Genomic DNA, 65,633 nt, shown 5'->3' with positions numbered 1-65,633 from the left:
CAAAGGCTGTAACACAACACCCGGGAGAGGGAGCGGAGGAGGAGGAGGAGGAGGAGGAGGAGGGCAGCAGATGATGATATAAAAGGGTTTGCTTCGCTTTTCCCGGCAGCCAGCTCCAGGCAGAGCTCGCAGCCCGGCGGGTCCCCGGGGCACGGGAGCATCCTCCGGCCCAGGGGGGCCGCGACGCCTCGGTGAGGGGCTGCGGTGATGAGGGAGGGGGAGCTGAGGAAGGGGGTTTCCCTGCGAGGGACTGAAGCCAGCCGCCTCCTCTGGGCTGCCAGGTCAGCCACCTCCCGCTCCCCACGGGGGAATCCCACGGCGGGTCCCGCGGCTCCAGGGCTGCCACAGCTCCGCTGGTCCCCAGGCGAAGTGGGGTCCCCAGGTCTGGCAGCGGGGCTGAGCTGGGGTCCAGCCCCGCGCACCCCCCATGGCGTCCCCCTTTTTCCCAGAGCTGGGCAACGGGAGATGTATCGCTCCCCGCGGTCCGTTCCCAAAGCCCTCCCAGCGCTGCCATTCCCCACGCACGGCCGGGGTTCAGCCCGGCTGCTCGGCGCGGCAGCGGCAGTTACCGGGAGCGAGGGAAAGAGAGGGCCGGTGAGGCAGCCGGGCAAGGCTCGCCTCTCCCGCTGCCCGGCCCCTGCCCAAAAAGCCCCGGCGCTGCTTTCGCATCGAGCTCCGCGCCCGCGTTTGCAGTTCTCCGTGCACTGTTGCAACACGATTTTACTCACTGTGGAAGGAAACGATTGAGCAAAAGACAAGCTGGAAGTGCCTTCTCTTTTTTAAGTAAACAGAGAGGGAAAAATAAACCGATATCATGAGTAACAACACGAGTAGATTACACCACCTCTGCTGCAGCAGCCACCAGCCCGCAGCGGGATGCTGCGGTGCCGAGCGCCCGGCGTGAGCAGGTCCAGGCATCACCCCCCATGGGAGTCCCTTGGGGTCCCCAGCAGCCGCCCTACGGGGTCGGCACATCTGCTGGCACCTACCCGGGGTGACCCAGCCCCAGCCCGGGGCGTCCCGCAGCGGAGGGGCACCGGCACAGGGGCAGGGGAGCCCCCAGCTCTTGGCTTTAGCATATCCTAGTGAAGCAGCTATGATTTTTCCAAATCCACTGTCTAGTCCTCTCTCCAAAGTTCTTGCGGAAAAGAAGTCCTTCATTTCTTCTAAACAGCCAATATTTACTTCTTTGAGCAACACACCAACCAATTCAATTTACTGTTTGCAAGAAGGAAGCTTAGGAGATATTCGGCCGCTGAGAGGCGTGTTTAAACCCCAGCGGTGCTCAAAAAGCAGAATGACATTTATCAAACTTGTTCAGCAGCGCGTGAGCAAAGCAGCAAATACTGGCAGCAGATAGAGCAACTCCACTGAGCAAAGAAAACAATCCCTCTGAACTCGGCTCCGAGATACGTCTGCTGATTTAATCTCTTAGACCATTTTTCTGAGAATTTTTCAAGAATTAGCAGATTCTCATTACTTGGGGTGTTTCTTTTTTCTGGTCTGCGTCTTTTAAACCGAGTCGTAGCTGGGTCATGGGGGAGCCAGTCCTCACCAGTCAGTCCCAGTCCTGCAGCCTGGTACAGCCATAACACCCTTCCTGGCTGCTCTTCCTCGCTGGCCACATTCTCCCAGCTGTATTTACAGAGTTTCTATTTACTTCAAAAGAACCTGTGTATGCGAACTGACAGCATATGGTCCCTCATTTGGACCTGGCACTTCTACCCTGCTGAGAGTGATTCAGTGCAATTTGGGCAACTCGCTCCCAAAAAAGGCTCAGGTGCTGCCACCAACGCGGGCAATTCAGAGACCACACAGAACCGGGCTGAGAGGAGGTTCTGCACTGCTTTACTTTCAAATCACTGTAGCCTCCTTTTTTTTCCCTTGCTCCTCCGATTCACTCCGGATCAATGAGTTTGCTGTATTTGCAGAAGGCTTATTTCATCAACTAAAAGATGCTGCAGCCCCCGATTTCCTAATTTCCCTGAATAACGAGGGCCAAGAGTGGTGAACCATCGTGCCCCTGCACAGGCTGCCACCCTGCAACCACGCAGCTCCCCAGCCCTGACTCACGGCCCTCAGAAGGTGCTGTTCACTCCAATTACCAGAAAGTTGTATTAACTCATTTTAAATCTCATGTACCGACGTACAAATGATTTCCAGATCTCAGAGAAATCCGGTATTTTGTAATCTCCACAAATGTTCCTATGGGAAATTAATCCCTGTAGGATGGTTTGGGCTGTCTGACTTCTCCATCAACCCTGCTGCTTTCTGAAGATTTGATGGTTTTAATTTATTTTTTAATATACACCAGTATGGTTTCACTATCCAAGTCACCCATGGTGCAGGGTTGTGCTTAGGGATGAGCGCAGCCCGGAACGAGACTTTTTATGCACCTCATTTTGTCTCGAGTCAGCAGTTTCAGGTCATACATTTGACCAAAGCCAAAACAATCAGAAGTTACTTTTAATCACTCAGCGTTATTACCGCCTTGATTATAACGTCTCCATTTCGTATGTGGTAAAAGCCACATAAAGCAGGCTGCATATATAAGTATATATTAGGAGAGAAGGCTTTTAAAGTAATAGCCAATGAATAGGAAGAAACGCAGATTTCCCTCTGCCCTCCTAATTGAACATGCAGACAGCGTGTCTTGATTTTCAACTTCAACTAAATTCCCCTTGATTTCCTATTCAAATCGTAGCTCGGTAATAAGAGCACTGACCACGAGCAGGGGCAGAGCGAAGAACGGGGTGAGAGGCTCAAAGCCGTAGTGCCAACTCCTGTTACTATCCGGTTTTGCCTCCTGCTCCAAAACACAGCGCAAGGGCAATAACGGGGATGAGGCAAAGGCGGTGGCAGCAGGAACCTGCAGAAACTTGGCTGTAATCACGTACGCCGAGAGCGTAACGGAGACGACCAGCAGCACGTGAGCTACGCCGGACGGGCACCGGGCCGGCAGCGGCACGGCCACGCTCGTGTTTGGGGGAACCGCATCCTCGGCTTCGCTGTCTGCTTACCTTTCCCCTCCTGTCTGGGCTTTGCCTCTGCTGGAGGATGATGCAGTGGGGTAGAGGTGGCCAAAAAACCCTCCTGCGTCCGTCCCGCCGCCCTGCAGCGATGGGATGAAGATGCCCCAGTCTCTTGACGGTACGGCGTGCTGCTGCCTCGGCGCTGCCCGGGGCTGCTCCAGCAGATGAATTAACAGCCCGGGGATCCTGGCTCACTGGAGCAAAAGCCAGGCATTTATGGGTCTGCTCCCAAACACAACTACTATGTGGGATTGGGAACCCCTACTTACTCTCTCTCGCTGCTCTCCTGTTTTGGGGCAGCCCGGACTGCGACCACCCGGGTTCATCTGCGGCTTCTTTTCCTCCTTCTCATAATAAAGAACATTTCCCCAAACGTTTAATCTGCTGATGGTACGCAAGAAAAAACTCCCCACAAAACTTCCCAAAGCCTCTGCTGTTTTGTCAGCGCCCAGGTAAAAAATGACGTCAGTAAGAGAAGGAAATTTGCACACAAGCAGCAATTTCAGAAATTAATTGCTGAATTTGGGGGGCACAGCTGACGACTCTAAGTGAAACGTGAACCAAAAACTACAACCCCCCCTCACCTTGTAATTGCAGCTCACCACATTTCCTGGTTACATCTGCAGTGAGAGATGTCGAAACACACTTTTTTAATAATCAAGTCCGCGGTACGATCTGCAGACTGAAACAGTTCAGAAACATTAACCCAACACACTCATCGTTGGAGCTTTCACCCCGAAACGGAGAAGGTGAATTGCAATCGCAAGATCCGTAGCCATTATGTCTGGTTATTTGCTAATACAAATTCTTTCCAAAATCCTTTGGGTCATTAGCGATAGCCCGCAATAAACCCCCCAGTTATGAATCCCCGAACATCTCGGGAACATCCACGGCATGTCCAAGGCACGCTCTTCATTCCTATTCAGAACAAGGGAGATGTAGAGCACTTTATGAAGATAAACCCTTTGCCGACAGCCCGGCAGCTCCCTGAAGTCGGGGCAGCAATTTTGGCAGCAGCTTTAGAGCTGCAACACCACGAAACTCGCGTGTGCCACCACTGCCCTCTGCCGCAGCGCGGCCCCGGGCCCGTCCCACCTCGGCAGCGGCACCGGCTCGGGGGGATCTTCTGGAAAACCGTAGTTTCTTAATTAAAACACACACGACCTCCCCTCACCCCCAAATACCTTGTGATTTTGACCACCTTTCTCCCCTGCCCCATCAGATCGTTCCCCAAGCAGACCCGGCTTATGCCGTCAAGATTTTTCTAACAGCCTTTTGGACTCGCACGTCCAAAGCTTCTGGTTTTGAAAACTGTAGGTCTTAATGTGCCTTTTTTAAAAACCATTTCTTAAAGCCTGCTTTAAACATCAGTAAACAACCACCAGATTTATGGGGTACTGGGGGGGTGTCTCGGGTGTTGGTTTACTTTCTTCTACATAATCACTCACAGACAAAGCAAATGATCAAAAGGCTGCAAAATCCTTGTTTTGCAACAATGGGAGGAGTTTAATATAGAAAATAAAAATCGTGGTTATGTGTTCACATCAGACCATTGCCACATACTTTTTTTCCTTTGAGTAATACACTGCAAAAGACAGATCTGAGCAACAAGTGCATTTGTAATATCCTCAGTGAAAAAAATCAAAAAATTAATACCATCTGAACAACTTCCATTTCATCCTAAGAGAGGATTTCAACACTTGCTTTTTAAACCAGCAATTACTCATTGCTGTTTCTTTAAAATAATCAGGAACACTTGTAACCTGCTCACGTCAAGTGAGATGTAGAACTGGCTATGCAGACTCAGACTGAACTGCACTGTTGCAGCAGGAGCTCCTCTTACCGTCTTCTCCGATCCTGGTCATTTTTATCATGTCTATACAGCTCTTATGAACAGGAAAGGTCTAGGTTGTATACTAGAACTTGTGTTCTGCTATGAATTCATCTTCTACTCTTTTACCCCAAGGGATAAGGTACAGGCCCTAGGAAAAGCCCTTAGAGCTTTCACAGCTGCAAAGGACTGCAGAACCGTACATCTCAACACCAAAAACCTCCTGAGAGCAAAAAGTATCAAACAGGATGTTCTTAGGACCAAGCCTATTCTTAAGTAAAAATGTATTAGACGATTAAACTGTACTTTAAATACTGTAGTATTAATCCATCGCATATGCAGCAACTCTAAGCGAACCTCAGCAGAAGCGCAAGCACAGCTAAATGAAATACTACTAACATCTCGTTAATTGTACACCAGTTCGTTCTTTTTCATCCTACTCTTCATTTCTTCCTTTCCCCTTCACTTTACCTTTTTTAAGCTATTGCTGCTGCGCCGGACTCCACTCGAAACCGCTCATCACAAAGAGGCGTCAGCTCCAGGTCGAACCGGTCGTTTCCGAAGTTGGTAACGACTGGTCTGGTTATTCACAGCAAGACTGAGACCAGCACAGCGCTGCCTTTCCAAACGATGGTGGAAGACAAGACTTCGGAGAGTAGAAAGTTGGAACTTCACTTGAACGCACGTTCCCAGGTCCTGGGAAAGCCTGGCGGGGCTACTTGCAAACAGCAACCATCCCCAAAAATAAAAAGTATTTTATTACACCTGTATTTTTAATATACCTGTATTACAAACCCATCCACAACTGGTTAAGATGTCTTTAAATAGTAAAAGCTTTTTGGAAGAAAATCCTTCGCTGTTAAGTGTCCTGTTAGTGCAAGAGCAGACCAACAACATGGGGTCCCATTTGTTTCTACTAAACATACCTGACATCCTACCCACAAACGTGAACCTGTAGTTTTCAAGTAATGTGGGTCAAAACTCACCAGCCAACCATCTTGTCCCATCAAAATCAAAGCTAATTGCAAGGAACCTGATATCAAGTAATACATTAATCACTCAGCACCTGCAATTTTATCTGGAATATTCTGGTAAACCTATACTACCAGAATTGTCCCTTTTCACAATCCACTGGAGATACAGGTAAATACTCAACACAGCCACAAGGAAAAAAAAAAAAAAAAAAGAAAAAAGGTATTTTTGCAGTACAGAAAACTACTTCAACCAGGGTGCAGGAACAGGACGTGAATAATAACCAGTACAGAACAGTAATTTCAAAATCTGGTTTCTTTCCTATTTGGAACAACTCCCACTCCCCCCAGATTTCAAATTCAAAGCAGAACCAATGTCTCACCAGCACTGGCTCTGGGGCAATTCCCATCACGGGCGGCCCTGCATTGGGAAACCCTGGGAGCGCCAGCCCTTCCGCAGCCCCCAGGCACGCTGCCTCGGCAGCCCCGGCTTCGGGGCACCATGCCCAGTGAGCAGCCGGGAGCTGAGGTTTTCCCTGCAAGTGGCCAAAATCAAAACAAGCTTTGGACAGAAAATTGTTTCGGAGTTGGCGTCATGTCACAAAAATCAAGAACAGTGTCTCAGGCACAGTTTTGGGACATGGTTTAGTGGGCATGGTGGTGTTGGGTTGATGGTTGGACCTGATGATCTTACAGGTTCTTTCCAACCTCAGCGATTCTGTAATTTTCAGATCAGAAAATACGAAAAAAATTTGCTGGTCAACAACAACAAAAAAAACCCCTATACATTTGGATATCCAGAACAACTGACAAAATACCGTAAAATTCTCTCAGCATCAGGATTGCGGTAGTGATACGAAGTTAACGCTGCCCAATAATTCAAGAAAGAAACTGAAGATCATCCCTGTGAAGATCACCCAGCTTTGGGCAGGGAGAACAGACCACCCCAAGCAGCCTCGCCCCAGCCACGGAGCCCCAGGGAAGCTCACTCACTCCCGACATGGGAACAGCATTGCCAGGAGTGATTCACAGGCAGGACAGCCCCAAGTTCTCCACCGTCCCATGAGAGGGTAGAAAAGTCAGGGGGCAAATCAGCAGGGCCATTCAAAGTCAAATGGAATCAGCAGTTTAAAAAAATATGAAAGGAATTTATTGGAACACAGTACCTGTAAAATTAATGCAGCTAATTTTTTTCCCACAGCTTTGCAGAAAATAACTTTTTTTTTTCTAAATGTCATCTTAAAAAAAGCGAACAGTATTTGGTGGGAGTGTATGCTTTTTATTGACAACCTTTTATTGACAATCCGTGCTAAAATTAGCCCCGTTTCACTGGCAACAATTGTAACACTTCTGCAGCGATGCACTAAGCACGTAACACCACTATCATCAGATTAAGGATTAAACAAGGTACAGATTTATCATCTTTAGCAGCAGGGAAGGAAACAGGAAGCTGATCAAGGAAATATTTTTACCAAACTTTTCAATTAAAATGTCAATGGGCAAAAGAAGGGAATATTTTAGTCAAAGGCAAACAAAACAACATCCACCTCAAAAACAACCGTGCAGGGCCGTCAGTCGGGCACAGAAGGGATTCAATTCCCTCTTCTGCCCGACGGGTGTTCAGCCCTGGGACCAGCACGTCCCAGCTGCCGGCCCTGCGTCACACCTGGAGCTGTTCTGGGCTGACTGATCTCCTCTCCCTTCCTCTCTCCCCTCCAAGTTCAGTTCCACCTCAATGCCGAATGGGAATATTTCTGAAGTTTCAAGAAGTTGTAAAAGACAAAATCATCTGCCCTTCATCTGGGGAACGCGGTCTATACCTTGCAAAAGTGCTACATAGCAATTTTTGGAGTTTCCAAGGGTAGAATTTACACTTGAGGAAAAACAAAAGGCACACACACACCTTAAACCAACTTTGTGACTTTTATTGATGGGCGACAACTTTATACTTCTAGATATCACTAAACTGTGTACAATTAGGAACTCAACATTATAGGAGAGCAGACAGCAAAATTAAACAAAGCAGACTTAAAGAAATATCAATCTTAATTATTTTGCCCATTTTTTCTTAATTTCATGTACACAGAAGCATAAATGCAGTTTGAAATTTCTTAATAGCAATAAAGTTACAATCACCCATCTATATAGACTAACATCTTAACTCCAAATATTTGATCTGCAATGTGTACTTAAGCAGTTTCTCATCGCACAATTATTAAAATGTGTCTTCCTATTAGGAACCAGCAACTCTGCATTCTGTACGTTCGTACATTTTTTGAAGCACATAGGACCATTTCCATCTCATACACGTCGGCTCATTTTACCACTTATCAAAAACTACTGGGGAAGCAGAGAGCGCTTTTTATTTTTTTTATTTTTTTTATTTTTTTACTTAAGTAAAGATAAAACATTTTCACAGAAATCTACAAGTTCTGTTGCTGGTGCAGGGTTTTCTTCTACTACGCAATTAGAAAGTGGGAATCGAATGCAAATCCCCTTTTATTATCTTAGGATTCAGCATTAACTCAGATTAATTTTTTTTTTCTATTTTTGTGATTCATGAGACTGAGTCTTTCAACCAAGTGACTTCATTCTGCAAAGTCAAAAGTCAACACAAACTATGTTGTGCACAAACCCAAGGTAGTTAGTTTCCTTTATCACTCTATCCCATAGTTGCAAGGGAAAAAAAAAAAAAAGAAAAAAAGAAAAAGATTCACTCAAAAGAGCATTTACAGGAGAAGAAAGTTAGTGATAGTTGGCGTTCTACAAAGCAGGTATCTTGCACACACAGCGTAAAAGGGGAAGTTTCACAGCAGGTCAACTCGGCGGTAGTACAGGAGGTAGGCTGTGCGTTCTGCAGACCCCTTCACCACCTGGTACTGATTTATCACTTTGACTGCCTGGTCATCGATGCGTAACCAGCCATTTAGACCAATTTGGAAGACGTCCGTAGTGTAATGGCCACCAGTTGCGCTGTTTCCATGATGATAGACAACTGCAAAGAGAAATTCATGATGCACATATACACTATACATCGATAAACAGCCTCTGAAAAAGTAAACCAAGAAAAAAATGTCACGTATTGCTTTTTTCATAGCATACTCATGGTTTAGCCAGATGATACGACCTGGCTTAAGCAAGAATCTTTAAGTGTTCAATGCTTGTTTGCTTACATTTGATGTTATGCAACAGTACTAACGTTTCTCCAGCATACCAAATCTCATGATTCTAAACAATCTACAAGTTTCACATTTATTAGCTCTCGGTAACTTCCTTAACAAAATTGTGAACTGAACACCTCGGCTTAACTGCTGATACTGCTACTTCCAAGAGAGAATCAAACTGGCTTCTTTCCTCAATTATCTCCATTGTCAGAACTGTTCTGCAGAAAAGACGTCTCAGCTCTCCTTGCAGAAACCAAACCCAAAGCTCAATGCTGAGCTCTCAGTGGTAGGTGTGGCAACTGCCTCCAAATGCAAGAGATGTTTTATGTATGTAATTCTAAGGATGCATAGAAGAAATTGCATTTAAGTCCTTCTAGGAACATGTGAGCCCTAAACATATACATAACAAGAACAAATACAAAACAGAAGGAATTGCCATATTTGACACAAGAGCAGAAGTATGTAATTACGAAATTTAAGTTTACACTCTTTCAGACTACAGCCACACTTCAAGCTTACTCAGATTTTCTTCACACTTCTGTGACAATAAACATTTTAGAGTAACTTGACTTAAGCAAAGCAGAAAGGCAGAATATACTACATCTATACATTTTGGGGAATTTACCATTTTTTTGTACAGTAGCTTAAACTTGAATTATTGATTTTCTAAACTTTATTGTTAGATAATTAGGCAACTCCTTGATGACAACTGAAACTTAATTCTGCAAAAGCTTATTTTAGTAATTTAAAATTCATCTAACAAGCTCAGTTTCTGTGGATGAGAAGTCCTAGACTGACAGAAGACTGAAGTATTGTACTTTTCCACAGAAGGAGTTAGAAAAAATTACAGCAGTAACACATTTTCTTCAAGCCACCTTAAATACGCTGTCTTAACCTGTCCCATGAAAACCACTATCAAAAAAAAAAAATTACACTGCCAGAAACAGTCTGAATTTCCACAAGAGACAGGTATGTTATTTCCTTCTGTAACCTCAGTGGTCACAAAACTGGATCCAAACCACCGAGTCACGTAAGGCCACCAGTACTGGCACAGATTTGGTGACATAGAAGTTAATAAACTAGAGAATCGGAGGTCTTATGTTCTCCTGATGCCAACACAAATAAGCAGGTGCAAATCGTAAACTGTGCAGGAGTTTCAAACTTCAGGAAATTCATTACTGCCCAGAAACTCTTTTGTTCAATATTAAAATGCTGCTTCTGAATTCTTACATGAGCTTCCAATCTTAACTACCAATTTAGGTATTTTGTATACATCGCAGACACTCTTAATCGTTTCCTCACACAAAAATCATCACCTCCGCCAAGTTAAACTTCTCCACCTACAATATGCTATTCATACCCTGCCAGCACTACTCATCTTGAGGCTTCAAAGGGATGCAAAGCCAGCATTCAAACAGCCATTTCAAAAGACATTTGAAACATTATTCTGAGAATATGTGGTGTATTTTAGGCATATTTATACTACAGCTGCATTTCAGCTTCTGCTGATATTTTTCAGGGTGGATCTGTTACAGAACTCTGTTTTTGCACAAAGCTGGATCAGTGAGATATGTAAGTACAGATATAACAATTCACGTGTATATTCACATATGAAAACACCCCCCACTAAATACAAGAATCTGACACCCACAAGCTACTTCAGTGCAATTTAAAAGAAAGTATTTCATATAATTCAGGGAACTCCAGTGTTTCTAGAATTCTATATGCAGAATTTGTATTTGCGATACAGGGACTAGAGGCATATAGATAAAATACCTGCAAAGAGCCGGTAGGTTCTTTGGCCTTTAAAAATTTTACTTTTCACACCAGGAGATAGTAGCTCTGGAGGAGGAAAAAGAAGTCACAAAGGCAATAGTTAGCAAGCTTAGAAATTCAAATTTTAAGAGATGAGTTATTTTCAAGAGAAACCAACACTAAAGGAGAAAGTTTAAAACATCTTCTGCAGCCTTTAAAGAATGGTCATGGTTCTGATACCTGGTAATCAAGGGAATGAATTTTGAGGTTTGCTGAACACTAACATTTATGGAAGGTTTAAAAATACCACAAAAAAACTGAAGAAAAAAAAAAAGAAGAGGGCAAAAGTTCAGACTATTCATTCTTCTCTTTTCATCCCTGCTGTCAGACAATGACAAAATCAATTTCAGATTCTAAGTCATACTACCATCATTTTTGTCAGCCAAGGCAAACTGAACTAGTTCTACAAATTCACATTCTTTTAAGGAAATTTTAAAAATGGAAGTAAAACATAAGGGTATTCTCTGACAAAGTACGTATCTCACTTGAGGTATGAGTCATCATTAATTTTATTTATTTTTTCCCATTTGAGCTACTGTCTGGCTAACAGTCAATTTATCAGATCAAAACAAAATGCATTTAATTTGGCAAGCTTCAGATGCTGGATTATATGCAACCTCTCACACTTTTTAACATCAGTATCTCTTAAGATATTTGTTACATGAAAGAATTTTGTTGTTTAACCTCTGAACTACGGCTTGTCTACCTTCAGGCTGCATTTTCTACAAAATGCCAGTTTCCTTTCATCAGCCAGTGTTTATTACAATAATTTGCCACTTCTCCAAATGAAATGTGAGATAAAAAACCATCTACTATTACTTGGCAACAGCCTCGTGTAGGGACATACCCCTCATCCAACAGGACCACTTCCAATTATTTGTCCTCAGCAATCTAAAACCTTAGTCCTTAAATCTGCAGGAAGCTCTTATTTGGCCAACCCAATGCCTAGGATGTGCAAAGGTTGTACAATCTTTCACCATAATGTTCTTTGCAAAATGGATGCCCAAACTCATGTACAGGCAATGTCAGGTTCAGCAAGACTGAACCCAGAAACCCAAATATATATATATTTTTTTTTTTTTTTGGGGGGGGGGGGGGGAGGGGGGGAGAAAAGTATACAAGATATTAATCCAAATTACTAAGTTTCCAGACTACTATGGAGAAGAAATCTTGAGCACAAAGCTGGGAGCAAAGAAGAAAACTAAAACGCAAACAGATATCCCAAGGAAACACGACATTAACTTCTCCCTAAAAAGGGGAAAGTTCTGTTAAAAAAATCTTTACCTTTACTAATTTCCAGATCAACAGGATACTCAATATTCTTGATAAGCTTCTGGCATCCGCCAGTTTTCTCATATACAAACCGCTTGAGGTGTAAAACAAGAACAGGGGGGAGTTCTTCTAGTGTCACTCTTCGACTGATCTCCACCTAACACATACATGGAACAAAGACGAAGAAAAACTGTAATTTTTTGTTAACTGCTCAGAATTACTCCATTAAAAGAGAAGTGGTTAATTTTAAATGCACTAGCAGAAAAAACACAAAACACTGCAGTTTATGACTTAAAGCACATTGGATCTTCAACCAAAGCGTTGTCTTGAAGTAGAGCTCCAATACCTTTTAGTAGAATGTAACATGTTAGAATAAGCACACATATTTAGGTACTGCAGTACCAAACGCACCTTGCTGGAGATCCCCCAGGAGAAACTCCTCATGAAAGTTTAGTGATTAATAATTGTTAGCGAGCTATTATACTCTAATCAAAGGTCAGATTAACTTGTAACACGTAACTGCTGAATTCAGAGAACTCTGAACTGTAGAAGACAACAGCACCACACCTCAGTACCCGAGGGAAAAGTTTTAATTGCTAAAAGCTATTTTTGTTTCTAAAAGCTGACATCTTTTTACAAAAAGCTGAATAGAAGGAAAAATAAGAACTAATCCAAATCATCTCTTAATTTTTAACAGGGAAATTAACTACAATCAAAAAAGAATCTCTGTTAAAAAAACAAAGGCAAACTACTAAAATAAAATATTTTTCAGTGAACACCTAAATCTAGATTTATCCTGAGAAATCTCATTGAAGTCTCCAGAAATACTGATTGAAATGCAAAAGCAGTATTGCAACTACTTTGCTAAAAAGTTTGAATGCTGTGTCGGTTTAAAGAGTGTCCTGAGCTTACCTGACAATTCCCCACTGAAATACTAGTTTCTACAACAGACTTCTCCAGCTTTAACTGGTACTATCTTTAATCCCCCCCTTCTCATCAAATGAATCCTAAAACACTGTTGAAAAACACCTTCTCACAATGGTATCATTAAAATAAAGACCTATTCACAAGGGGGATAACAATAATTTAATACATTAAGAGTAAGAGATCAGTACTGCAACAGTTCGAAAATTATTTTGCACTAAGCAGAAGGTATTTATCATTCAAGAAGTTCCTTGAAAAACAAAGTGAGCTGTTATGTGTGCTATCTAAAAATGATTTAGCCATCATGATCAGCTGTTACAGAAGAGATCAAGTAATTAGAAACTTTTCCTCTTAAAAAAAAAAAAGTACGCTGGTTTCTTGGAAAAGGTTCTGAAGAAAATTCAGAGAGAAAAATATGAGTTAGAACCTCACTGTTTTCTACTAAATCTTTATTTTTTGACAGTTATAACCAAATAATCCACAAAGCTACTGTCTGACAACCTGAAGTTGGACTCAGAATCACAGAACAAAAATGTTTTGCCTTCCTAGAAATCATGACTTAAAAACCAAGTCTCCAAATAACTGCTTTAGGTTTTTCCAAATTTTTTTGGTTGAGAAAAATCTCTTTATTGTAAATCATCAGCCTATTATTTTTCAATACAAGGCCCAATTCTGCTAGAACCTACTAAGAGTGGAATAGAAACTCATGGGGAAAAACTATTACCCTTTTCCAAGCTTGAAAAGTAAAACCTCTTATGGCGCTGAAGCAAGCAGATTTTGTAGGGTACTTGATTTCTGCATGGACCTGAGCTGATCCAATTTACAAGCAATCCTACATTTGAAGCAGAAATTGTCTCTACAAACTGCAAAATTTTACCCGCATCTTAAGGGTTTGAAATATGCCCTTCTGTGTCCAAAACCCATCAAACCCCTGGCAACAGCAGCAGCTTCACTGAGAACCAATAGCTGTTTTTTGTTTGTTTGTTTTTTAAAACTGGGAAGCCAAACAGGACCCTATTCTTTTCCGTTCAAGAAGTGCCTGCTGGTGCCCATCTCCTCAATGTCCAGGAAATAACATGCAGAATAAGAAGTTAGAAGGCAAAGTCTGAAAGTGACGGTGGTAAGAAGTTTACACATTTCTCTGATGAGCTCAGGAGAACGTGCATCTTCCATGCATCTTAGCATGGAACAGCTTCTGCTTTTAGGGAGCAAATCCAGAGAGGCTTTATATAGAGAAAAAAATAGCACTTGATTCATCCCGTTACTTACTATCTCAAGATTTTCCCGTATTGAGTCTTCTAAATCTCAAATCTGAAGTCTTTGAATTCAGAGTTTTGTGCAAAAAGAACTTAACAGCTCCCAGCCCAGACCAGGAATAAAGGACGACGAAGAACCTCAGGGCAGTGGTTTAAGCAGTTGCCGTTCTCCATCCTCGGCAACCGAGCTGGCGTACGGGAACAGACGCCTGCACCTCAGCTGCGCGGCTCCGTATTTGCTCAAACCATGGATCAAAGCAGTTTTGTGTTACGGTGCCAGGCTGAAGAGCAGCAGCTGAGGAACAGGCCCATGTTCTGCTGTCCTGACTGTGTGAAGGGGCCCTGAGTTCTGATAGCCACAACTGTTTGTTTAGTGAACGTCAGTCAGAGTCCTAAGAAAACACTTGTAAGATCCTCAAGGAGCTGTCTGAGAACTCCAGGGGATGTGAAGATTTCTTCTAAGGAGTATGTGGAAGGTAACCTGGGAAAGTAAATGAGGTACGGCTAGTTTGTTACTCAAGAGTCTTCACTTTTGTCAGAAAACATGAGTAGGTCTGCAAACCAGAGTAAGAGACTGAAAAGTAAATCACTTCAGTGAGGATAAAAATTAAGCCCTTCAAAAACAAAAAAACTGCTGAAATATTCAAGGTTTAACAAACTGATCTGCAAGACCAGAAGGAACAAAACAACTTTCTTCAAATGCCAGTGAGGAAGTGAAATTGAGTCAGAAACAGCAAGAGAATGCCACTCCATTTTAAACACCTATTGCCATTGAAATTGCCTAATTATTTCAAACACTGCATGAAAATCTGCATGATTTCCTGTTTATATTAACACACACATAAAATTCAAAATCAGCTCAAAGTGATTAAAAAACAAACTTTAAGAGAAATCATCCACATATACTTGGAAGATTATTGTTTTCATATCTATTGTTTATGCCCACAACTTGTAAAGAATACAATCCAGATTAAAACAATCAGAAGACAGTAATAATTTTTAACAATAATATGATTTCTAACTTTATCAGTAGTCCTAAGATCCCATTCTGTAAAATGGACATGAAATACTTCTTCGCAATACATTTTGAAAATTACTATCTGCAAAGTCCTGTGCTTGTTCTACAGTCAATGCGTTCAGTGTTTTCACTACAATTTTAATACAAGAACAGCTATTTCAACTTGAATTTCTTTTGAAAAAAGATCTAAAAGACTTTTGTGAATGCTTGTATTTCCATTCAGAGTCTCAAATATAAGCCAGACCAAACCTCCAGCACCTAATTTGAACACCCATTTCTTCCAAACCCCATAATTGAACCCTGGATTGTCAGTAAAGAAGTTAAAACCATCTGCAGTAAAAACCAAAAAATGAATGACTAGCAAAACAAAATCTATGTGGTAAATCATGATGAGCTTGCATTGCAAATGTTTCTTTCACATGGAAGACAACTGGAGAAATAAATGTTCTCTAACATTCCTCCCGAGTATACAAGGCAGACAAATTTCAGCTATCCATCTTTAGCTTTTCAAGGAAAATGGTCCATCCTTTCTTTATCTAACCATATTCTCATTTGGAGTATTTAGAAAATGTACAGATACAGAAATGAATGTCAGAGAGAACATCTACAACTCAAGAGCCTCTTTCCATCCTGGCCTACTGGAAGAAGTTATGAACAGTGTACACAGAATTTCCGTATGAGCAATCCATGCACACCAGAGATGATGTTCTTTACTAATGCACACCATAAGAAGCAAGGCAATACCTCAGTGGGGAAAAAGTTTAATTTTTTACCCTGTATCACAAGTTATCTAACTATAATGCCAAAAGCATGCTTTTCTTCCTAATCAGGATTTTTCTATTACAAATATTATGTATTGTATTATTTGAAAAAATAAGATAAAAAAATTTGCAGAGCTGCATCAGAATACAGAATAAAATGTCCTGGTACTTAAAAGTGACAGAGAATCACAGGGCTTGGAGATCTCAAAAGGTCCTCCACTCCATCCCCTCTGAATCAATTAGAAGGATTTGTTTTAAATCCTGACTGGTGTTTCTCCAACCTTCTCTCAAAGCAGCAAGGACAACTCTATAAGCACCACAGGTAACACCTAGTCTAGGTCCTATTCATATTTACTGTTTGAGTATCACTGAGAAAAATCAGTCTTTTCCTTTTCAGACCAGCCGTAGACATACTAAGTTTTACATCTGGTTCCACCTCTCTACTTCCGTGTTTTTTCTTCTTGATGCTGAACAGCTCCTCCCCCTTATTCGTTCCTTCTACATCACACCTTTTATACTGCCATTCATTTTGATTGCTCTTTTCCAGATATTCTCCAACTGTGAAGAACATTCTTCTTGAACTGATGACCTAAAACTGAATATAGTATTACTGACAAGTTGGCTTTTTTCGGGGCTGTGTACAGCAAGCCAGTCAACTATGCAGTGCCAAGGACACTGAGTGGAGGTGTTAACCGGCTATTGAAAGATTTCAGGTTATTAATCTAGAGAGAAAGATAGTGATCATCAGACATTTTAGTGAGGTTCTAGATGGACTTCCACCTGGCCTACCACCAATGAGTATTTTCATTTTTGATTTGTAAGTGAAACGTGTAAACCAAAACCCATCGAGGAAAGCCGCACAGACAACCATGCAAGTGTTCTGCTACAAGAGTTTTCTTCTTAAAGCTAGAGCGTTCTTTCAAATGATACTCTGAAGTGCTGCTCCTTTACTAAGAACATCTGGCAATCCCCAGGAATCAGTATGTTAAGATCAGCTAAAAACTATTTTACTCATAATAGCATGTATTATTACCACAGTTCACCCTGTTAATTTAACATACACTCCAGTAAAATCTCCAACCAATTACTACACCAACTCAGAAAACATACCTATTTACAGGCATGGTTTTGTTTAAGAGTTAGTTCTCTTTCAGTGTATGTGTTCAAGTGTAACATGTTTTACCACTGCAAGACACTTTGAAAAGGTTAGCAACTCTTTTGTTAACATAAGTAATAGTGTTCAAGCAACTATTTGTAAAGCAAGAGCTGTGTAAAAACCCTTTTAAAAAGTTTACTATTTGACTGTAAAAAGGGGTCAATAGAACACACCTCTTGCTTGGTTTTTGTGGTATAACCCTGGACAGACTCTCTTGCCACCAAACTTTCCAACGCATCCTGAACTGTGCGTATCTTGTCTGACTGGATATCCAGTTGCAGGGTGAAGAAAGGCTGCAGTGTAGCAGACTCCTTAGAACTCTGCTGGTAAACAACAGATCTATGGAAACAAGAAAGTTAAAATGTAATAAAGCAGAGTAATTTTCAACAATATAGAACCTTCAAGTAAGAAGGGACTGATGTCTACTTTAGTAATTCAATTTATAGTTAATCCAAAACAACACACACAAACAGAAAGGTTAAGCATAAGTTTCAACAACCTGAATCCACTTTACTGCAGTATAAGTGACTTTCACGTCCACTTATAATCCCATTCAGTATGCTCTATTTGAACTGTTTTATTTATGCAAGGATTAAAACAGTTATTGGATAATCATTAAAAGTTTAAAGAAAAATACTGAAAATTTTGATAATGCATTTAAAAAGATTCACCTCTGGACTCTTTTTGTGTTGGGAGTTTTGAAATTATGTTTTCCAACAGATCTTTGGAAGTGCAAAATACTAGTGTTTATCTAACTGTATGTTCCACTGTGAAAATGACAACTGATTCCAGATTCTCCGATAAAAAATACACAAATTTTTTAGTCACTTCACTAAGACCAATTTCACAGTGATTTTAAATTGTTTGCTTAAATCTTGCCATAAGAAATATAAACCATGCTCCATCGAGGACTGGCATTTCCTTTTCCTCCCATCATTTTCTGTGCCCAGACTTTGTCCATGTACTCCTTTGTACATAAACTGGAGTCTTTCGGAAAACTGGCAGGAATAACAACCTAGGGCATGAGAACATGTTTCCTGTTTTTTTTTGTTTTTATTTTTGTTTAAAGTGTATTCATTTGCAGCCTTTAAGTAGCCTGGTTTGGTAATCATTGTTTTTTGCAATGAGACTGTACACTCTTCAGCCACAACGTCACTGCACTAAGTGGACTCTTACTGATTTTCATTTTTCCTAAACTTTGCTGAAAACTTAAAACCATCGAACATGGATCAAGAATTTTTTTTTTTATTTTGAAAACAGTACTTACACTAAAAAGCCCCAGCTGCTACAAAAATGTGGTTTTATACAGCCAAAGAAATCATTCCTTTATTATACTGTTACACTTGTTACAGTGCCTCACAAAGCTTGAAAGTAGTAAGATAATTAACATAGCTCTAATCCATGTAGCCATGCTGGAATTTCTCCAGGTCATGTACAAAATGTTAACATACAGGTTTAATGCCTGTACTGCAAACTCCTACCAAAAGAGCCCCTTTGACTCAGGCAAAGCCCTGAAGCACCAACAGAAAGCCAATGCATCTTTATATTGGCAAATACATATCCTTTAGAGGAAAGAAAGTATATGAAAAACAGTAGCATCTTTATTTCAGTTTAACACTTCCTCCTTGGCTATATTTAAGGATAAAACCTTCAACACATGGCAAGCGCAGTATTTCAATAAACAAACCCTTCACTGTGTAAGTCTTGCTGCTTTTGGATACACTTCCCAAACCCTTTTTAAGCTAACCATTATTTAGTGCAATAATCAACAGAAAAATGCTAACTCCTCCAACTGTTTTCAAATCCATGGATTAAAGATTTAATTAACAATATGGATGATATTCTGAAACGATAACCTTAAGGAATTATTTTTTTTAATTAGAAATTGAATTGTAATATTTCTTCAAAACATTTTCTTCAAAAAGCTATGTAGAAACTGATTTGATAGCAAAACCTTTGCTGAGCTATGATTTTTCTGTAACAATATCACTTATTAGAATAATTACAAATGTCAATTGGTCAAGGGAAAAATGCATCATTTTCAATGACTAATTACTCTCGGGTACTGTAAGAACTCTAAAGTAAGAATTTTTCAGGAAAACAGGCACTGCCCATTGCTACCCTGCTTAAGCTACAACAATGTAATTGATGTATTTTCTTTTAAAATAACTGTATTTGAAGGGAAAAGCTGGTACTACTTACAGAAATATTTAGCAGACTTCTAACTGGCTTGTGAGCTAGGTTGCATAACAAATATTTGAAATTCACACAAGCTGAAAGTCAAAAGGGATTCCTGCACATGAACAAACCAGATCCTGACAGAACTGTGTATATTCATACTTACACACTTAAGTCTCACATTCCTTAAGTATGATTTTTTGGTTTGGGGGGTTTTTTAAGCAACTATGCCTAAATAGGCATTTAATAGACAACTAAAGCCTTGAGGACAGCCTGAAGTTTCCCAAGGCAGAAGATGTCAATTCAAACCATGTTTTCCTAGTTGCTTTTTCCGATTTCTGATGCTTTCATTCAGGGGACAATTCTGGCAATTCTGTATTCGATTCCTTCCTATCTCCACCCTCAGCCTCAGAGGATGAAGTTTTCCAACATCACAACATGGGATACTCTTTCTGCAGTAAACTGCCTGACCTAGTTTAGAGACTAAATAAAATGGGTGTGGTGACAGCAGACAACAGAGGTCAGATCGGCCCCTGTCATTCTGTTGCTCAGTACAAGTTTTTGCCTTTTTTTCAGTGTTTATCTTTGCTTTATGTCATTTTCTGTGGACTTCTACAGAAGACAGCATTCTCTTAGTATTCTTAATTTAAAAACAAACGGAATCATGTAGACATCTAAACAATTCTGACCATGATAAATATACTAAAGGTATTAACAATACCTTGGGCACGCGAACATACCATCAACACGGAATTTCATCAATACGTACAAACATCTGTCTGCCAAATTCTATGGAAAATACCATTTTATTTGCCAGCTGTCTGACTCAAATCCCAGAAGAATAATTTCAGTGCATTTCACAGGCAGAAGGCACTAGCCCACATTATTCACACCTCTAGACTGAATACCTGGCATCACAGGGAGTCAAACACTAGCAATTAAGTGTCTGTCTCCAATTTAAAAATAATTCTTCAAGTCTAGCATTTTTGTTTTGGAATATGTTTTTAGCAAGTGTTTACCTTGCTTTCATTTTAAATTACACATTTCTCCAAACAAGTCATGAATAAGGCTTCCTTTCCAAAAAAATATTCTTTCAGTATCTACTTTCTACCTTCATCTGGTATCAGACCTGAATGCAAGTAATGTCCAACGTTCTCTTCATTCCTGTAACACCTTGTAGTAATTCACATTTTTCCAAATGTCTTTTGCCTTTAACATTTATTAACTACTACACAAAACCTTCCTGCCTCTGGGAAACATAAGTGTCTAAACAAACAAAAGTTTACAATTTTTTATCTCATTCTTTCACTGACCAGATTTAACTCTTAGCAAATCTCACTATCCCTTAGTATCCTTATTTACAAAATGAGTCAAGATTCCTCAGAGGTCACAAAAACTAGGTAGTTTTAAAGTTCTTTGGAATTCTTAGACACTGATATACAAAAAGCATACATATTTCAAACTCCTCCTCTATATGCAATTCAGGGCTTTTGTTCTCTAAAGTCTGTTCTTTTAAGACACTTAAAAAGATTCAGACTCTACAGTAAGTCATAGACTCATTTGATTATTGATCAACCCTTTGATTATTCTCGTCCATCTTCTGAACCCTCTATTGCAATTACAAGTGATTCATGGTAGAATGTTCACCACTCCTGGCCTGAACAAACCGTGAAAGAGTCTCTTCCATTCAACTACCCAATAATGGTGAAAAATACAGAAAGCAAAGCAGAGGAAAGTTATCTGTAAAGGTAAAGCAGCCTACGGTCTCAACAACTTTTACAAAAAAGTACTATACCTTATATGACCACCAAAAATATCAGTAATTGGAGTCTGAACAAAGTCAGCCTGTCGAGTGACTGATGATTTGTTGCGAGGTCCCACTTGCTCCCATTCATCCTCACTGCCTTCCCCTTGTTCATCTTGCTCCTCGTCTTCATGAACAGTCTGAGCCTCAGGGCCATTGGAAACTGAGAGTTCTTAAAGTGAGGAAGAAAAAAAAAAGGCATTCATTTTTATATACATGTAAAACATGTATATAGATAAAGAATTCGAAAGGAAAAAACCCAATACCAGTAATTTTCAGAGGATAAAATGTTTTCATAGATCATAGATTTGAGAAAGTAAATGAGAACAAGTATTTTCCAGACTCACTCATAGCTGGACACATCCATATATTAACAGAATGCAACTCACTGATGACTGTATGTAAACAGATACAGTTTTCTAGCAAAGTTTGACATATTTTTAGTAGTAAATTTATGGGGTAGAAAATTAGAAAGTCAAGTGTTATTCTGGAAACATAATTATGCCATTATTAAATACAACTCTTTTTCTGCACAGATATTTTACAGGGAACCCAAGGCTTAGCAAATATTTTCTTTGCAAGTGCCAAAGTCAGGAGGCTATAAACTGCACACAGCTGAAGAACAAAATAACGAATGATCATTTTATATCATAAAAAATTTACCCGACTAAAGAGAAATTGAAAAACTAGTGATCTTAGTTCTATACTTGGCTAAGACTAAAAACCAGTGTTTTGTTTTATTTTTAATAGGGGACCCAAACATAAAGCCACTGTAAAATAAAATGGCATTTTACTCTGCATACAAATTCTAATACTTCTTCCAAAGAAAATTTTCCTCCAACTTTGTTTGTAAGAATTTTAAAGTAATTTAGTAAGTTCCATTTTATATCAGATATAAATTAGCCATTAGTCTAGAAGCTTCCACTTCAAAAAAAGATGTTAACAGTGGTTTAAACATCAGTGAAAAAACACACTGATATATTTTTGAACTACCAGGGAGAGCCAAAACCCCAGTAAACAACTGACTTTGCAGGTGTTATGAATTGCAGACAAACATACCTATGCTTAAGACAAGACTAGTCCACTTGAGTTAGCCTCAAATAATGCACAGTTGAGCTCAGTAAAAATTTGTAATACAGAAATTTGTTGTTTACGAGGACCAGGTATATAACTTATTGACATTCAGGGTATTTACAGAACAATAATGCTTTTTCAAATACCCAGTAACACTTCAGATCATCTGTAAATTGGATAGAATGGGTTCATTTTATCCTTTGGACAGGTTTTAACAAAGGATTATTTGTTAATGTCTGAGTCCCCTAAAACACGGCATTCTATCCCTATCTCAAGATCTACTTGAAACATTACTCTGTATTACAGAATAACCACAAAAAAAGGAGAATATTTGAAAGAAATTAAATTTGCTACAAAAAAAAAAATCCACTAACTTTCATTATGTGGAGATAGAAGTTTCTTTAGGGTCAGCATTTCTTCATGTAGTCCATTGAGGATAAATCCCAAGTATTCTTCAGCATCCTCTTGCCTGCCCTGAATAAAACATTTTTTTTTTTTAAATTATTATATGACATTTCCATGTTTTCATTGTAACAGCAGGTTCGTGACATTGAACATCTATCTTTCTCCTATTAATTTAGGAACTACTCAGCCTAAGTTGTGAAGTCAAATAAAGTTTAAATTTTACTATAACAACCCCTCACTCTTAACCAGTTCAAAAAGAACCAACACATTAATTGGTAACCTGCCATAAGCAGTACGTACACATAAGCTTGACCTGGATACAAGCATTTCTGCATTCTTCTCAATACAAATTCGATTTAACATGCAAGTTGTTTTTTTTTTTTTTGCTATTTCTTTTAAAAGTAATATTAAAAGTTGCTGTCAAACCAAGGACAATTCAAAAGATGCTTTGAACTATTATTTTTTCTTTAGATTGAAACTAAACCTGAAATAGTATTTTGAAGTCTCTGTGGACCTTCAACCATTCGAAGCTGAATCCCAAGCAGAAACGAACAACTGCTCATTTCTTAAATATATATCAATAGGTACCTTCTTTATAAAAAGAGATGTTCCATTCCAATAGTAATTTTTTCGTTATTCTGAGATATCAAACTGCCAAACTGGTAATTAATATCTTCCTATAATTCAAGTCCCAAGGCAGTCTAGCTTCATTGTAATGAACTATCAACTAGTTGGTTTTAGTGGTATTTAGGCACAGAACCTGATGTATGGCTTTATGCTGTTTTAATGACAGGGACTGCCTTGCAATGCAATTACAAAAATCAAAGATTTTTAAGTCACACCTTTTCTGACAGACTTGACTTTATAACCGTCAAAAGTCTATAAATATACGTAGGTTCAAAGGCAGCGCCTGGTCGGATGTCTCTCACAATTTTCTCGCCTAAAGCTGCAAGGCAAAAGAGAAGTACATATAAATTTTTCTTTTCTGTAGAAAGTTTTGTAGAAACAAAAAGTTTTGTACAACTCTTGTAGAAGTTTTTCTACATTATACCTTAACATTCTCATCACACATCATTAGATTTTGGAATCCAAAATTATTTTTTATTAATAGTTTTATTACAATTTTAGCGACTCAAGCTCAGAATTTGTTAAGATACAACACTTTTATCCGTAAACGTTTTCTTAAAAACATCTTACTTCACCCTACATAGACTTACAGATGGTCTGGAAAAGATAGTACTCTCTTTTTATAGTCAACACTCTGAAGATTAACAAGAATATCCATAGTCATCATAAAAGAACAATTCTGGTTCTATTTAAATTTTTGTACTTCTTTTGTATTGAAAGAACACTTCCTTAAATCTTTTATATATTTGTAATTCTAATAGATCACTTTTTCTCACTGCAGAAAAAAAAAAACAAAAAACAAACAAGAAACAGTTTGACAGAATGTTCAACCTAACAGCAATACAAGGCCTCAGAATCTATGTTTAAAAACTACACAATACAATAAAATGACCTAGAAGTATAATAGGTTGCATAAGACACTAAGATTTGTTTTACAGAAACAAAACTTAAGCAGCAAACCACAGAAATGTCTGAACTGTTCGGAAATCGCTGGAACAACCAGCTCCTCATGATATTTTCTTATAATGTTACATAAACGCATTCCTGAAACGGGTTTTTATTTCTATAAGTTTGTAATACAACAGATTTGGTTTAGAGATTAAAAAACATGAAACCTACAGGATAATTCATTTGCATCAAAAAATGTTCTATTCCTCACTACAGAATCATCATTGATCCTAATATTTATCAGCAAGAATCATACACTTCTGAAGTTTTCACACTGAAATAGTGCATAGGATGGGGAGGAATTAAAAGCCATGATACCATGCCTGCAGGCTATCTCTAACTGCTGAAGATACCTATTATGGCCCCATTTTGTTCCGAACGAATGTGTTTAGTATTTAAGGAAGTATGATAGAATTGAGCAAGCTGATACACCAAACAGCTGGAAATATGTAAGGAAGGAAGTGGAGTAAAATACAGTGACTATCAAATGATTTTGTTAGAAAGGGCATGTTCTTAGAAGACATCTTAACGATTAAGCTAACCTTCAACAAAAACTATTCTTATTGCACTCGTACATTTGGTCTACCAAATAGAAGAAAAAAAATGTAAGGTTCAACACCTACAACTTCTTGACATGAATCACCAATACAAAAAAGTGTAACACTGACAGAAAAGTAACAGCAAACTTTCTAAGATACCAAGAAACCCCAAAAGTACAAAGAGCCATGAATGGGATCAAGCACCAGCATTTAAAGGTCTTAAGTACATCACACAATGCAGATTCATACCCCAAAACCTTATCATGATTTTAAGACTTTTTTCCTCCTATTCCTACTCACCTTGTTTTGCTTTAGGAGGTACAGGCATATTAGTGAACTCATTCATTAAACGAACACTGAAACAGAATGGAAGGAACAACTAGACATGAGCAGCAAGTTAAGACTAGGAGGACAAATAATAAAATTAGATCATTGTCATTATTTACTGTCAAAAAAAAAAAAATCAAAGAATATCATAATGAAGTCTGAGTAAAGTTCAGACACAAAAATTAACCTGATCATTGCTAATGAAACCAAGGTGTTAGGCTAGTTCTTGCAGCTCTCACAGTTCATTTCAGCATACTAGACACTATTTAAAATTGATATTCCTCAGGCAAAAGGAAGTATCTTCCTTGACTAGTCAAGCAAGTGTAAAATACCAAGTTCATTATAAAAGCCATTTATCACCAAAAAAACACACAAAAAAGACTTCTGGATACATATCAACTTTTCAACAACTGCAGTAAACAATCATTTGTTAGGTATTTCTGAATGAGCTTAGTCAGATCACAGATTTTTTTTTTTTTTAGAAGCTACTTACAAACTGTCTATCATTGGTGTTGAGGTACACGGCCGCTGCGATTTTGAATACATTGGAATGGACTTCATTAAATGATACATTGGAGGGCAAGCAACCAAGGCTTGCAGGGTCTATGCAGTGGCATTAAGGAAATAGTCAGAAAAAGTAATCTGCATATTAACCAAATATTCAATTATATTTAAAATTATATGCGAAACAAAGCTAACTCTTTATTATGTAGACCAACCCAATAACTAAACTGGAACATATGGATGGACTTTTATCACAACATTAACTAATCACGTACAGAAGTTATACCAAAAAACCCTAGCGTCTTGTAACACGCAGTGATTTCACTGACATTTTAATAGTGTCAAAAACTTAATTAAAGGGGAAGGAAACATTTAGTCTAGGAGCAGGAGAGGAAAACGCTTTCACAGGAAAGACTTTGTAAAATTAACAATTTGAAAATTGCAAGTGATAACCTGTAATATGTTTTTCAAAAGAAAGGAAGAAGCCAGCTGACAGACTTCAAGTTCAGGTGATGATTTACCCCCACAACCAAACCAAAAAAACCCGCTGTGGTGTGAAACATTCTGCAGCATAAAGAAGACTTCAGAGCAACCAGTAAAACTACAGTGTATGCTGGGAGAGAATACTTTAGAAACATCAAAATCTGTGCTACTTGGCGAGAACAGTGAGCAGAAGAAATGTATTAGAAGACTGGAGGGGCAGAAAAATGACAAAAGGCAGCGGTCTCAACAGCTAGAGAGATACATTAACTTCACCCCTATAGTGTGCAAAACTTGAGTAACAAATTCCCACACAACATTTTAAGACTGAAAAAATGGGAGCTAATACATACAATCAGACGAGTGCAGAACTGGTTATGTAAGATAGAAGCTGAAGTTTAAAGCACAATTGCTGGTCTGGAAATAGGTTATTAGGTTCTGCAATGATCAGTCTTGAAACTGGTCTTAATATTTTTCACTAGTAGTAGTAGCAGTTAAAGTAAAAGTTTCCTAATTGTCACTTGCAGTGAGCCCTTGCTGACATAGGAGATACAGATGTATTAATTAAAAAATTATTATTAATAAAACTATCATAATACAGCCCTGAGGAAGGAAGATTTCTGTTACCCAATGTAAAAGTTATTTTTGCAGGGGAATACAATTCTAATACATTAAGAGCGAGCTAATCTTCCATCCTGTTGTAAAAGGATTATTTTAAAGACTGCATTTACACAGCTGGTACGATAGCAACAGCCTGCTCAACAGAAAACCAAATGATCCACTTACCAAATTGCCAAAACAAAGCCTAAGAGTAAGAACAGTTACTTCAAGTACAAAAGAGAAATAACCACTTAAGTTGATGTCCAAAGAGTCATGAGCAAACATAACAAGAAATTACAAGAAGATTTTCAGTCATGAGAAAGTTAACAGTTCTGAAATATTTTGGCAGAGGTAACAGAAACAAACTGCAAACAGGATTGTGCAGCCAACTGCAGGGGAACCCTGGACACAAGGTTCAATGTACCCCTGGATTTCTAGATGCTAGCCTTAAACATTTTAACCACAGTAGCAGGATAGAGGAAGACAAACACTTTTTAAAATACTTACCAGAATAATCCAGAAAAAAAACTTTGACAGATATAATATACAAATCTTAACTTAAGTGTATTAATGTTTCCAAGGTAAGGATACAGCATTGATGTAGCACCAGTTTCCTTTGTTGATCAGCCCTCGCGGTTGCAAAGACACTGGTTTATGTATTAGTCTTACATTTTCCAGTATTTCTGCAGAACGAGAAACAGTAAATTGAGCATCAACAAAACGCACACGCTAGCCATCAAAACAAATATCTGTTAACGCATTACAAAATAATTCAAATCAATTAACAAGAGTCCCAGAAACTTCAGCAAATAATTTTAGCTCCATTTAAACACTGTTCGCATTTCAAATCAGACGTATTTCTTCAACTGAAGACATCCTGGACTTTGGGTCAGGAGGATGCTGGTACAAAAACGAATCATTGTAATTTCAAAAATGAGAAGACCTATTTGTTTTATTTTTGTTTTCCTAAAATCAGATGCTTTTATTTATATAGATATATAGCTTCACAGAGATAAAAATCCCATTAGCTGTAATCCCTTGCCACCAATTTTATGAACTATTTCCCAAATTCTTCTGCTTTGAGGAGAAATGAAGCTGATACAACAATCTCAGATTACAAGTTTCAACATACACTACCTTACAACTAAAATATCTTAGTGCAAACGAGACAGATGTTAATGTGGTCTTCTGAACAGTATGTTTTATTTACTGGTTTAATATTTGCAAGGTCTACAAGATAACAGGCTTACATAACATAATGCCTACTGTTTTCCTGCTTTCAAAAACTTCAGCAGTGGCCCAAGTTTAAAAATTAGAAACCACTGCACATAAGTAAGTTTGTCTCAGTTACGAAACTGAGAGCAACAGGGGGAGTTTTTCCAGGAAGTCTAACCTGTTATTTAGGTATCTAAATAAAAACTGTTTAAGGAAAGTATTGGATCTGGTATATTTTAAATTTGCAAAATAAGGACAAGAGGTATACAAGACAGAATGAAAAATGCAAATAAACACAGCAATTGTCTAGCAAGGGGGTTATTTATTATAATAAATGTGAGGGCCTCTAAAGCCCTTATATGCCACACTGCATAACCTTAAGAGTTTGAGCTGTTCACGAGAAGGACTATCTAACCAGACAAGATAACATGACATACGTGGAAAGGCAGAAGCACAAAGCCATAATGAAGCAGAGGAGGTGGCAGACTTGCAAACAAAATCCATGTCCTTCTGTTTCCAAACTATCTCTTTACCTATAACATATTTCCTGTTGACACCACCAATTCTAACCAAATAAAAACATGCCAATAAAGAGAAAATATTTCAATCAGTCTTCTATTACACAAAGAACCTGACACCTGAAAGGGCAGACAGCAAAAAGATGTAAAAGGGAAGACGTCAGCACCTAGCACAGATGCAGATGAAAATTCTTTTGCGAGTGTTGAAATATATTTGTTGTTCAATTAGTAATACGCAAGTATTTCAGAATATATTGTTAAAGCAGCAAAGTTTGAAACGTGTTGTGCACACATACAGTATCTCTGTTAATATAACTAAACACTGTTGAAAATGAGGATAAAATGATGAAAAAAGCACTTATTTTTAATGTCCATCAATAACTTTTTACATTAACTGTATTTTTCCCCATTTTTGTTTTATACTGAATAAAAAATGCTATTAGGACCTTTAGCATCCTCTTGTGGTCATAAAACTGCTTTGTAAACAATGTCTAGAGCAATTACAGTGAGTTTTGTTTCTTTTAACATAAAGATCATTTTTGTGTACAGCAATTACATTTAATACCACATTTTCATCTTACAGCCAACATTTACACAATAACTAAAAGAACTTCTACAAGAGTATCAGAAGAAAAATACACTTACAACCATGAGAAAACTTTCTTAAAATTTCAAAACCTGTTAGAAAACACACGTCACTAACCAGAAAAAATTCACATTCCCTTTGGTGGATACTGAATTGTGAAATGCAACCTTGATTTGAAAACATATCTAGAACAGTATTATCATGTTTAGAAATTTCTGCTGGTAAACAGAAAACATTTTGTTCATTCACCAGCTTGTGTTATTAAAAACACCTGTCAAATTAAAAAAAAAAAAAAAAAACCAAAAAAACCCACAACGGTAATTCCCTAATCAATGCAAGTCCAAAGTTTAACAAAAGAGAAACCATGTGGATGTGGTCTCCATGCTGAAGAGATACGCGTTACAAGTTAGCAATTTAACAGAATCACTAAGGTTGGAAAAGACCTGTAAGATCATAAAGTCCAACCATCAACTCAACCCCACCATGCCCACTAAACCATGTCCCGCAGTGCCACGTCCGCACATTCCTTGAACACCTCCAGTGAGGGTGACTCCACCACCTCCCTGGGCAGCCTCTTCCAGTGCTTCACCACTCTCTCCATAAAGAAATGTTTCCTAATATCCAGCCTGAACCTCCCCTGGCACAACTTGAGGCTGTTTCCTCTTGTCCTGTCACTAGTTACTTGGGAGAAGAGACCAACACCCACCTCTCTACAACCCTCTTTCAGGTAATTTTAGAGACCTTAGCTTGTAACGCTTAGCTTGAGACCATTATTTGGCAAATATTATGTATGTCACTCAGATCTTTCTTCAAATCTGGACAATGGTAAAAAAATGCCAGGACAACACTGCTGGATACTCTACAGGAAATCAGTTTCTGCAAGAATGCAGCTTGATAGTACAACTGGCTACATTTCTGAAGTTGCTTATAAAAAATCCCCAAACCTTGCATGCCTCCATTCCACAACTACTCACTTTATCAATAAGAAAATTTTTTTTTCTACTATGTAACACTGAAACACCTTTGTTACAAATTAAACTAAGTAATTCTTGCCTTGTTCACTACAATCTCAGGAGAGCAGTGAATCACCATCTTCTTTATGAATTTGTTTTACGTATTTGAAGATACATCATGATCACTCCAACAATCTCATCCGAGACAAAGCAAATCCAAATTTTCCATGTTTGCCAAAAGAGTATGGTTTTCAAATTTTGCTTCTGTTTTCGCTGCTGCACTATTACATCTTCCTTGAAAAGTAATGCCCAAAGACTGGCATTTTCATTGGGTCCTCAACAGCAACAACAGAATTATAGTTATCTTCCATCTTTTCCATGTAAATTGGTATTAACACACACTGGAAAAAACCTTTGTCTTCTTCAGCTTTACTAAGGACACTTATCAACTCCCTAGAACTTCCAGATCCTTTTATTCTCTAATACTATTACCAACCATTTGTTCTTCGTACTGTACGCTCACATTTGATTTCTGTTCTGGTGTATCCTTCCATACTTGCATTTATTGGATTCCCCCCCTTCTAATTTAAAATCATTCCAGATTTAGTCAGATCTTTAATGTTTGTGTTCTTCAATTCATCTGAAATACTGCCTGGTGTAAACAAATTGTACGTGCACTGTTAATTCCATCATCCACAATGAAAATACTGCAAGAAAACATGATTCAGAAAATCTTTTTAGGTTCTCCTATTTAAATTTTTTCTAAAGTTACCAAGAACAGTTAAAAGACTACTGAGAGAACAGCTAGTTTTCCAATCACGTATTTCCCTAGCTTACGTAGAACATTATACGAAGCATTATTAACTCTCATCAGGTTATGCATCAGAGGGTAGTAACTGTGAAACGTGGCAAGTGAAGCCTGGAACAGAGTCTTATTAACAAATATTGACCATTTACAACCTTACTATCCCTCAGAAACAAATTATTAAAATGTTTGTCCTAGCGTCTAAATCAGGTTAAGGTGTATAATTAGTACGGTTGTCCCTTTCTAAATATGCAAGCGCTGTACCTGTACTTCTCTAGCATTCTGATGTTATCTGCCTTGAGTTTTGCCAAATAAACATCAGTGGTTCACAGTTTGCTTCAGAAGTTCCTTTAACTTGTTCACTGGTGTTGCCATAAAGCTTCTCACCACACAGCTTAGCCACTTGTTCAAATTAATTCGTCAGTATTTTTTTCTCATCAAGATTAACGTGAAATTTGTTTGTCTGTTTTATTTATTTTCTAGTCCTGATGTTCATCTCCTTATCTTGTGTAGCTTTTGTTTAAATTTGAAGACTAAGAAACCACAGACCTTTGCAGGATGAATCAAGTAGCATTAAACTGTCTTCCAGGTGACTGTGAACCACTAACCTCCCTTGTAATAACTGGTGAAATTAAGGCCCAAACCAGCAATTTGTCCCTGGAAAAGTAACTTAACTTCTTGTGTTCTGAGCACATGTTCTAAATAAAAACTGTACAGAAGAGCCTCAGAGCTCCAGCATTAAATCAGAAGATCTGCGGATTTTGCTTGCTAAACTCGAGATACTTTAGGTCTAGATTTTACCTGTGTTTAGCACTCTATGGCACTTCTGGTCAAAAATTCATTCCCACTGGCACAATTTGAAACTGGTGAATTCCCAGCAAATCAAACAACAGGATCTCAACTCAGCCATAAAGAAAAAAAGGAACACAATCAGCAGCTGACTATGAAAAATATACAGGATTGCTACATACCCTTATACAATGATGTTAACCTAAGCAGAAGATTTGAGATTATGTATGGAACAGAGCAAATGATCTGTCTGGAAATCATAAATTAAAATTCATGTAACATTTTTGAGTGTGGGTGTATGAACAAAGCACTAATGTACCTATTTCCCAAACAGGACAAAACATTAAAAAAAGAACAGGCAATGAAGAAAGTTGCCTTTTTCCACAGGGCAAAGCATTGACATCATGGCATCCAGATCTTCAAGTAAGCGTTTCATACCGAAATCAGGAGCATCTGAATTACAAGAATTGCAGCAATATAACTCCTACCTAAATCAGATTAATTCCTTTTCACTGGAAAAGTACCTATACTCAGATTACTCCTCTGCAAAAACAGCTAACAGTGAAGGCACAGAAGAAAACTGTATAAAAATTATGTTACTATTTTAATACATTAAAGACAAAATAAAAAGCTCTGCTCCCACCTGGTGGCAAAAAATAGTACAGAAACAGTGAAAGTCTAGAAAGTTAACTTTAAGCTGAAGCAACTTCGGCGAGACCACAAACCCTTTTCATCTATGGCAAGCAGTTCTAGCTTTACGGTTATCACAAACTAGCTTGAAGTTAAGCTGTCATTTGGTAATGAATTTTAAGATTTTAAAAGTGTAACATACTCCACATATATGGCTTCACACAAACCAGAATCACCTGCTTATACACATTTTTATAATATGGTCAACTGCATTTCTAACACCTAAGTGAAAAACACACAGAAATGTAAATTATTCTGACAGCTTTCCTCTCAACAGACAATTTTAAATACTGAAACCGTTATTAAGGAGGGGATGAGAGGCAGGCCTGTACTTCTGGGTATTCTGAATAGGAATCTCCAGGTCAGCTTCTGGTTGGAGCAGAAAACTTTGACTTGAAGCTGTCACACACGAAACACCATTGTACTTGTAAATTAGCCTGTAGCATAAATAGCAGGATTTGGCACAAGCCTTTTTACATACAGACTCTTTCACAGTTTTAAAATAATTATTTTTGTTCCAAGTCTCATAAGTCACTGACACAAAATGCAACCAACTGGATATTTTTCTTCATATTTTCTGACTGAATTGGCAAAAATAATCTCATGCACATTCTAGCATTTCTCATTAGAACCACAAATATGACAGGACCAATGGTCAAAGCCTTTGTATCACACACTGCCTTTCCTGATGTACCCTCTGCTTACGGTTATTCTTGAACAGGCAATAGCTAGCATTGTTTCTGAATAAAATAATACTGTTAAGGGTAATTCTTCAAAATTTGACAGACAGACCTCTCAAACAGCAAATCAATAAATATAAAAGCTATTTCCTGAATTAGAATTTCTGAAGCAGGATCTAGTTAGATGTTACACTTAAGCTACCGTAAGTGTCCAGGAATTTTGGCTACTTTGGCATAATATATTAATACTTTTCTCTTCTTGTAATGGAATGCATTACAAGATTATAAATACTGGTTAATATAACACACCATTTTCAGAGCAAACTTTTCTAACATGTTCTCCCTACTATAGTAGCACACAGCTGAATGCAACCAGCCTATTTAAAAATCACAGGTCACTTGAACATACTGTTTGACGAGTAGCAATAGTTTTACGGCATCTGGGATAACGACATGATCATGTCTCATTGGAGTGTTTATGCAGGGGAATACAAAACTAGCTTATTTAAATTACATCTTTCATAGCAGTGTTTGAACAGTCATTTTACTAGGAACATTAACAGAGGAATCTTCTCTATCAATATTGCACGCTCCTGTTTACAAGCCGAGTTAATACCCTTCCAGTGTAACATCCACTCGTGTATTAACTATACCTGCAATCTTTATGGCTACAGGATCCTCTGAAACTGGAACAGGTCCCTCTTTGACTTCAACCTGTTTTTCAGGGACCAGAGTAGATGTGGCAGGAGGGGTATACTTAGTCTCAACATAGACCACAGATGTGGAAGCAGAGGGCTTGGAATTGTGAAAAAGACTAGCCCACGATTTCGCAGGCTGATTAACAGGGACTGATCCTGCAACCGGGACTGTTGCCTCAGTAGTAGGTGAAGCTTCCTCAGGCTTAGCTTGGTCTGAGTCAGTGCTTTCCACAGTGTGCAATTCTACCCCATTGGCAGCTGTGTCCTCACCAGAGGATTCAAGTGTTTGTCCATTAGTAACGCCAAGATTTTCAGTAGTATCAGTACCAGCATAAGACTGTACAACAGCTGTCCTTAAAGGGCTATCTCTGCCAGTCTCTGAGGGGATGCAAAACGGTTCAGAATTAGTAACACGGCATACCTCAGGCTGCCCTGCAGTCCTGGTATTGTCTAGTGCGCTAGAAACAGAATCATCAGAGACAGCTTCATTAATGAAGTCCACAGAATTGTCCGGGCTGTTGCAAGTCCTTGGTGTGGCCAGGGAGGGTATGTCTCCTGTCAGTTCCGTATCCTCCGTGCTTATACTGTTTAGTCCCGATGAATTTGCATGGCCATTTACAAGAGCTTCTGTGGGAGCAATGCCGTCACTGACATCTTCCAAGTAACTATAGTATCCAGGCGGTCTTTTTTTCTTCTTTTTACGCTCCCTTTGTCCAAGGCCTCCAGACAAGCCATCGTTTTCAGCATTAGAACCGCTGTCCAAAGCGAGGGTTGGATCAGGGAACTGGCAGTCAATGGAGTTGTAGTTTGTTTCACTGAGACTATCATCAGGGGTTTTCTGAGGAGCTGCACAACTGAGAATGAATTCTGGAGCCTGAGGATTCAGAGTACTTGAAATACTGTAGTCTGTGTTATTTAGTACAGCTGACTGTGTCTCAATAACTTCATTAACACCAAATTCAATTCTCTGATACTCTTCCCCTGGACAAGAGAAAGCAAACCTGAGTTAGTGAACGACAACTAATCAAAAAGCTAGAAAATCAAGAAAAACACCCCATATTTTCCTGCAACTCAGAAAAAAAACTACATTCCCTCAAACTACATTAATTCTCATTCTCTATCTCAATCCTGAAGGCCATTTCAAAACATCATTTTCCTAAAGACAACAGAGTACGATTCAGGTTTTCTTAAGAGTATGTAATTTTCCAAATCACTGCACAGTTCCTGCAAATAACACCTATTAAATTTACCTATTAAGAAAAACTATTAAAGCCCAATGATTGTAGCAATATTCTGCATTAAGATAATTACTGGATAATTGCGTATAAAATATGGTGCAATATTTAACTCCACACTTCCAATGCCAGTCTTTTCCACTGACAATTACAAAATCCAAGCCTCTACCTGCTTAACATTTGAAAATAATTTCTACATGTGGAGTTTGGTTTTGGGGGGTTGTTTGGTTTGGTTTTCCTCGTGTGTAAAGATTTATCACAACCCTTAATAACTGAAAAATATTTTCTTAATTGTATGGAAACACTGCAATGACAGCTTTTGAAACTCTAGGCTCATCAATATCTTATTTAATTTTATCATGGTTGAATTTATTATTATATGAGAATACGATATATACAACTATATGATTTTATGACAAGAAATACAACAGATACGCCTCAACGTAAGTCGGTGTTCAACTTGTACATACAAGCAGTACTGAAAAAGTTTGTGAACAGGACTGGGTTTGGGGTTTTTTGTTGTTGTTTTGGGTTTTGTTGGGTTTTTAAAATTTATTTATTTCCCCTGGAACTTTGACATGCTCTTTAAAGAAATGCTAAGAAATATTCTCATGGCAGGCTACAGTGTGACTGACAATATTTTGTGATAAAGTACTAAAATTTCATAGAACTTAATTAGTTTTATAATGCATGCGTGCTAACTAGTAACACTGAATACTTCAGTTACAACTATTTCCACAACTATCAAATAAAGTGATAAAATAAATGAAACAGAGTCTCAGGAACATTAAAGGTAAGCTCACATTTTAGTACGTAAAGTTTTGTAGGTCTTTCTATGATACGTATGTTACTGTTTCAAAGACATTAATTTTAATATTTTCTGATTCCTCAAAGATGGGGGGCTAAAAAACACATCTTAAATTTTTAAGACTGTTACTAGAGAACCAAAAAACACTAGTTACGATTTCCAAAGGAATATAAGTGGATACACCACTAAACTTTAAAGATTTTGTGCAACTTACATTATGTATGACACATCAACAAATGCGTATTTTCAAGCACACCACAAACACGCATTAAAAATGAGGTGTGGTGTTTCAGCTTTTTTAAACACAGCAAAAAGCAAGCAACAGTTCCTAAGGAGAAAGTTATTTGCACACCTAAGGAAATAATCCTATGGGAGGACAGAGTCTAGTGGAGAATGTTTTGATACATAACTGTCAACATAACTGTTTTGAAAGTCTCAAAATACATTCTAGAAAAGTCCGCTGATGAACATTTTAGCTTTAAAAAAAAACTGAAAGAAACAACAATCTACAGGGCACATACTTTTTAATATCAAATTAAGAGTAACAAACATTCAGTGTGTGTTGAGGTCTGACTTACACATGCAATACCGACATACTATGAATTAATGAACAAAGATATATAATACAGATGTTAATTGCCTTTTTGCTTTGATCTATGAACCTGAGAAGTAAATACATTTCATGTATCAATTTCAACCTTGCTGCCAGTCAGACTAAAAGAAACTTTAAAAAAAAAAGAGAGAGAGAGAAAAACTCTCCATACGCATCTAAGTCATGTTAACAAGAGCCTGAACTTCAAATTTTCTTCACCTCTCCCCTACACCCATAAGGAAGCATTTTATAACACAATGCCTGTCAATCCACCATTCACCAAGTACTTGTGCAATCACTGACTAGCTATCACCAACCAGAAAAGAGGGCTTATGTTTCTTTTTAAAAAAATCAGCAGCCTAGAGTCAGGGAGGTGGAAAGCTGATACCCACTTAAGAGGGAAGGGCTGGGAAATCTCAGGCATCACCAAACTACACTAACTGTCTATCAGGGCTATACACTGACTGACCTGTCAGGACACACACAGCTTGAAACCAGCCACAGCTTCATTTGCTTGCAAATGCAGGGCATGGGTTTTAAGGGATATGGGACACAAATTCACAACAAAACTATTCCTCATTAGTTCATCCACTTATGGAACAACTTATTAGTTCAAGCATGAACCAAGAGCTAGCTCGTTACCATCAGTAAAAAGCACAAGCAACAACTGGTAACACCTAATATTCCTCCAACCATTTTAAGAATGAATTATTGGGCACGTTTCAAATCCCTACCAATTTAAAATAATCTGGGATTTTAGAGTCTTTTCCAAAACCCCAGTTAAAAAAAATAATGATTGCTTCAAAATAAAGAATGTGGTTTCCCTTCGTGGGCGAGTTAAGTCTACCACAGCCAAAAGTGAGACTTCTCACTTCTGCACTCCTGTCCTGCTCCTCTACTCTCCAGCAAGCTTCCAGTACTTGTCTTACTGAAAGCTAACCTAGCAACAAAAATAATCCAAGTGCGCATTTTTTCCTCTGTTTTGGTGAACTTAGAAGCTTACTGTACACTAGACAATCACAAGAGCCAACTCAGGGCAATTGGGGAGCAGAAAACAAAACACATTCCTTACAATTATGGCACAGTGGTAATGTAGCTGAAGGTGCAACATGAACATCGTAGGCTAAAATCTTGCCAAGAGCATAACTGATATTCTAGCATTTAACATACAAATTAGGAAGTTACAACTGAGGAATTAAACTTCACACCTTACAGCAGGATTAGAAAAATAAATACCAGTAGTTACTGTGTAGTTAGTCTATGGGATGACTGGCAGAAGCTCATTTGCCATAAGACTGTGTCAAGTTCCTTTGAAAAAATGAGAGGTAATTTGTTCTATTTGTTTTGACTTTCCACTTTGCTTCTGGGCATCTTTGTTTCAATCTAGTTCACAGTGCTATTTCTGAATGGACTGAAACAGATATATCTGTCATGAACAACATGACATGCATATTGAAACAAGTATCAACAGATGCTCCAAGGACAAAGCCTATGTACAATAACAAAAGCTGTGAATACATAGTACTAATTAGTCTGAACAGAGTTCTGCATATTAGAGCTTCAGCCGTGATTTGATTATTACTAGTAAGTATTAACAGATCTTCTAATTCCGTAATAAAGTTAAATACTGCAGACAAGTATAGGAAAAAAATTAGACTATGGGGTGGTGACAACATGGTCAGTGTCTGTCATCTCATTATAATTATAAATATTCTGCATAAGCATAGCATTCCATTTTAGTTTCCACAGCTTCTTATGCAGCCATCACAGTGATAATATGCATGCACAGTACAGTGCAAGCTTGTTAAAGACATTTTTCAGGCAAAACCTAATTTGCTGTCATTACCTAATCTCAGGGCTGGGAGGGGTTCTCTCAGGGTCTAGGAATGATCTGAAAAACATTTGTACAAACCAACTTTCTGTATGGCTTGTGAACATTAAAATCTCAAGTCTCAATGAACAGAACTTAAACCCATAGTTAGACAAAGCAATATATGACTGGATGCCCCTGTCATCAGCAATAGACAATTTGTACCATATGGTCCTTTTAATGAACATTTCAAACTCCTACTTAAAACTACTCAGGGTCCTAAAACTGGTCTTGTACTAAATAAAGCTCCTGAATTTTCAGAAATACTGCACATCTGTTTTCAAATGGGACCTGCTGTCCTTCTTTATGACTAGCTATCTTATTTACCTTTAAATGCAAGGCCAAAGTCGCTAAGCATAATGATCAGGTGTTCTTAAACATTAATGTGCGCATTTTGGTCCTCTTAAGTACTTTTGAGAAATGTCCAGTCAGATACTTGTATTATTTTGAAGGAGATCTGGATGTCATATACATCTGGGTAAGTCTGAGCTTCCTTGCTCTCCCCTGGTTCAGGGAAAAAACAACAACACTAATGTACCTGCCGCTTAAAATACTGAGAAAATTTGGTTTAAACTACAGAGTGATGATCACATGGCAACTCCTACTTCATATAACTATGAAGTAAGGCCAGGTTTTAAGGTATATGCGTTGAGACAGAGTAGATATGTGACTGTTACAGCTTTAAACTGGAAACTCTGTAATGCATTTTTACATCAAAAGTCATACTTGCACCAAAAGGAAAAAAAAAAAAAAGATTTTCCAGAAAAATAGCTAAGCCAGACAGAAACAAGAGTCAAAGGGAACACTGAACAGAGCACTGCTTGCAGAGCTGTCTTCAGGTTGCAACTGTCAGAAAATACTCATGCTATGGCTCTTACAGGAGGGCCAGCTGAATGCCACACTATTTATTTATTCAGTACAAGTTCTCTAGAAAGCTTCAGCCCCCCTCATTTTTACAGCTACATCCTACAGTATTTCAGTAACACATCAAGATTGTGTGGTAGCACAGTCAAGGAGAAGTAAGCATGTCCACCCTAATCAGCTGAAGGTCAACGTAGTATTTTCAAATACTCTCACAGATCTCATTTAATAAAAGCGTTTAAAAAACCAACCTGCCAAAGATATGCATATACAGCTGCTGAACGAGTTCTAAAGATTAAATTTAAAGAGAGGTTGTAGTATATCTAAGGAAAGTGTCACAATCTTTAAAAAAAAAAAAGGATGTTGATTTCTTACCATCGTGCAACTTACCTGTGGACTTAATACCACATGAAACTGTTTCATTGTATGGGGGGAGCTGTACAAAAAAGAAATGAAACTTATTTAAAGACAAAGCAACTCTATTAACATTTGGTATCAGTTTCATTTGAAACATCTGAACCCTTTAAAAATAACATCATTATTATGGTTTGACTTTCTGAGAGTATGTCTTGAACTCATGCTTCTATATTTATCAAATCCCACACTGTAGCTTCAAGTGTCCTTGCAGATTACCACAATTACTGAAAGATAATCTTTATCTTGGTTACAACCACAGGCTTATCAAATTCTCAAGCAATTCACCTCACAGCATCAGGATCTTCCTTCATCAACAGTAATTCACCATGATTTTAAGATGAGGAACACATCCTCCTTTTAGACAAAAACTGAAGATAGACCAAATTACCTGTGAAAGGATGAAACAAAGTTTTGCACAGACAACAGTCACACCTAAACCTTTTGACTCTCAACCTGGTTTAGCTATAGCATTGCCCTTGAAATGCTTCAGCTAAGGTGTATTCTTCATCATATTTAACAAAACCAAAAAATTTTGATCATCAGCCTAAGCATCATGTAACCACAGCATATAGCTTCTGTCTGGATTCTAAGTATGTCTGGTATAAAACACTGGCATAGTGTTCTGGACTCAGTGGTTGATAGAACCCCTGCTATTGTGTAACCACAGGTGGGAAATTTCTAATCCCCCCTTGCCTGCCCCCAAACTCCCCCAGCAGCTGAAAGCCTTCTCCTGTGCCTGCATGAACTGGTAGCCATTGCTGCACTGCCGTCTAGCAGCTGCCTGAAGAACAGCTGAACTGTTTCTGCAGTGCGAGATAAAACTTTGAGAGTATAGTGCGGTTTTATAACACTATTCTAATTATAATGGTGTAACAAGTATCAAAGACTTCTCCACTGAGTCTTCCATTCTCTAAAACTACAGATACTTACATACTGCCTTCTTAATGCACTGTAGACAACAGTGCATTAGATGTGGCAAGAAAAATATTCCTAAAATTCCATTACAAAAAAAGTGTATAAAAAGAACGCATACTCTAAAATTCATTTATAAACCATAACACATCTCAATACATCAACTTTCCAGGTCAAAAATGAGAATCAATGGGTCAGAAAGAGGGTCCAAGCTGTTAAGAACCTATAATCCATTTTAACATTGAACTCAGATTCAATATAATTTTATAGTTAGAGCTGAAAAAGTCACTCTAAAAGTCTACAGTCAACAGTTGATGATAAAACCTGTAATTCTTGGGTTTTTCCAATTCAAAGAGCTTAAGAAAATACAAAGTGAAAGATGAAAAATAAATAGTCCACCTATTGGTCCCCTACATATCTGGTTAATCAACAGCACCTTCGAAGTAGAGACTTCTGAGTTGACTTGTTTCATACAACTGGGTCATCTGAATCATCTCAGTCAACAGGTATCTGATAGAACATGTATTAAAAATGCCAAGTAAAAAGAGACATTCTAGACAACTTTTAGCTTCAACTAGTCCCTTGCTTCAGCCCACCCTTCAGTCTAGAGATAAGGGACTTCAGAAGCTCACCAGCACCAACGGATGCTGGGACTCCCTAGAACTGGTACTGCCCCCAACAGAATGTATGTCAAACACCCCTGCGGTATTATAATCTCAGTCTTGCCCTTCTTGAATTTCACTGTATTTTTTTCAGACCACTGTTCTCTGAAATATCTACACAGTGTAAAACTAATAAGTGTAATTTTTATTTCATCATCCAGGTAATTAAAACATTGAACTGAACCAGATCAAGGACAAACTTAAGGAACATCATTCAATACAGTTTTTTTATTTTGACAGCTAACCAGTAAGTGGTACACTTGAGACAGTTATAAAATGAAGACTGGTTTGAACGCTGTAGGTTCATGTTTCCACAACATACTTTATGAGAATAGCTGTACACAAGTCAAGATATGACATTTTCATCTTCCACAATGTAAGCAGTAGAATAGCTGATGTACAACACTTAAGGTGACACTATGTAGGATGGAAACGTCACAGTGCTGCTACTGTATTTAAGGGTGGGAAAACAGCACTACAATCAGAAGAAACATGTATTACCTGAAGATCTGTTCTGCATTACTTCCTACCTCCCAGACAAGAGACAAAGCTATCCCTAAAGCCAAGTAGAAGCTATCTCTTTCTTTCTAAACTTCCCCAACCCCCCACCCCACTCCATTTCCTTCATGCACCTTTATTGTTTAGTGGTATCCTATACTAATTACACTTGGAAAATTAAGTTACAGGAAACTAAGTCACATTAACAATGGTTGTCAGAGCTGTAAAATGTGACAGAAGGATTTCCCCGTCTACAGTTGAAGTGTTCATTTCCTTTACATTGAGGGGGGGAGGAGGGAAGCATAATTGAAATGTTTGAATGGAAATGTTTGGAGGAAAAAACATGGAAATTGACCTAGAGGAAAATTATTTTTCAAGTCTGGAGATGAGGTCAATGGCATAATACTCTTCCTACAAAGGAAAATGGTTTCTTCACTCTCTATCAAGAACTACAGAGAGTAAGAGTCTACAATACTATCTGTTGTATGTTATGAACTGAAACACACAAAGACAACTGTTTCCACTCTGTGGTTCTCACTGCCACTGTAATTAGTTCATTATTGATCCATTTCTCAGACCTCACGCACAGCCTTCCTTGCAAGCATAGCTTTGACAGTTAGCAGTGCTCCACCTCTCAAAAAGTATTAAGAATCCTTGTGCTTCAAAAGGCTCACAAGATTTAAAATTCCACCTTTAAAAGTCCACTTACAACCAAGAACACTGCTGAAAAAGTTCCCTCTATAACCATGTCTCAAAAAACAAACAAACAAACAAAAAAAAAAACCCCAAACACAAACCTAAAAAAACCCCAAAGCTAAAGTCCTAGGGTTGGATAACTCACTTTTAACATCCTATCACTACAATGTCAGCTATTCCAGCTCTGAAAGATGACAAGCAGAAGGTGGAATAATTAATTTCTTATTTCTAAAAATTTACTTAATGTCCACATACATGGAAAGAAGACTCCTGTTCAATATCTTCAGTTTGTAAATTAGCAAGCTAAGGAATGATAAAAAAATCATTGTATTGTTATATTTCAAATATACACAAGAAGATGTAGCATTAAAATGTTATTTCTAAAAGAAGTTTAAAGTAGATCTTACCTCAACAGAGCATCGTGGAGTCACAAAGAACTGATTAAATTCATCAGGGCTGAACTCCCCAAAAATATACTAAAAATAAAAGAGAAGGATCTTTGTTAAAGAAGGATTTATATTCAATGGTAGTTCATGGTAAAATTTATTAAGATACTAGCATTTAAAAGGACCTGTCTGTTGGGAGCCAGAAACTCACCTGTTTGCATCCCAACTCTCATCTTAATTCCTTCCCAATTCTTTAGCAAAGTACTTTACGCTCTGAAACTACATACAATGCATTTTACCTCTAGTGAGAATTTGAAGGAATCACAGCACAAACTGCAGCTCATCCCATGATCCATTTTAAATCAACATGTAGGGTGAGAAGTTGCATCAGCTCATATAAGCCCTACACACAAGCTGGTTTACCTTCTAAAACACCACAGATACCTACCCTTCACAACAAAAAAACCACTTACTTTTCCAGAGCTCTACTGAACTAATGAGTTACGCAAAACTAATGGTACCACTACCTGAGTGGACAAGCACAGACCTGAAACTGCCTAGGTGTAGAAAAATACACAAGAGCTAAACATCATCAATTTTGGTACAGCTGCTCTTATGAATTCTGTTACCCCTGTACCCAAAACTCTGCGTAACAAACCTAAGATGAAATGTCTTTTCCCAATATTATCTTCCTGCACCCTTTTAGATATTTCACTTCTATATTTCTGTGGAAAAAAATAAGTACCTAAGACCACTACAAAAAACCCACACTAAAATGAGAGCTTGTATTTAGTTTACAGAAATGAAACATTCCCAATAAAAAGGCCTGACATGTAGGCAGTTCATAGCACCTGGAAGTTTCTATGAACTTCCACTGCCAGCTGCAATTAGCTGAATGGCATCTGAACATTCAGGACAGCAGAGAGATACTGGGACAGAAAGAAGCTGAACAAGGAGCTGAATAAACTGACAAAATACACAAGAGGACAGGAAAATACCACTAATACATTCTTGGCATGTGGAAGGACATTCACATTAACAGTCACTATTACAAATATTATGGCTATGGATAAAAGCAAGTCAGTTTGGTCCAGTACCTTACAGCTTACCACTCTCATTCATCTTCGGTGTACTCTGATGGTCATTTAAGACAATTCTTTGCTATCCTCCGCCCTTCCATCAGAAAACTGGGGCACACACCAGCTTTTTCGTGAGTGTCAAGTCCTGCTCATGGTAAATCTTTAGCCTGGCTGTATCAAGATACAACTAACTAGATAGGGAGTTGAACCACAGAAAAAAGTTCTCAACATCTGAAAAAGCATCTCTAGTGAAGTATAGGCTGTTGCCACAAACTGTAGATAGAGTAATTCAATCACAGTATTTTTTTAGGTGGTTTATTCCAATAAAACTCATGTACTTGCTGCTTGCATGACTCACAGCCATCTACATTCATAAACTTCAAAGCTAAAGTTTAAGCTAAATTCCACAGCAATTACAAAATGTAGTTTTCTTACACAAAAAGTGATTTATACATATATCACTTTTATGTATGGAAAGAGTTTAACCATTTTAATACCCTTCAGTGTTTTTGAACAAATATTAATACAATCTGGTTTAGTCTACAAACAATTCTAACAGTCAAAACAAACTGGAACATCTGCGATACAAACGTTTGAAGCACAGTGAAACAGTTAATGCTTTAAATAACCTTCACATAACCAACCACTAACTACCAACTGAGACAGCACAACACCTAAACAGAACAGGATCCCTAAATTGTACTTGAGTGAATGGCTTCACAGTTCTTGGCACAGGACTTTAACTTGGCTTATGCTCTCAATATAACGACATCATTTTTATTCGGTAACATACCAGCTAGAATTTATCATATTCCAAAAACATGCCTAAGAAAAACACTTGCTGAATCATAACTAAATTCTGGTTTTATGAGATATTTTTGATGCAGTTACACAATAATCTCAACTATAGACTATCAAAAGTTATATAAATCCAACTGTAATTCCTCCATATCACAATACAGTCTTTTCATTGACCAATGTTTTTAACCGAGGTATCACAGGCCTGGTACTTCTTTCTGAGCAAAGGAAAGTGCTGCTTTTTAATTAGGGAACACCAGACAAAAGTTAAACGAAGTGATCATTAATACTAACTTAATGGAACTGGGCTGCTATATAACGATGGAGTCACATAGCGAAATGTTATGTCTATGTAACTATTTCTTCGTAATTTAAAACAGGACATTAAAAATTTACCAACATCTAACCCAAAAACTAATCCTAGTCAGCCTATAGCACAAAAACCCCCATCCCATTTGGGCCTGAAGAAACCAGAATTTTATTTGATTTTATGAGGCTTTAATTAACAATGCTTTATACATGCAAACACAAAGGAAACCAGTTAAAAGTTCCCTGCATAATAAATGGAGAAAAACACTGTTTCAAAATAAACTGCTTAGGCCCTATGATGACATCAAACCTACCCAACTTAACCCACCTTCCTGTCCTCTGCCTCTCAGGTCAGCCTTGTCTCTCAAGAAACAGATTTCTGCAAGCTGCACACACAGCACCCTCTGCTAGCACAACAGAATTTTCTACCCTTTTTAAGGCAACACTACATGCTGATGTGAAGAACAGAGACATCACATCACTTGGCACGTATAATAATATCTACAAAAAAGGATGCAAAGGTGGGGAAAGCCATTGCATTTTAAGCAACTTGAAATACAGTGCTAGCTCCCTGCCTGCTGTCCGTCCATCCTACACCCCAATGAACCAGTGTGCCTGGTGCTATGCAAAGGATCTCTGTGTAAGAACACACTTGTTTTACCTGTGAAACAGCTTCAGAAAAGCATCACTTTAGTACTTACTCTGAACGATTAATTCAAATTTAAAAGGTTTTTCTGCAACTGAAATGCCTAAGTAGTAAGCATGTTTAAGCAAGAGAGCACTAGGATTTTATAAAAGCAATACACCCTTGCAAGAAATAATCTCATGAGCAGTATGAGCTTTTGGGGACCTGGCTTCTACACTCTAAATTATTCCACGTAATTTCATAAGCCTCAGTTAGCTTATTTTTTTTTCCAAACAAAATAAAATCAAATACTTGGAACAGTCAAACAGAAGTTTAATTAAATTATTTACACAACTCCTACACAAGCTACTCTCAATCAGCATTACTTTACCCCACACTCTGCAAACAACATTTAAAACAAACAGCAGAGATATACCAGCACATGTTAAAACTTTGCCAAAGCCATTTCAGACTATTTCAATTCCAGTTTTAATATTTTCAGGTGTGCATTTGCGTAAGAAACATACATACCAATTAGGACTACATCAGATTGATTCCTTTAATGCTGAACTCAAATCTGCCCTCCACTGTATCAATCTCTAATCCTGTGTGTACTTCACAGCACTTCAAAGTCCCAATCACAGGTAACAGCTTGGGACTTGGCCACGCAAGCTCCAAGGAAAAAGTGGTTTTCAGATACAGACTGCTTACGGTCAGCCCTAACGCAGGCAAGAGATTGTGATGTGCTCGGAGGTAAGCTGCTTGTCATGCTGACCATCACCGATGCGTCAGTGCATCAAAGGCCTTTTACGTTACAGTAACTATAACAGTACAGTTACCTGAGCAAAGGACGAGCACAATCGCCATGACAGCGCATATGGACAGACAGCCGAACTGGCCCAGTTAGCAAAATCCATGCCTCTTACCATCGGTAATACATAAACTGAAGTATGCATGGCAACATACAAACCCAAAATATTAAAAAATATCACCAGTGAAAAGTTGAAGCTAAATTACTCAGAGGTCTACACAAATTTCATTTTAAGGCAAAAAAACCAAGCTTTCTCTGAGCAAAAAATATTGTTTAGCATTCAATTACATATTTCAAAAATTAATTTTTATTTATATCCTCAGACAAAAAAAGCATCTCCTTGAAAAGCATGCTAAACAGTAGTCAATGGTCTAAGTGGTAACTCACAAGGTAGAGCAGGAATGACACTTAGAAAAGTGAGTCCAGCCTTACACAGACAATGGATTTGGAAGAAAAACTCTAAGAGAATACTGGGGGGAAGTTTTGAAAATTTCCGACTGTAATGTTACCTCTAGACTTACTTTTAAAGATACATAATCCCTAAGAGGCTTAATTCAGAGTCAAATCTGATCTCCCCCTCCTTCTTAAACCACCCCTGCAACCTACATAGAAGCTTTCTGTCCTGGCTCCTGGGAGGGAATCCTCTCTCACTTTTTCAGGAGCATGTATTTCACACTGCATTTCTCCCACTAGTCCCCAGATTATTTAACTCGTCAGAGCAATCATTAACCTTGCATTAAGTGTATTCAAGGATCCCTTAAGATACCTCAGTCTGGTGAGCTTAATTCTTGCCATATATTAAAAGCAATGTCAAAACAGCATCATATACATTTCAATGATCTTCCACTTGCAACACCATAAGAAAAACAGATGAAAAATAATAGTCTCCTCTGGGGGGAGGCAAGTGGAGGTGTGTGGAGAGAACAAGGCTTTGTGGAATTCGGGGGGGGGGGGGGGGGTGGGGGGCAGGCGGGAATAAAAATCTACCTCTACTATCTTTCCACTTTGTCATCAGTGTTTCCAAACCTCTCCTTTGGAATGGACAAACAATTACTATTAGTAAACCTGAAACACACTGATGGATCTATTCCATTTTGCAATTCACAACTGTAACCCGATTTGATCGTTTGCCAGAGATGTACAATATGTTATTAAACATTAAAATTAACGTGATTTTAACTAATGTGAGTCAACATATACCAACATCACAAAATGCCTTTCTTCCATCAATTTCTGATCATACAGTGTTTTTTCCATCTAGTATCTTCCATACTGAGGTTTAACAACCAATCACTTTAAAAAGAAAATTATTCACAAGGGTTGCTTTCTACCCTTTTTTAAATGCTAGTTTGAAGATACACAAGTTCTGAACTTATGGGAGTTTTCAAATGTGAACGCCTCTTGCAGATGCTCACCTCTATGAGACCAAGGATGAAAATAAAAGTAAACAATGCTTAAATAAACCTTAAAAATGAGACAGCATTAGGTGGGATGGTACACGACGTACACAAAATCTCCCCTTTCAGATACTGACACTAACAACTAGTGCATAGATTAAAAGAAAATCAATGCAAAATTAAATATACTTTGTGCAATTCTGAAATGATATCTCTTTTCACAAGAAGCTGCTGGTGGCATGGGTACTCTAGTTTTTAACTAAACTTTCTTATATTACCAGTACTTCAGATTTATCTGCCTTATTTTCACCTATCAAGTTTTTACAATCGAAGTTCGGGGACTGAATTAAAAATATTCTCATATAGCTTTGGAGAGTACAAAAAAAAAAAGAGTACAACTAAATTCCTGAAAATATTTGAAAGAACCAGATACAACTGTGGTTCTGAACTCCTTCCTGGGTGACTGAAGAGAGGACATCAAAAGACCTGTATCTTTGCTGCCTTCTTGAAGAACTTAAAATTGTGAGACTAGAATATTATACGAACACTCTGCAGATGAGAAATTGTTTTAAAAATATATCACATTTTCAATATATTTTTTCTATAATACCAGTTAAGAATATTGAATCAATGAGACCATTGAAGCTGGTACAGCCGAAAGGACTTTCAGCCTGCGTTTCCAAAACTCACTAGTGAGCTGGTGTCACCAATTTTAGTGTTCAGTCTGACATGCTGTAAGTGATCAAATATCCCTGTGTGGAGTACCTGCCTCCCAACATTAGTTTTCTTTAAAAAAAATACTCATCTTAAATACCTCCCCTAGAGCAGCATCCCAAACCCTCCTGATTGTCAGTCGCTGGTGTTTCCAGTCACAACAAAACTGGAATCAGTTTCTAAATTAATCTCTATAATATGATTACAGTAGTATAACATACATCTGCACTCCAGCAGATTTTACACCACTTTGAATAAAACATTTCATCAATGGCATCACCATTACATTTTTGAGATACTAACTGCATCTAGACTGTAACACAAATTACATAAAACCAATTGACCAAATAAATCTACTCAAGAAAATTTGTTTTCTACCACAGGAATGAAAGTAAGAGTACTTTAATATCGTACAACAACTCTGATTACCATAACTGACCCAGTGGCATCTTAACTATGCAGACAAAAGCAGCAGCAACGGAACTAATTCCAACAAGGGGGGAAAAAAGGTTCTCTGAAGACCCCAAAGGATTAAACTGCCTGACTTGCAAGCTCTCCCCATGTCGACTGTTTTTTGCTGTGCTCTCCTTAACCGATTAAAAAAATGAATGCTAATGTTATCCCACTGCCTGTAATGAAATCTCCACTGGCATTCCAGTCTAGCAACATGAACACTCTCCTGGAGGAATACAAGGAGGAGGAATACGTGTTACACAGCTGCTTGTCCTAGAAAAATGGGTAGAAATAGCACTGCTGATGCATCATCATCTTGGCAGCACCTGTGCTGCAAGAAAGCTAGGAAAATGAAGTGTCAACTTCTGCTTTCAAGAAGCATTAACGTGGCTTTCATCTAATAACCAAAAGCTTCAGATCTTCCAGTCGAATTAGTTTAAGCTGCAAATACTCCCACTTCAACTGCTTTTCCACAAACGAGTTAAAAATACAGCTTTTACTTAATGGCGGCAAGGAATAATTCAACTGTATCTAGGCAGAAGGCCTAACAAGTCAAAACTAGTTCACATATAAACTGAAATGATGAAATAGTTTATGTATACCATATAAGCTATAAAATCTTGCTCACCAAGCTACTTCTACAAAGCGTACCTATTCTTAAAGCTATGAGGATAGGCTGGAGCAGAAGAAGAAAGAAAATGAACCATTCAGACAGAAGTCTGTTTTCTAGCAAGGAAAAAAGGGCACATGCATATGACTGCACTTGGGGTTTAGTAGCAGAGAAAACACTCTTACATTAGTCATCCGAGCAGCAAACAAGGTATTTCTCCCTCACCCTTTACTTCTCTCTCACTCTGTCAAGGTTTGTCAACTCTTTTTTTCTGTAAAGTACAATCTTTCCTCCAGTTCTCTTTCCTTTTGAGACTGAAATCCATCAAATCTTAGTACATGGATGATTATCTGAACTTCCAAATCCCAAGAAACTTATTGCTAAATTCTTACAAAATTGTGAGACTGAAAAGCAGGTTTGGTTGTTTGGTTTTTTTAGATTCTGAATTTGTAAGCAACAACCCACAGGTGGCCAAGAAGGCCAACGGCATCCTGGCCTGTATCAGAAACAGTGTGCCCAGCAGGAGCAGGGAGGTGACCGTGCCCCTGTACTCGGCGCTGGTGAGGCCGCACCTCGAATCCTGTGTTCAGTTTTGGGCCCCTCACTACAAGAAGGACACTGAGGGGCTGGAGCGTGGCCAGAGAAGGGTGACGGAGCTGGTGAGGGGTCTGGAGCACAAGTCTGATGAGGAGCGGCTGAGGGAGCTGGGGGTGTTCAGTCTGGAGAAGAGGAGGTGAGGGGAGACCTCATCACTCTCTACAACTGCCTGAAAGGGGGTTGTGGTGAGGTGGGTGTTGGTCTCTTCTCCCAAGTGACAAGTGATAGGACAAGAGGAAACAGCCTCAAGTTGCGCCAGGGGAGGTTTAGACTCAATATTAGGAAAAATTTCTTTACGGAGAGAGTGGTGAAACACTGGAATAAGCTGCCCAGGGAGGTGGTGGAATCACTATCACTGGAGGAGTTCAACGGACATGTGGACATGGCATTGTGGGACATGGTTTAATGGGCATGGTGGGGTTAGTTGATAGTTGGACTTGGTGATCTTACAGGTCTTTTCCAACCTTAGTGATTCTGTAACCAGGAGCTATGAAGACCACTGGCCATATATTTACAGCTGTATCACAGCCTAAATAGTAGCATTTTAGGCGAATCAGTTTCTGAAAAAATCCTATGTTGATATAGCCTCTTTGTGGAAAAATAAAGCCCATTTTTATAAATAAAAATATATGGAAATGAAGTTGTACATTAAGGCGGAGCGGTTGCATGTTAAATCTTTTAACAGTTGAAAAATGCAACGAATCATGAGGAAACTCTTAGCACAGCTTGCAGTCCTTTATCACTAGCCTGCAGCTTAAAACTAGAACATTAACAAATCTACATAGTGCCTGGAGAAAGATCAGAGCTAGGTAAATGTAGGTCAACTAAGCCCATGAGTCAGTGCAACTCTGCATGCCTACCATTTAAGCAATCAAAGGCTCAAAAATATAGTGCATGACTGTACCTTCTCCTTTTTTTTTTCCCCCCTAATTCAGGGTTTCTTGCATGTTATTACAGAATTCTTACACCTGAAGGAAGTTAGGCATTTTCCACACATTTTACATTAATTAATCTGAGGGGAATTTATTCCATTATGAAAAAAAAGAATGATCATTCCCAAAAGCTCATTTTCTAATCAGAGGGAAAAACAGATCACTGTCTAGTATGAAAACACAAGTTGGTGAAATTTCAGTTGCGGCCACAGCGTTCCTGGAAGGACAGGTTTAACGAACAAATGGCCCCTACAGCCTGACACTATCATGGGGGCACAATGTGGATGAGAACAGTTTATCCTGAAGATTGTAATTCAAATATTCACAAAAGAAGAGCAGGTTGTGCTCTTTCATTATTACTAGTTTTCATCAATTACATGACATATTTCAAATAAGAGCAACACACCGAACAATAACCATACAAAAAACTGCCAAAACATGAGCCAATTTCTTACACCCAAACAAATTCTGTTTATATACTCTCTTCATTCTATTACCAAAAATGAGGTGCTTGTTGGCATCATTCTTCCATTTCAAACAAACAGCAGCTGCCACAAAGTGCAATCAGCCCAAGGAAGCTGTCTATAAAGTGCTGACTGTATTTGGGGAGAGGGGGGAAGGGAGTGGAAGAATAAAAAGCAACCCATCACCTTACACAGACACTACTGCATTTATGAGTGCCATGTACCTCCCCCAACCATGGAAGTCTCTTATCTCAGACCTGATTTGGTCTCCAAATCAGGACTGCCCCAGCAAAAAAACTCTGCTGTTTCACATTTAAAGCTTTCCCAGATTGATATTTTTCTTCTGTTACACACAAAACAAAAAAAAAAAGCACTCCCAAAACCAGCCACAATTTTATTTTTTAAATAATAATAAAGAGGGCAATGCAGCTGTATCACTTATACGTGATGATAAAGCAATGGCCCAGTGACAGGAAGATTATATCGACATTTTATATGCCTTTTAATTTGCATCCTATGAGAGAGCATCAGGTATTCCTGCTTTACTCTTTTTCAAACAGAAGAAAATACCTTCCTTGGACCTTCCACTGGAACCCAAGTTAAGAACATACATTCACGTGTTATACAAGCAAGAGCTGCAGTGAAGAGCAGTCATTTTGGGACTAGAGCAGGAATACCTGGAAAGTGCATTCCAGGCAGCAAGCAAGAGGGAAGACAACAACTGAATTGTCAGAGCTGACTCCGTCAAATCTTAGTTCTTTGGAGAGCAAAAGATGGAATTTCTGACAGCTTTACACCAGCAGCTCCACCACTACAAGCCCAGAGAACATCTGGCAGTGATCCAGAGAAGTAACATTTTCCAACCTATTTTCTTGCCATGTTAAATCAAAATAAAAGCCAAACAAAAATACTTTCCTATTAAATTCTCCAAGCAGGCAGTCCTTGCAAATATCAAAAGAAAAATAAATACTTCCAAAATGGGTAGACAGGTCCTTCCTCAGGTTTGAATTCAAGAACAGTGGTCAGTAAAATACCTATTGCTAAGCCTCTATCTTCACACCCTCCAAGAGTCTGAAAACACCAGCATCAAGCTCATTGCTCGTAATTGAGCAAACACATTTACTTCAAGCTCTGCAAGCTCTGCTTGCACTGAACAAGTTAGAATCTAATGGGCAAATTGTAAACTCTTCCTATAATGAAGAATGAAAATAATTAAGACCTGAATTATAGCACGATAAGCACTGAGGCAAGAGAAGTCGGAACATGAAGTTACTCAAGAACACAGCCAGTTTAACTACTATTTTATTACAGGTGGGGCAGGCAAAACAATCTCTTACTAATTTTATCTAATACTTCCCACCAGAAAAACCTTGGTGTTAGCCATTTTTTTCTCTGCCAGACTAAAATCATTACGGCTGCAACCTTTTGTGCCAGATTCCTACAGCAGAACAAACTTCTACGAACATGGTAGTAAAATCAGTTCTGCATCTGCAGAACACTGCTTTGGTGACATTAAACAGCAAATGGTCTTTGAAAACCTCACAGCAGTCCACCCAAATTCCAGACATGCTATATAAATCAGCATTCTTCTGAGGTTTACAAAATCTTTATTTAGCAGCTATTTTAGCAACTAAGATTTTGAACGATTGTTTTCAACAAGCTTCTCAATTCCTCCAGGTGGAAGAACAGCACATGCACTACCTTTTCTACCATCCGCATAGTTTGTAGTATGGAGGAGCCAGTACATTCCTACCCCGGCAAGGCAGGATGCTCTGGGCTAGCGCAACAAAGACAGGCTTTCCCTGTAATGGCTTCCTGCTAGCAAACTTCAGAGGTGCTTGGCAGTGCCTTGGCAGAGGAAAGCCTTTCTTCTTCTGTGCTTACTATACCCGAATTTACCGTATAGGCAACTTTTAGCCTTCAAAACCATGATTTAAAAAAGTAAAACTAATACATCTAGAATTGGATGAGGTTATTAAAAAGAAAAAAGAAAAGGTAGACCTCTGGGAAGAAAAAGTGCAACAAGACCCTGAGTTTTAAGAAATGAAACAAGTTTGAATATAAGCACATTTCTAAGTGGGTCAAGAAGGAAATTACAATTGGCTTGATGAGGCCAAAGATGAGGAACAAGAGTTAGATGAAGAGATGACACAGGATCTGAAGTTATTGGTAGAGACAGCACAGGAGAAAAAAAGGAAAAAACTGGTCTGTGCCTGCCAGACTACTCGCCTCTCCAAAAGCTGAATTGTCACCCAAAATTCTGGAATCGCATAATCCTTCTACTGTTGTTAGAAGTCTCTTTAATTCAGCTACAGCAGTATATATCTCAGCTCCTTCAATAATACTCCCTCTCTTGTGAACTGCTCCATGCACTTGAATAGCAGATGCCCTGTCCATGTATGTAAAGGTGCTAACCTTGTAGACACAGCATGTGAGATTCAGGATAGCACCCTATTATTTAAGATAAGGAAATTACACTAAAAATCACACTTCCAAAAATCAATTAATCAAAAGCAAAGCTGCACAAAAATTCAGACTGCTTGTATCTGCATTTGATTCCTGCTAGTTTGTGTATATTTGATATTTTCTTTGCTTATTTCCATTACTCGCATCTTCACAGAGGACTAGGAGCTCACGGGATCAATACAGATCCGTCCCAGGGGACGATTCCACCCTGGGCAGTAAGGAGACTGCTGTTCCAGTTTGTCAAGCAAGCTGAAAAATACACTGGAATATAAAGAAAAGTGGGGAAAGAATGGATAGCCTCTGAATAACTGTAGCTAAATGTTGTGGAAAACTAAAGTCTATCCCTAACAGCATCACGGCTAGGCAAGTCACCCACACAATGCTTTTCAGAAGCAATTACTCAGGGTAGGATTTAAGATGGCTAAGATTAGCTAATTTTTACCTCACCTATCTGGACTCCATCCTGACAAGCAATACAGATTACCACTTTCAGACAGCAGCTGAGCCCACCTACCCAGGATTGATATGCCTCTTTTGAAGGTCTAACTTCGCATCTCCAACCTGAATTTCAGAAGTGCTGCATGCTTAGAACTACAGCCGAGTGAGATTTAACCTAGAAAGTTCAGTATTAACCTAATTGTGGCACAAAGGCCTATCAAAACTTCATCAGCCACCAAGAATTAAAAAAGATAATGCAAAAGCTAACGATACCCGGAGCTTGTACAGGGGTAACCACCCTGGCAAGGCATCACATGTTTAACAGTGACAGTACGAGAAAACACTGGATGATCATTAAAAACAAGCACCACCTGCTCCATTCACCAATGCCACACAGTTTTTACTCGCCTTTTCCTCTTGCTGGGTTCACAGTCCCACCTCTTCTCCTGTGCCAGTTCTGGCACACACTGAACTGATCGGTGAGACGATTGTACTCAAACTGAGAGAAAATGATCCAGATTATTTTTATTTTTTTTTCCCCCAGTGGGGGAAGGAGGGTTAAGAGAAGGTGAGGAACCAGCGTAAAGCAAAAGATGCAAGTGGCGAGGAGCAAGAAAGAATGAGACTTTCCCCTTTGCAAATTGTGACCTGCCAAAACTGGGTTATAATTTCATAGAGAAACAGCCAAAAATAAACCAGAGAACTTGTGAAAAACACAATGATTGGTAAATGTCTCAAGGGGATCACAGAAACGAAACACAACTACCACCACATAATGAAGTCTCCTATATTTTAAGCTCTGTAACTGCTGAAGTTTTGAGAGTAATTTTACAGAGGTTCTTACTCTATTTTCTCTCTGCAGCAACTCAAGCCCCTTCCACTACTTCACCACATGACACATGTGGATGCTGTATGTCCCCTGGCAGACAGAAACTGAGGACACCATCTATTGTTTTGATTCTCAGTATATATATGCAGCTGCCCATCTCCTCTATGGGCCTGAGGTATGGTAAGTGGCAGATGGGAACCACAGAGGATCTGGCTCTGCCCATGACAGCAACTTTGTATTTTGAAGTGGTATGCAAGTTAAAATGAAAATTGGGGCACCACACATATGCCACCTCCCCTTGAGACAGTTTTAGAGCTTAAGTATCTGCAACACAATTTTATCTAGATGCAAGGTAGGTGTTAAAATGAATGCACAGATTAATACACTGCTGCAACTACAACACAGATAGGAAGCATATTAAACACCCTATTTTTAAATGGCAGCATTAAAAACTGTGTATGAATATGGCAGTAGACATACTGTATGATAACGCTGTCAATTTTATAACCTTTAATTTTTTAGGTAGCTCATTTCAAAAGAGCAACACTGATAGTCGTGCCACTTCATGTCATTCCTTATACGACATCTGTTAGCATTCAGATTTCTTTTGCACATGTGAACGAATAGAATGCGAAACAGAGCACTCAAGATATTTCCCCCACACATTTACAATATTTAAGAAACAGAATTTCATTAGAAATTCTCTTGCTTTCTGAGGGTGACAAAGGGACTAAACCAGAGTATATTCTGACACACTATTACAGATAAAGCCCACAACACTACAAAATCAGAATACTCAACGGATAGCTCATGTACCCGCTCCATCCAGGGAGGAGTTGGAGTCACCACCTCCTTGGCCAGCCCATGCAGCCATCTACAAATGGGAATATCTATACAAGGCAGGGGAGACAAAACAACGCAGCACTGGCTCTGCAGCTTACTCACTGCAAGGACAGAGGCAGAAGCAGCTGCTGTCTGTAGTGTCCCTGCTCACACCCCTCACCTCCATGAGCACGCCCCCAACTCCAGCACCTATCCTCACCCTCATCCACCTACGGTACAAAGGAACAAGAGCATTTTAAGGGACTCCACGTAAATACTAGCAACTTGGCATCTAATCTGCAATGCTGACAAGGTTGAGCAACAATGACCACCCTCGTATTTCAGCCTGCATATTGTGAATTTTAATACTTTCCACTTTCAAACACCACCACTTTACGCAGCTTTTGAAAGAACATCCTTCTCATGGGGCTGTACGTTGCCTCTTTTGGTCCCAAATCCAATAAAAAAATCGTGCAAATCAAAAACATTTGGTAAACACGATCAGTCACTCATAGTATCATTCAAAATGGCTGTTTTGCAAATAAGACAGAAAATACAAAGTAAATTAAGTTTCAAATTAGTGATGTCTGCTATTATCAAATATTGCAACCTCTGGCTACTCAGTAAAGACATTGAATGTTTTGGACACTCATACTTGGAGCTAACCTTCAAAGATAATATAATAAGCAGTTGTTCACTAATTACAAGCACTGTTCTTCTTTAAAACTGTCATAAAATAAATAAATTTGAAGTACGCTTATACAAAATTTGGTATGCAAACCAAACGGCTATAAAATACCTTAGCTCTTAGCTAAACCCTAAGATTTTTGGCTGGAAAAACTGTGAAGAATTCAGACTAACTATAAAGTCGTATTATAAAATGAAAATATTGTACATGCACATGCCATGTATCTCAGCACACAATTGAGCACTGCTTCTGGGAACAAGGGATCCCTCTAGCCCACTGCAACTTCTGACTGTGGTACCTACCGTTATTAGCAGCAGCACAAAGAAAAAGAAAAAAAACGTGCACAACTGCCCTAACGCATAGTTCTAGGGGCGAACACTGATGAGAATTCAGGGAAATCTCTATTTTAAGGATGCAGTTACACCAAAGCAAAAACCATAATGGCCTTTATGTGACAATCATTAGTACTAAGTGTAATAGGTGTCCCTTGCCTTTATGCTCCCCAACTAAAGAAACTCTTGAGTCTTTGGCAACATCCTAAATACCGCTTGCCAGCATCTGGTATGCCAGCATCTGGTATTTACAGTCATTTTGATACGCAGCAACAAAAGTGACCACCACAATTCAGTGTTGTGTTTGAGCAAAGGTAAAGTTCAAAAGACTGAGAATGCAAACCTGTTGACATGAGCAAACTCAACAGCTTTATTTCTTCTGCTCTGAAAGCTGACTACTCCTCTTTCACACTTTTATGATGCTGCTGCACTTACATAAAATTATCATCCTGGCATTGCAAGCGACAGAAAATGTATCTCATTCTTGCTTGCTATGGAAGTATATTAACAGCATAAACGATTTTTTGTTGTCTGAAGGTTTTTTAGGGAACTTTCCCTATCTGTGATTTGTGGAAGCTTAAACTTCTTGTTAATAGGCAATAGCCTATGGTCACAGTATTTAGCTGAGAAGAAGAAAATGAGTAGTGGGAATTGCCTGAATAAGTTGTCTTTGACTTTTTTCCAACTTTATCTCAATTAACTACAGTGCTCCACAGAAATTTTCAAACAGTGGCAGCTTTGGTTTTGTATCCCAAAGGCGGTAGAGGAACAGCAAGTGAGGTTTTCCGTGCTTTAGGGACATTACAACACCATTTCTTACTTTCTTTGGTAACAGCTAGCTGTTATTAGAGACCATATGATTTAGTGGATAGACTGAAGTAGACTGGAACTCAAGAGAACTTGATTCTTCTTGTAATTCAGCTGTAACTTGTGCTGACAATGACTCTTTCTCTCTCTGCTTTATTTCCTTCTCCTTTTACCATACCTACTGATATTTAAAATGACAAGACCATCCCGTATATATATGTATAGCATCATTTTTAACCAACTCCTCTCCTAAGTAGCACGGTCCAAAAAAATTATTTGAATACGATTAATCTAATTGCCTGTTGCTACCATTAAACTAAGCAACTGAACTTCTTCCATTTCCCTGTCCATCCATCCTAATGCTTGCAGCAAGAATCAAAGGGATTATCATTATCTTGCCTCTGTCTCCCCTTTTTTCCTGTCAGAGTAATTTCATTAACTCCCACCTTATAAAGAAGGTTAGCTTTGAATTAATTTCTCTCTCTAAAACTTACACTCAGCCAGTTCAAATGACAGCCATATGCAACATAAACTCTGCTCCACCAGAAAACCAGGAGCGAGAATACCTGTGGTTTGACACCACGTACGGCATATGAAGTCTTGATATGTTCACACAGTGAAAGTCAGCAGATCTAAAGTCACTCTTGTCATCCGATACCTGGTAATCCCACCTGCGTTCTACGAGTTTTCAATGCTAGTAACAAGTGACCTTCAACCAACTTAAAAGACATACGTATATTTTTGTGATATAAGCTAAAGAGAAAATTACATACATGTTACCGCTGAGATAGGTATATGCCTATGGCAAAGCTGCTAAGTACTCATGAAAACATGAACACTACCTTGACACTGTAAGAATGACTACTGGCAACATGTCGATACACTACCTACAAAGGAGTCCCACTCCAACAAGACAAAACATTTTCACAACAAAAGCCTTCACTTCTTTGCATGAATGACGTACAACTTTCATATTTTAAGTTACACTGGTAAATCCACTGCCAGCCTGCAACATACATGGGGAAAAATGAGGCAGGAAACCTGTGAATCACTACAGCAGGCTCTAAATGTTATATGAAAAAACATGCCCATTGCACTGAGGGAATACAGCTATTTCTGCTCATATGTTCCGTTTGGTTCAAACAAAACAGAGAGAAGTCTTTCATACACAGAATTCTTTGAAGAAAACCTACTTTCTTATATGCTTTCTAAAATGCATCTTTTCACAAAACCTTTAGAGAGATGTTCTTCTTTACAGTTTCTTACAGATAAGGCACTTTTCTCTTCCACCTCAAAGCTGAACCCCAATCAGGGGGTTTACTTTGTTAAAAAAGTAAAAAAGTTACAGAACCCTTAAGTGATTTTCCAGTTTCTGATAACAATATATTCAATGGAAGCTGATACATATCCCTTTATTCCCTACTATAATTCCAATGCAAATAACATACTTCTTTTAAAACTTCCATACATGATATGAATTCACATACAACACTATAAGCAGCAAAATTCCCAAAAGCACTCTAGCACATTTCTTTCAGTTTGTACAGCACTAACATTTGTGACTATCACAGGATCTCAAGAAGGCCTTTCTTAATTTTATGTTAAACACATGTTTTTCCATAAGGTGTACAATTTAAATAAGCCTTACACAAACACTTTGTCAGGGCTACTGTGATTTAAGCTACCTCCTGCCTAACTACAGGTGCAGAAAAACAGACCTTGTAGCATGCACCACAGATCAATAAATCTTATGCTGTCAAACAAGGAGGAAAAGTTCTTACATGTATTTAAAATATCAAGAACACCTGCAATTAAATTAGCTATTAGAGAGTCAAATACAAAATGAAAAAGACTAATGTACTTCAAAGTTTTACTCTATTAGAGTATTAATGAATATATTAACATGAGTGCTAATCTAACAAAAACCTTTAAAGTGTTTTTAAAATAATCAACACGGCACCATCATGGGGAATATTTAAAACAGATAGTCTTAAACGCATACGTTACAATTTCATAAAATAAAAGTAGGGTTTAGAATCCTAATTTTAAAATATCAGACTGCTCCATTATTGAGTGTTTGTGTGTGTGTGCATATATATACACACACTTTTTTTCACCATGAAGCATAACCCTTTGTTCCATAATCCCCAGTTGTATGTTTAATGATCACACATAAAACACTTCCATCAAAAAGAAAAACCGCAGTTCTAGCATGTTTAATTCTTTGGAAATGAACATCTACATTGCTGAAATGGCATTAGAGTGACAAATGACTATAATCCAATGGCCCAAGGCCAGCAACTTCTATTACAACAGATTTGGCTGTTTTGTACGACACAGCATGTTGCATGTGTATCACTAAACAGAAATCAGACTGCTTAGTTTACCTATAAACAAAACCCCACTTAACTTTACAAGTATTTTAACAGCTACATGAATGGAAAAAGCAGTGTGTCTAAGCAACTGCCTACAAAAACTGGATTTATTAATAGGTAAATAGCTAGATCCATTCTAAAAAGCCTCCAAATCAGTGCTATAGTCTAGAATGCACAGAATAAATAGCAGTGATTCACAAAAACTGTGGGGTTCATTTTATTATTTGCATGCTGCCATACAGTTCCAAATTTAAGTTCTATGTCAGTTTTCCCAGACCTCCTTTTTTTAAGTTAACCAACCCACATTCACCCACTGTACTCTGCATGGATTCACCATTCACATTTTAGAAAGGCAAATGATACCTTCTGGCTACCTAAACTCACAGCTGCAGCCTGAATTCCCGAGACCACGGAAGCCTAGAACAACTATTCGCTCCATCAGCAAAAGCTCTAGCAAAAGGACCAACCCAGCCCCCTCTGAACAATGACACACACACACACAACAAATTCAGCTTCTTGACCTCTTTAAAACACAGAGCAGCAGCCGAGCAGGACAGGGGAGAAGCAGCAGCTACAGCAAGATGATACACTCAAACGCCTCTCCAAATGCATCCACTGGCAGCCCTTGCCCAGAGCCACCTTTCATTTTGCGTTCAGAGTGCCCCTCCCAGTTTTCAGCGTATTTCAGGAACCTGACAGACAGAATTCACATTTCCCTCTCTCCAAACACTTCTTTCTGACTGTAAGGATACTGTAACATTAGCCACATCTGCATGGATGCAAGCAAGCTAGCAAAAGAAACTCATCCAGCTGCATAACAACCATTTTTTTTTTAAGATTATTTTTGAGACAGATCGATTTCCCAATCAAGGTCACCCACAAACGTCAGGCAATACACTGCAAAGACAGCACAGAACAAATGCCTACAGACTGCTGCTTTTTGGGTTTTTTTCTTCCAGAAACAGCACTGGCTTAAGGGAACATCAAACTACACCCTGCCAGGGAGCAAGACTCCAAGCCAGCCATAAAAGAGGTAGTTTGCAGTGCAGTATTTCAGGGAGTCGGATTGCATGCCATGTTCCGAGTTCCAGTTATTCTGGTTGCGAGGCCAGGCACAGGCTTGGGTGAGGATGTGCAGCTTATGAGCTTGTTCAGCTTTTTCTGAACACAAACTCTACTGGTTTTTACGTCAGCTGGGTTTTGGGGCAATACTGTACATTTAAAATGGCACTGAGTTAATTTGACACCACAGTAATGGTGAAAGAACAAAACAAGCATAAATGATTCATTCTGCTATGGTATCCTTTCTTCTGCTTAACTTGTTTTCACAAGGTTTATAAATGATGCGTTTGTATTAATTCTTCCTATGAAAAACAATAGGAAAAGTGGCTAAAACAACTGCTTATCCAGTTCCTACAGAGCATTACTCTTTCCAAACAAGGAAATAGTTTTTAAAATGTCTTTCTTTTTTTTTTTAATAAAGATTTTTAGATGACCTTGATGACAAATGGTTTCAACTATATCCAGTGCTAAATCAGTTCAACATCTGCAGTATCACTACAGGTTTTGTATGACACAACAGGTTTACTTCTAGCTCACCTTAATAAAAAAAAATTCTTAAAGATTTTGAATATACTCAGAACATGCCCAGAAAACCAATAGCAACTCTTAAATAGCTCATTAAATGATTATGAAATAATGATATGGAATACAGAAGTACAAGCAACCAGCAATATCTAAACTGTGTTACCATACACTCATGTGCTTGCTGACGAGCTGGGCATCCAAAATTTATGTCCCTCTGAAAATATACGATACGATCATGTTTCATGATTCATTTGTTAGAACGCACAAACTGACTGATGAAAAAGTTCTGCCCACTATTACATGAATCCATTAATTGGCAGAAATCTGACTACGCATTTTGGCTATTAGAAGAGCATGATTTTAATGAAGATTCCCCCCCCCCCCCCGTGTGACAAAAAAAGGTCTCAATTATGGCACACTCAAATTACAGTCACACAGAAAAACTAAGCACTTTTGCCTAGGACTCTGCATTACGACACAAACATAATGACTAAATAATATTATCTAGTCTTGCGCTCAGAATAGACAACTTTTATCAAAACTAATTCTTCTACTGATCTGCAACACTACCATTCTAAAATAAAATGGAACACCTACATGTAAAACTACATCCCTGAACTTATTTTTAGGTTCTCCATCCGAAAAAGTCCAAAACATTGTTATCTTATAGCATTATAGCACTGTATTGCTCTAGAATATGTATTCACATAAATCCCAGACAGCATTTAAATAAACTGTTTAAGTTAGGGAAAAAAACCCAAAACACAAAAATAGCTGCGTTTAATGACACGAACAATGCATTAACTGAAAGATATCTTACAGATTTGCTTCCGAATTATATATAAACCTAAGCAGCAATCCTCACAAGACCTAAATACCTACCTTTAGCTATAGAGGGGGTTGATTTAAAATAGTCTATATACAATTTACCACTAAAAATCAACTTACAGTCTAGTTTTAATTACAGCTATGCAGTGCTTCACCATAAACTAAATCATCAGCTGAACTCTTTTTTTTTTTGTTTCAAGGTACACCAACTTAATTAAGTACTGACACAAAAATGTCCTTAATTCTTCTAAATCAAGAATGCAGTGTAAAACCCAGTCTTGTCAAACTAACCACATGCACTGATGTCTAGTACCGAGGGGAGGGGAAAGCAGCGAGTAAAACAGCTTCTGAGTTGGACACTGAATCCTTTTGATATACGTGCATTCCAACTATTACTGTTAGGGCAGTAAAAAAATGCCCAAAACTAAGTGAATTTCCTCCACTTTGAAAGAAAAATTGAAGGATACAAAATTTTAAAACGATTTTAAACAAACTCCAGAAACTGCAACCATGTTAACAAAATCACGCCCCTCTTTCTCTCAAACATAAATAAATCAAGCTGGACAAGAAATGTCACGAGAGTTTTCACCAATTACAAACTCTTCTTCATGGAAAAATCATTGCCAGTGCCACTAGTGCACAACTTTATTACATGTGTACCTTAACCGCCCTTCAGAAAAAAAATACACTATTCAGAACAAAGCATCACCTTGTTTAAAAGACTTAAATTTTATGAAAGATATTTTCCACCACAAAATACACGGTTTCTTAATGAAATTATCCCTTTAACACGATCAAAGTTTTCTAAACTTTATTATTTGCTAAAGACAAAGTTGTATGAAGTCTTGCAAATACACACCTCAGCACACCACACATGTTGCCTGACATTTTTGCTTTAAAGCTTTTTGGGAGAAAAACCTTACAGAAAAGAAATAGTGACGTTAACTCATTCAATCATTTGCTCTAAGCACACAGTAGATTAGACCAGGAATGGAGCTTTTAACTTCCAGGGAAAAATCACCACGATTGCAGTTGTTTGGTTTTTTTTTACTCCATGCACAAATCTCCTGGCTGGTTTAGTTAGTGGGAGACAGGGAAACTGCACACGCATCTCCATGCATAGTAACCTTGCAACACTCAGCCCTTTGCACCCCAATGCACTGAGGTTTATTGAGTGTTTGGGCGGGGGGGGATTAGTTTACAAATCTCCTTATTCCCTTCTCATTATAGAATCACTTCTGTCTCTCGCCCCCGCCCCCCCGCAAAAAAAAAAAGCCCAACCTATCGAGTCTCTTCCAACCATTCTCTCTTTGCAGTGGCTCAGATGGGGGTACAGCACCGACTTCACCCCGCAAAGGACTCCCGCAGGCCTCCTCCTCCCCTCCGCTCCTTCCCCTTCGCCAAGGCGCGGTGACACCGGCGCGGCGAGCGGGCGAGCCTCAGCACGCAGGGCCCCTCCGCGGGGCAGGGCCGCCGCCGGGAGTGCGGGAGGCCGCCGTCCCGACCGGCAGCGAGGCCCCTCCACCGCCCTGAGGAGATTCAATGAAGCTGCAGAATCACCCTGGGCCTAGTCCCAGCCACCACGCTCCCCCCCTCGGCGAGCCGCGCCGCAGGGCCCGGCCGCCCCTCGGAGCCCGTCAGGGGCCCCCGCAGCGCCCCGGGCCGGCAGCGCGGGGGCGGCCAGTACCTGGGCGCTGTTCAGAGCCATGGCGCCCCGCGTCCGTGGGGAGCTCGGCGTCTCCCGGGCGGCTCACGCTGCTGCCCCCGCCGCCGCCATCTTCTCACTCGCACGCACCAGCCGGGCGGGCAGGCGGCACGCACTGCGCCTGCGCACAGCGCCGCCAGGGAGGGGCGGGGCGGGGCGGGCGCGCCTCTGCGCCTGCGTGCGGGCCGGGCGGCTGTGGCGGGCGGTGGCAGCGCAGGCGCAGTGCTGGCTGAGCAGGGGGCGGGGCGGCCCTGAGGAAGGGGCCCGGCGGCGGGGAGCGGCGGGAGCTGCGGGGTTGGGGGCTTGGCGGGGCGGACGCCACCCGCGAGGCCGCTTCCTTGATGGAGTGCTGAGGAAGCCCGAGGCAGGGAGGAGGGAGAGGCTGCCAAAAAACTTCGCCTTCAGCCCCCAGGCATCGTCTGGGGCGGGGGAGCTGTCGTGAGGCGGGCGGCCATGAGGCCGCCGTGAGGCGGGCCCGGGCTGAGGCGAGCCTGCCGCCTCCAGGGTCAGTGGCGGGAGCCTGCTCCCACATCGCTGGAGCTGCAGCCATGCAGCCGTTGGCCCAGCCGAGTAACCTGGGCGAAGTAGCATGGCCAGCCCTGTGCTACTGGGGTAAGGTAGTGCCGTGCGGGAGAAACGCAGCTGAAAAAATGCAAGCATGCGAGCAGCCAGGCTGCCCCCAAGGAATTAATCATGGGTTCACCTTGAAAGTCTGTAAAAGGCTCTGTGTCAAGGGTTGCTCCGGCAGGTGAGAGGTAGGCTGCGTGCACATGTGCTGGCAGAAAGAAGCTGTCCCGTGTCTGTCCGAAATAACGAGAGTGGGAATGGGTTCAGCGTTTGTATCTGGAAAAAAAAAATCAAGTGACTAAGCCAATCTCATGATTTTGAGAGGACTGAGTCATAATACTGAAACACCCAGGCAAGAATCCATTAAACTAATCACTAATTTACTCCATATTTTTTTCCTTAAACGAACTACCAAATCCTGCAAAAGTGTACTTGAGTTGGGAAGCAAGTGGTAGAGAAAGCTTAATGTTACTGTGAAAGTTGAAGAGATGAAAAGGGAATAAAGAACTTTGGCTGTTCAGGGAGGAGGTTCACTGAAAATGGAAAGAAGATTCATCCACCTCTCTATGATAAGGACATTTCCCTCTCGCTTTATGAAGTGCAACACTTAATGTGTGCTCATGACAGTGAATGATTTTCTGTATCGGCTTCTGTCCTTCTAGTTGACACACCCTGCTGCCTGCCGCTCCCTTTCTTTTGTCTCTAGCAAGTGTTGCTCTTCTGTCCTAAGGCAGAGACCTAGCAGTGAAAATAGCTGTTTAATATTAAAAGAGAGAAACAAAAAAGGGAGACAAATGTATGGGCCTTTTGCATACAGCATTTCAAACATGTGAAACCCCCTCT

The 65,633-nt window shown here is 39.1% G+C and overlaps 1 protein-coding gene across 1 annotated transcript; it reads right to left on the bottom strand.

Moving 5' to 3' along the window:
- Positions 1-7,712: 7,712 nt before the first annotated feature.
- Positions 7,713-64,263, bottom strand: USP10 (ubiquitin specific peptidase 10). The gene is made up of 14 exons (XM_059824757.1): positions 64,206-64,263; positions 42,579-42,647; positions 39,377-39,422; positions 33,576-34,601; positions 27,278-27,369; positions 25,596-25,705; positions 25,076-25,131; positions 23,504-23,607; positions 22,631-22,730; positions 21,174-21,354; positions 17,374-17,539; positions 12,098-12,242; positions 10,775-10,840; positions 7,713-8,829 (listed from the first exon to the last, which is right to left on the bottom strand). The coding sequence occupies exons 1-14, from the start codon at positions 64,224-64,226 to the stop codon at positions 8,642-8,644; spliced, it is 2,370 nt and encodes a 789-aa protein (XP_059680740.1). The 5' UTR covers positions 64,227-64,263; the 3' UTR covers positions 7,713-8,641.
- Positions 64,264-65,633: the final 1,370 nt, after the last annotated feature.

This window comes from Gavia stellata, chromosome 15 (genome assembly GCF_030936135.1).
Source record: "Gavia stellata isolate bGavSte3 chromosome 15, bGavSte3.hap2, whole genome shotgun sequence".
Taxonomy (NCBI): domain Eukaryota; kingdom Metazoa; phylum Chordata; class Aves; order Gaviiformes; family Gaviidae; genus Gavia; species Gavia stellata.
The sequence above is the reverse complement of the archived record's forward strand: the minus strand, read 5'-3'. Positions and strand labels throughout refer to the sequence as shown.

Excerpts from the sequence above, each read along its gene's own strand:
- USP10 (XM_059824757.1), bottom strand. The coding sequence starts at position 64,226 with ATGGCTCTGAACAGCGCCCAG. Across the intron at positions 39,423-42,578 it reads CTCCACGATGCTCTGTTGAG|CTCCCCCCATACAATGAAAC; the intron begins GTAAGATCTACT and ends TTTTTTGTACAG. Across the intron at positions 34,602-39,376 it reads ATGTGGTATTAAGTCCACAG|GGGAAGAGTATCAGAGAATT; the intron begins GTAAGTTGCACG and ends TCTCTTGTCCAG.